The sequence below is a fragment of the Musa acuminata genome, chromosome BXJ3-2, assembly GCF_036884655.1.
Source record: "Musa acuminata AAA Group cultivar baxijiao chromosome BXJ3-2, Cavendish_Baxijiao_AAA, whole genome shotgun sequence".
NCBI lineage: Eukaryota > Viridiplantae > Streptophyta > Magnoliopsida > Zingiberales > Musaceae > Musa > Musa acuminata.
Genome location: NC_088350.1, coordinates 3,366,886 through 3,438,974, shown reverse-complemented (window position 1 = coordinate 3,438,974; position 72,089 = coordinate 3,366,886). Strand labels below are relative to the sequence as shown.

Here is a 72,089-nt window from a genome sequence, read left to right as displayed (position 1 = left end):
CCCTTGTTTGCAAGGATCATGTTTAATGACTTGCTACCAACCTCGAATTTCTTCAAGGTGTCCTTGAGTAGCAGGTTTTCTTTTTGCATAGTTTCTAAATTATGACATTTGATACATGAATTTAAACTATCATGATGTTCGACTTTTAACTTATCAAACTCACAAGACTATCATGCATCTTTTTCAGCAATTTATATTTTCTACTTATACTCTTGCATTCGTCAAATAAGTCATTGAAAGCATTTAATAATTCATCGAAAGATAAATCAGCATCTATTGAATTTGTTACCTCGTCTTCGATGGCCATTAAGGCGTAATGAGCAACTTGCTCGGTGTTGGACTCCTCTTCCTCAGATGCGCTCGAATCATCCCATGTTGCTTGGAGCGCCTTCTTCTTTGTTGTTCTTTTCTTGACTTGGGGACAATCACTTTTGTAGTGTCCCGGTTTTTTGCATTCATAGCAGATCACTTGGTCCTTTTTGGGTTCAAGTTTATTTTTTGCATCATTCTTAAACTTGTTTCTTTTAAAGAACTTTTTAAACTTTCTTGTTAGAAGTGCCAAGTCATCATCACAGTCCTCATCACTTGAGTTTTCTCTCAAGTGGCATTCTGACGTTTTGAGTGCCATATCCTTCCTGTTCTTTGGAAGGATGTCTTCTTGCTCTTCATGAGCTTTACAAGTCATTTCATAGGTCATTAGTGACCCGATTAGTTCTTCAAGAGGGAAATTTCGCAGATCTTTTGCCTCTTGAATAGCGGTGACTTTAGGATCCCAACTCTTAGGAAGGGATCTTAGTATCTTATTAACAAGCTCAAAATCCGAAAAGCTCTTTCCGAGTCCTTTTAGACCGTTGACGACATCCGTGAAACGGGTAAACATGTCGCCAATGGTTTCACTCGGTTTCATCCGAAAGAGTTCGAAAGAGTGTAACAGCAAATTGATTTTTGACTCTTTTACTCTACTTGTGCCCTCATGGGTCACTTCGAGTGTGTGCCAAATATCAAATGCAGTTTCACAAGTTGAAACACGGTTAAACTCGTTTTTATCGAGTGCACAAAATAAGGCATTCATAGCCTTTGCATTTAGAGCGAAAGCCTTCTTCTCCAAATCATTCCAATCGATCATTGGAAGAGAAGACTTTGAAAAACCATTCTCGACAAGATTCCATAATTCAAAATCCATAGAAATAAGAAAGATCCTCATTCGGGTTTTCCAGTAGGTGTAGTCCGTCCCATTAAACATGGGTGGACGTGTAATAGAATGGCCCTCTTGGTTTCCGGCGTAAGCCATCTCTCTTGGGTTTTAATCCTTTTGAGAGTTAACCGGGCTCTGATACCAATTGTTAGGATCGAGAGCACTAAGAGGGGGGGGGTGAATTAGTGCAGCGGAAATCTTACAGCGATTAAAAACCAAAAGCTGCGTTCGTTCAATAAAAACTATTATGATGCAAAAGCTAATTCTCAGTTTGTATCTAAGTGCAGTTTGCGTCTAAGCGCAGATTGCGTCTAAGCGCAGTTTGCGTCTAAACACAGTTTGCGTCTAAGCGCAGTTTGCGTCTAAACACAGTTTGCGTCTAAGCGCAGTTTTGCGTCTAAGCGCAGTTTACGTCTAAACTCAGATTTACGTCTAAATGCAGTTTTACGTCTAAACGCAGATTTACGTCTAAACGCAGTTTTACGTCTAAACGCAGATTTACGTCTAAACTCAGATTTACGTCTAAACGCTGTTTTACGTCTAGACGCAGATTTACGTCTAAACTTTGAAACTCGTTTGTATACTCGCAGAAGGCAGTATGCAGTTGAAATCAAGACGTAAACGTGAACTGAGAACTGATGATTGTGAGAGGAAAGCCGATTTACGTCTAAATGTTGAAACTCGTTCGTAAAATTGTAGAGGACAGTTTGCAGTTATCAATAGGATCAAAATGTAAGTGTAAACTGCAAAGAAACTCTTTCGTAAAAGCACGGAAGACAGTTCTGCAGAATCAAACGTAAACGTAAACTGTAATGTATGAAAATACGAATTTACGTCTGAATGCAGATTCGGAAGAACAGCACTTAGAACTTGTTCGTGAAAGCGCAGAGAGCAGTAGTTATGGAGGAGGTTTGCAGTAATGATAAAGTGCTCAAAAATAAACGCAAACCAGAGATTTAGAGTGGTTCGGTCAGCCTTGACCTACTCCACTTTTGGCTTCCTCCACCGACGAGGTTGCCGACGTCAACTAGGGTCCTTCCTTCAATGGGCGAAGGCCAAACTGCCCTTTTACAGTTTCTCTCCTTTTGACAGGCTCAGGAGACAACCTTTACAGACCTTTCTCTCCTCACTTTACAACTGAAAACTTGAAGAACAGAAGGAGGAGACTTAAAGGCTTTACAACACTTTTGAGCTCTTAGAATCACAGAAAAGATCAAGATTTCGGTGTAGGTCTGTATCTTTTCAGTGCTGAATGGGTGGGGTATTTATAGGCCCCAACCCAATTCAAATTTCGAGCTCAAAACGATCAAATCCCGGAATTCCGGGATCAGGCGGTTGCACCTCTCAACTGGAGAGGTGGCACCGCCTGGCAGAGCTCGAAGTCTGAGCTCAGGCGGTTGCACCTCTCGACTGGAGAGGTGGCACCGCTTGGCAGAGCTCGAAGACTGAGCTCGGACGGTTCCACCTTCTCTGTCAGGGGTGGTTGCACCTTCCTGCCAGAGCTCGAAGACCGAGCTCAGGCGGTGCATCTCCTGACCAGAGAAGTTTCTCTTCTCTGTCAGAGGTGATCGCCCCTTTCTGCCAGAGGTGGTTGCACCTCTCTGCCAGAGGTGGTTGCACCTCTCTGCCAGAGCTCGAAGACTGAGCTTAGGCTGTGCATCTCCTGGCCAGAGAGGTCGTACTTCTCTTCCAGAGCTCGAAGACTGAGCTCGGTGATTGCATCACCAGGCAGAGCTCGAAACTTGAGCTCAGGCGGTGCTACCGCTTGACATAGGAGGTTGCATCGCCCAGTCTTGCTTGGAGACTGAGCCCTGGGCGGTTGCACCGCCTAGCTGGAGCGGTTGCACCTCCCAGTCTCGCTGGGAGACTTAGCCTGGGCGGTTGCACCGCCTGGCTGGAGCGGTTGCACCGCCCAGTCTCGCTGGGAGACTTAGCCTGGGCGGTGGCACCTCCCTGCCTGGGCGGTTGCACCTCCCACAGCTTCTTGGGTTCGAATGGGTTGAACCATTCGACCCAACTTGAGTTCTTCAGGGGCCCAATTGCCCCAGGATTAAGCTAATGGGATCACCTCCCATTTCTAACTTAATCACCATGCTAACTACGATTAAATCTAAGACAATTTCTGCAGCTTTGCTTCGGTACGTCAATCGCTTCTTCCGGCGAGTTTCCGGCGAACTTCCGTCGATCATCCGATGAACCCTCGGTGATGCTTCTGCGGACTTCCGGCAAACTCCTGGACTTTGCGACGATCCACTTGGCGAGTTCCGACGAGCTTCGCTTGGCAAGCTTCTGGACTTCTCGGATCTTTTCTCGCAGAACCTCCGACGACCGTCCGTACTTCCGTCGAACTCTCGAACTCCCAACGTGATCATGAACTTGACTCCGGCGCAACTCCTGCTGCTTGTCTATCTTTCATCGTAGTTAATCCTGCACACTTATCTCAACACATAGATTAGACAACAAATGACAATTGACTTCATCATCAAAATCCGAGATTCAACAGCAATCAATGCTAAATTCGAAGCCTTGGAGGCGCGAATGGAGGATAAGATTCGGACGCTCTTTACCGAACTCAGATTGGGCCGACCACTAAGCTCGAAAAAATCATATCATGGAGAGAGCTTTGCCCAATCACACCAGGCTCAAAGAGATGAGTTCCAAGGGAGGGGAGGCTCTATGACTGAACCCAACTATCCATGCATGAGAGTAGACTTCCCTAGATGGGATGAAGGAGACCCGATTGGTTGGATCTCACGCGTGGAGCGATATTTTCAGTACCACAAAACCGCGGATGCATCTATGGTGAAAATTGCAGCTATACATCTTGAAGGGGATGCTATACAGTGGTTTGACTGGTTTGAACATACTTATGGAGTCCTTTCATGGCAACAATTCAAAGTAGGATTGCTAATCTGCTTCAGACCAACCGATTACGAGAATATTGATGGACAACTAGCAAAGATCCGACAAACTTCCACCATTCAGGAGTACCAAACCAGGTTTGAAAGGTTATCTAATCAAACTCATGATTGGTCTCAAAAATAGCTATTGAGGACCTTCATTGAGGGCTTGAAGCCGGAGATCCGAAGAGAAGTTAAAGCGCGACAACCGTATACGCTTATGGCAGCCATCTCTTTCGCACGACATCAAGATTATCAATTGAACCATGAAGCTCGGAGGACTAGGGTCGCTCCTCAACTAGTAATATTGAAGCCCTTAGCCCCCCCTACTATTGACCAAGTCCCTACACTAAAGAGATTAACAAGAGAAGAGCTTCGGGAGCGATATGCGAAGGGATTATGTTGGCATTGTGACGAGCCGTGGAGCCGTGAGCATCGTTGTAGTAAAGGGAGACTTCTTATGATTGAACCAATAGAAGAAGAGGTCATTGAACATCCAAAAGAGAGCCTTGAACATGAAGAAGAAGATGCAGAAGAAGAGCCACAACCGACTGAAGTTACGGTACATGCACTAGACGGCTACTCAAACCCGCAAACGATGAAAGTTGGAGGCCTTCTCAAACAACAACCGATCACTGTTCTCATCGACACGGGCAGTTCTAATAACTTTCTAAATTGTAAGGTTACTATCCAAATGGCCTTACCTATTGAGAATTGCAGCAGGTTTGACGTTAAGGTCGTCGACGGACGGATTTTGAATTGTGATCGTAGGCGCCTGCAGGAGAAACTATTGTTGCAGGACCAAGAGATAATTGCAGATTTCTTCCTTCTCCCTCTTGATGATCATGAGGCCATGCTCATAATTAAATGGTTGATGACATTATGTGATATTTCTTGGAATTTTATGCAACTAATTATGAAATTTTACAGTAAGGAGAAGCAGGTGATACTGAACGGGAAACGTGAGGGTGACATAACGACGATTTGCACACAACAAATGAAGAAGGTTTTGCATAAAGCATGCAGCTGCCTTTTGGTACATCTTGAGTAGCAAACTAAGGGAGAGCCAATAGAATTTGAAGATCCAAACCTACTTCCTTTGCTTGCTGAATTTTCAGATATATTTGACGAACCGCACAACCTATCTCTTACCGGTCGGCATGATCATTATATAACGATTCTTTCAGGCAAACCTCCAGCAAATACTCGGCCATATTAGTATCGACATCTCCAGAAGGATAAAATAGAAAGGATTGTGAAAGAGATGCTCGAAACAGGAGTTATTCGGCCAAGTTGCAACCTCTACTCTTCACCGGTGCTACTTGTACGCAAGAAAGACGGAACATGGCGAATATGCATTGATTATCGAGCTCTCAATGGCATAACCATCAAGAACAAATACCTTATTCCAATAGCAGATGAATTGCTAGATGAAAGGGAGCACAAATCTTCGCAAAGCCGGACCTTCGATTCGGGTATTATCAAATACGAGTGTATGAAGAAGTCATACCGAAAACCGCCTTTCGAACACACAACGGCCACTACGAATTTTTACTTTCTTCAACAAAAGGTGAAATATCTTAGGCATATCATATCAGAGGAAGGTGTGATGGTGGACCCCTTCAAAATTGAAGCAATGCAAAACTGGCCTACCCCGAGGAACATAAAATTGCTACATGGCTTTTTGGGTTTAACAGGCTACTACCGTAAGTTCGTGAAAAACTATGGAAAGATCAATGCACCACTTACTTCCTTACTGGAAAAAGATGTCTTCCAATGGTCGGACAGAGCCTCCACTGCCTTCGACAAACTTAAGGCAGCCATAACGACGACGTCGGTGCTAACACTACCAGATTTCAACCAACCCTTCGTTATTGAGGCCGACGCATCTGGAATCAGAATTGGAGTCATTCTCATGCAAGATGGTCAACCACTCGTATACACTAGCAAGGCATTATCTCCCTCCCATCAAAATAAGTCAACATATGATAAGGAGATGCTCGCCATTGTGCACGCAGCAACGAGGTGGAGACCCTACTTGATTGGTCGACGATTTCAAATTAAAACCAACCATAAAAGTCTCAAATACTTTTTGGAGCGAAAGATATTACCCCCTGAGCAACAAAAATGGGTAACAAAACTTCTTGGATTTGATTATGAAATAACTTACAAAAGGTGGAAAGAGAATGTTGTTGCAGATGCGCTTTCGCAGCTACTTGAGCAAGCTGAATTTTCGGTCGTTTTACTTCCAACCAATGACTTCCTTGAGGATATTAAGATATAATGGCAGGAAGATTCGGAGACCAGTAAGAAAAAAAAAAATTAGAGGAAGCACCAAGCTCCGTGGCTCATTACAATCGGGACTCAAAAGAATTATGCTATAAGGGACGCATTGTGCTTGTGACAAATTCTACTTGCATCTTCAAGGGCAGATTTTGGACAAAGTTATTCCATATGCAGGGTACTAAATTGAAAAGGAGTATGACATATCACCCACAAACCAACAGCCAGACGGAAGTTTTAAATAGGTGCTTGGAGACAACCCAAAGCCACCCAACAAATATGACTACCCAAAGAGAACTCCAGACCTAGCCAAGTGCCATTATTGATCGACGGATCGTGACTCGATGACGACGACCCACTAATGAAGTGCTAATACAATGGGCGAACCTACCAATAGAAGATGCCACTTGGGAGAACTATGACGACTTGAAGATCAAATTCTCAGAATTCACGAATCATCAGCCTCGAGGACAAGGCTGATTTGAAGAGGGCGGGTCTGTTAGGACTCTAGCTTGGAGAGTCCTAATTTAGAGGGACATTCATGTAAAACTATTAGGACTCTAGCTAGGAGAGTCCTAATTGAGAGGGACATTCTATTAGGACTCTAGCTAGGAGAGTCCTAATTGAGAGGGGCATTCATGTAGAAGGTTTTTTCTTATAGAAGAATTAGGAGTTGTAAGGGAATAGGAGTCTTGAGTAGGAGTCCTATTAGAAGTTGGTTAGAAGTAAGAGTCTTAAGTAGGAGTCCTATTAGGAGTTAGGGTTTAGAAGCCCTATAAATAGCCATGTATTCCTTCTCTTTTCATAAGCAATAGATGACTCTTTTATGCAGCCTTTGAGCAGCAACTTGGAGGGAGGAACCCCTATAGAGTTCCAAGGAGGCCGATCCCCTAAAGAGATCAACCCCAAGTTTAGAATCTGCAAGGGTTCTAACATTCATAAGTCTAGGTTTCTTCCGACGAGCTTCTGGCGATCTTCCAGCGAACTTCCGACGATCTCTCGGTAATGTTCCAACGGATTCCCGGCAAGCTCCTGGACTTCATGATGATCTTCTTGGTGAGTTCCAATGAGCTTCTTTGGCAAGCTCCGGGACTTCTCGGTCAATTCTGATAGAACTTCTGACGAACGTCCAGACTTCCGACGAACTCTGAACTCCCAATGAAATCACGTTCTTGACTCTGAGACTTCATTTTGCTTTATGCCTTGCTATTGTAGTTAATCTTGCACATGTAAAAACATACTTCGATTTAGAAAATTAATACTAAGCATGAATCATGTTGTCCGGCATGTCATTGGTCCATCGACGCTTCGTCTGATTCTTTGGCGCATCGTCCTCTCTTGCGGCCTATTGCCTCATCGGCCAGTTGACCTCCATAACTCCGATATCCTTGGCGCAATATCCGCTCTTCTTGGCCTGATGCTCGAATCCATGGCCCGAAGCCTTCTGTTGATACATCGACCAATCCTCCGGCACGACATCCAATCTTATGACATGTTTCTTCGGCCCAACATGATTCTTCTTGTTTTAAATGTCTCTCCCTGATCGAAGCATCCTACGTCACTTAAAATGCAGATCAAATCATAAATTCTATCAATTGGTTTTATCATCAAAATCTGAGATGCAACAATCTCTCCCTTTTTTATGATGACAACCAATTGATAATGGAGTTAACTTTAACTCCCGAAGTTTAACCAAACTCCCCCTATCAATCTGCCATATTTATAAAATTCTTAGATTCAAAAATCCAAGCAATATGTTATCATAAATTTATGCATAACATCATACTTCTCCCCCTTTGTCATCAATAAAAAGGAGAAGTGCCACTATCAAGTGTTTGAGATATAATGTCTACCATTGCATTTATCATCATGCAATTTGTAAGCTAGAAAATTTAGCAAGTGTTCCATCATGCAAGATAGTAAATTTTTCATCACTTTATAACATGCATAATCACCAAATCATCATTATTTTTAAAGATGTGTAAGATTGCAAATTATGCAAGTTTGCATTTTTACTTCTTAAGATAGGCAATCTATCAATTTTTTTGGTGATATTCAAGATAGCAAGCTCTTTCTTTTCTTTTGAGAAGTGTCATTTTTTGCTTCCTTTGCAAAGTGCAAGAAAGCAAAATTTTACATTATTTTATACAAGCTAGCAATTTAATAAGTGTTACTTCTCCTTGAAGTATGAAGGCTAGCAAGTTTTTGAAAAATAATACAAGCTAACAAGCTAGCAAGATACAATGTTTTACATAAAGCAAGCTATATGAAGTACGTTTGCATCTTCTCGTTAGATGTGCTAGCAAGCAAGCAAGTTTTTCTCCTTACAATTTGTGATCTAGCAAATTTTACACATGAAAGTTGGCAAAATTTTTGCATCTTTTTTAGATGAGCAAGCTTTTTGCTTCTTCTTGAAGTATGCAAGCTAGCTATCTCCCCCTTTGTCATTGTCAAAAAGAAGGGAAGAATACAATTTTGTATCTCTTTTTTTCCTTTACAATAATTTTTAAATCATGACAAAGGATGAATAACAAAGATGAAAAATCAAGTTATGAATGTCAAAATAATATTTCATCATGAATATTTTATCATTACATGCATCATTATCATAAGTTGAAGTATTGCAAATCATCATTCATAATTACATCTATGTTTCAATCATTATTTCAATATGTTTGTGCATCATTATAGTTTCAATTTACAACATGCACAATTTTAAAACTTTACATATCATCCTTACTCTATGCATAATACTAAAAATAAATCAATCATCATATCATACATGATACTCATAAGCTAGTAAATTTATATCATGTTAGAGCATCAAAACAATATCATGAGTATTTCATGCATTCATATCATCACATGAAGAATGTCCAGAAGAATTAGGTGATGAGATATACTTCAAGAATATAAGGAATTATACAAAGCCAAAAAATCATATCATAAAGGATGAGATCATGTGAATACCAAAATACATGATTCATTTTGACAAATCTCCTCTTAAATATTTAAAGAGAAATCTTAAGAGATCAAATAATAAAAGATATTCAAATGAAATTTTAAGTCATAAATTTCGAAAAAGATATTCAAATGAAATTTTAAGTCATGAATTTCGAAAAAGATATTCAAATAAAATTTTAAGTCATAAATTTTGAAAAAAATATTCTATTTAGCAAATCACAAAAGGAAACGTAGGAGAAAAAGATTTCATTTCATGCAAAAGAAATCTTAAAAATATCCTCTTTAGTAAAATACCAATAAAAATCGTAGGCGTACAAAGAAGATATCTTGATTAAAAAAAATATCTCAAGTAATTCCAATAAACCAAGATCATGATTTTGATAAAACTTATTCAAATTCATATCATCAAAATCTCAACATTTCTTTTAAGAGATTCAAAATGGCATAAATAATTTTATTGATCTCTAAGTAAAAAATCGATAAGATAGAGAAAAAAAATTTCAAAAAATGCTTTCCTCCTTTTGTTTCAACTTATTGATTGATTTCATACATGCATGTTCTTTTCTTTCAAATCCATGCATCATTCATTAACACCAAAAAAAGAACTTTCAAAAGATCACAAAATTTATCATGCATAAGTTTGAAATATAAACTCGTTAAGCATGCTTTCAAGTCATCATTATATTTTCATTAAGATATATTTTCCTTTTTATATGTTTCATTTAAGTTTCAACTCATTAAGCATGCTTTCAAGTCATCATTCATATAAGCACGATCAAGTTTTTTTTTTTCGTATGAAAACAGACATCATAATTTAAAATCGAAAAGGCCACATTCATTATCATAAAAATTGATAATCCATAAATTTCAAGAATCATCATACATAAATTCGAAACATAAGCTTATTAAGCATGATATCAAATCATTACTTCAAATCAAACATGACTTCATTAATCATAGAGTATCTTCAATCAAAATCGAGAAACAATATGATTCATCTTGTTAGGTGTACAAGCACTAGATTTATATCTAACATTCTATTGCTTTATTAAAACATCAAGCATGATTTTATAAGGTATTTTTAATCAAAATCATTTTGTTTGTTTATCATAAAACATATAATTTTCATGATTACTTTTAAAATCGCTAGAAAGGTAAGCATGATCCAATTTTATTTTTGCATTTTCATTAAACATGTGACTAAAAAAAAATATAATTTTTCTAAACTAATTTAAAAACAACTCATGAAAAGCATTATGTAATTTCGAAATAAATTAAAGGAGTTTCGTTTGAGTTGTTAACCTCATTGTCGAATGCCGTTAAGGCATAGTTTACCACCTTGCCTTTGTTAATTTTCTACTTATCTTCGGATGAGCTCAATTCATCCAAAGTCGCTTTTTTCTTTTTTTTTAAGTTCATTGTTAATTTTTTATTCTTATTTTCAAATTTTCATAAGGAGCTCAAGTTCACCATCACTTGAGCTTATGTTCGAGTAGTCTTCAATTGTTTTAAGTCCGAAATTCTTTCTATTCTTTGGAAGGTGGTTCTCAAATTCTTTACATGCATTGCACGTTATTTCATAGGTCATCAAAGACCCTATAAGTTCTTCAATTGGAAAATGGTTCAAGTTCTTTTATTCTTGTATTGCCATTATTTTCGAATCCCAATTTTTAGAAAGCGATCGTAAAATCTTACTAATGTGTTTAAAATCCAAAAAACTTCTACCAAGTACTTTTAAACTATTGACTATATCCATAAAACAAGTGTACATGTCTCCAATGGTTTCGCTTGGTTTCATATGAAATAGTTTTAAATCATGCATTAAAATATTGACTTTAGAATCTTTTACTCTACTTGTGCCTTTGTGTGTGATTTTGAGAGTGTGTTGTTTTGCAAGTAGAAACCCGATTAAACTTAGTTTTATCCAAAGCACAAAAAAGAGCATTCATAGCTCTAACATTTAAGGAAAAATTCTTCTTCTCTAAATCATTCCAATGGTTCATCGGAAGAAAAGACACTCAAAAAATGCTTTTGATAATATTCCATAAATTCAAATCCAACGAAAGCAAGAAAACTCTCATTCTAATATTTCAATATGTGTAGTCTGTCCTATTCAACAAGGGAGGACAAATGAGAGAGTGAACATCTTGAATGTCAAAAAGAGTCATTTCTCTTAGGTGTTAAACTAAATGAGAAATACAAGGCTCTGATACCAATTATTAGGAAAAGAGTCAGCACTAAGAGGGGGGTGAATTAGTGTAGCAGTAAAAATTACATAGGATCAAAACTTCGTTGCGATTAAATCCATTTCCGATGAAAAACCGTTTCATAAAGTTAGTAGCTTTGATAGCATACAGAAGAGCATAGTGGATGTAAAGTAAGTAAAGTGGTTTGCAGTAAAGTAAATTGCACAAGAGAAATGCAAACCAGATTTTTATAGTTGTTCGGTCGTCGTGACCTACATCCACTTTGTTGATTCCTCTTTCGTCGAGGCCATCGGCATCCACTATCGGTCTTCTTTCAATAGGCGAAGATCAACTACCCTTTTACACCCCACTTTTTCTTTTCATGGGTTTAGGAGATAACCTTTTATAACCCTCTTTTACATGGTATCCCTCTCACACCTCCCTTCGAACTCTCGCTGAGCTTTGAGAGGAGGGAACTCAACTTTCTAAGATTTATAACTTTAGAATCACATGGTTTTTCTCAATATTTCTTACTAATCCATGTAGAAATAGCTGAGGTATTTATAGGCCTCAAATGGATTCAAATTTGGAGCCCAAAATTCAAACCCCCAAAATTTCAGGGTACGGGCGGTACCACTGCCTACACTGGGCGGTACCATCGCCTGTAGCCTGACACTGGGTGGTACCACCGCTTGCAGCCTGACACTGGGTGGTACCACCGCCCAGAGTGGCAGTAGTGCCACCCAAACAGTCTCGGAGACTGAGTCTAGGCGGTACCACCGACCAGACTAGCGGTACAACTGCCTGACATAGTCTCAGAGATTGTGCCACGACGATTTTACTTGTTTGGTCATTGTTTGGGCCTTTCTCTTGGCCCAACACAGTCCAAACTTGGTCCAACTATCTCCTAATTGGGTTGGCCCAATTCTAATCCCTATTATATGATAACTACGAATTTTAAGACATTTACTAAGCTAAATAAAGTCTGTAAGTCTAGGTTTCTTCTAGTGAGCTTCCGACGATCTTTCGATAATCTCTCGGTAATGTTCCAACAGACTCTCGGCAAGCTCCTGGACTTCATGATGATCTTCTTGGTGAGTTCAAATGAGCTTCTTTGGTAAGCTCCGGGACTTCTTAGTCAATTCCGATAGAACTTCCGATGAACATCCGGACTTCCGACGAACTCTCGAACTCCCAATGAAATCACGTTCTTGAATCTGGGACTTCATTTTACTTTATTCCTTGCTATCGTAGTTAATCCTGCACATGTAAAAATATACTTTGATCTAGACAATTAATACTAAGCATGAATCATGTTGTCCGGCATGTCATTGGTCCATCGACGCTTCATCCGATTCTTCGATGCATTGTCCTCTCTTACGGCCTATTGCCCAATCGGCCAGTTGACCTCCGTAACTCTAATATCCTTAGCATAATATCCGTTCTTCTTGGCCCGATGCCCAAATCCATAGCCCGAAGTCTTCTGTCGATACGTCAATCGATCCTCCGGCGCGACATCCAATCTTCTAACATGTTTCTTCTGCCCAATATGATTCTTCCTGCTTTAAATATCTCACCCTAATCGAAGCATCCTACGTCACTTAAAACGCAGATCAAATCATAAATACTATCAATTAGTTTTATCATCAAAATCCAAGATTTAACAATGGAAAGAGTTTCATCTGAAGATAACATCGCAGATCCACTAACAAAGTCATTGTCTCAAATGATCTTTAGGCATCACAAGGCTCTAATGGGGATCAAACACATAAGTGATTGGCTTTAGGTCAAGTAGGAGATTGCTAGTCATAGGTGCCCTACAAGCCAATCACGTTAGTGATAACACGTGACATAATTCACAATCTTTTTTCTCATTATATTATTTAATATTTTATCACTTTTTATTATATATATATATATATATATATATATATATATATATATATATATATATATATATATATATACTATGATGTTTATGGATTTGTGCAATGAGAATCGGATCATGATGAGATCACGATAATGAGACTGATTCGCCTTTAAACACAAATCCTAAATAATCTCAATCATAGATTACTCGAAAGTGACATCAAAATAACCAGATATACTAGTGTATTGTATACCCGTACATATGATAGAGGTAGTTGATCTCATAGCTGCTCGTGTGGGGATACTAGGGATACAGTGCAGGTGCTCATTGGAGAATGAGTTCACTGATTGATCCGCTCACCAAATGCTAGATAGTTAATGATACCTCATTGTCAGACAGTGATTTCGTTATCCTAGTGATGTACCTGGTCCTTAGACTTAAGACACCAAGGATATCTTGTATGAGTACTATATTCTTTGATACTAGACTTATAGGCCTAGAAGTTTCAAATCTAGCACAACCGATCATCGGGAGTGGCAGCCAATCTTACGAGGACTATTGAGTGTCGATAGAGGATCATCCATTCTTGGTGTCATGAGATATCCCATGTGTTATTGCTTAGACAAATCCCTGGCTAGAGTCATTCGGATTAAGAGAGAAAGAGTTTTCGGGAGAATCTGATTAGAGCGAGACTCGAGTACAAACTGTATGGGCTTGATAGTACCATATCTAATATATGGTCTCTAGGGTATTAGATGGATAAGGGACTATATAAATATGGGAACTAAGGATAGACAGGTCCAATGGATTAGATTTCCCTATATCCTCTAGGGACAGCATTGTAGTGGCCTAGTGCGTCCGTAGTCGATGAGTCGAGTAAATTATTATGGAGATAATAAGTCACTAAGCCAGAAGAAGTTCTGATATTTATGACTCATAAGCCAGCTCGATATTGGGCCTAGAGGGTCACATACATATGGTAGGCATTACGATGAGTAGAGGTTCGAATATAAGATATTTGTCGGAGTCTCTATCTTATTAGATATCCAATAACCCCCTGAATTATTAGATCCTATTAATGAGATCTAATATGAGCCATTGAGAGATTATTGGATAGAGATCAACTAATCTAAGAGGCTTGGGTAGTTTGATGGAGATCTAATACCCAATAGGGCAGGATCCATTAGGGTTAAGTTGACAGGAGACCTCTATAAATTAGAGAGATCCAAAGGCCCATAGGCTAGAGCTGTTGAATCTAGAATTTTGATGAAGTCAATTGTCATTTGTTATCTAATCTATATGTTAAGATAAGTGTGCAGGATTAACTACGATGAAAGTAAGATATGCAGCAGGAGTTGCGCCGGAGTCAAGACAAAGATCACGTTGGGAGTTCGAGAGTTCGATGGAAGTTCGGACAGTCGTCGGAGGTTTTACGGGAATAAATCCGAGAAGTCCATGAGCTTGCCAAAGAAGCTCGTTGGAACTCGCTAAGTGGATCGTCGTAAGTCCAGGAGTTTGCTGGAAGTCCACAGGAGCATCACCGAGGGTTCATCGGATGATCGACGGAAGTTCGTCGGAAGCTCGCCGGAAGAAGCTATTGACGCACCGGAGCAAGTTGCAGTAAATGTCTTAGGAAATATCGTAGTTAGCACAATGATTAAGTTGGAAATGGGAGGTGATCCCATTAACTTAATCTTGGGGCAATTGGGCCCCTGAAAAACCCAAATTGGGCCGAATGGATCAACCCATTCGGACCCTGATTTCTGCCAAGCGGTTGAACCACCCCAGCCAGGCGGTGGCACCGCCTGGGCTCAGTCTCCGAGCGAGACTGGGTGGTGCAACCACCCCTGACAGGAGGTGACACCGCTTGAGCTCGATCTTCGAGCTCTAGCAGGAGGTGCAACCGCCTCAGTTAGGCGGTGGCACCACCTGAGCTCGATCTTCAAGCTCTAGCAGGAGGTGCAACCGCCTCAGTTAGGCAGTGGCACTGCCTGAGCTCGGTCTTCGAGTTCTGGCAGGAGGTGCAACCGCCCCTGACAGGAGGTGGCACCGCCCAGAGGCTTAGTCTTCAATCTCTGCCAGGCGGTGCAACCGCCTCAGTCAGGCAGTGCAACCGCCAGATCCCAGAATTCTGGGAATTGACAGTTTTGAGCTCGGAATTCAAACTGGGTTGGGGCCTATAAATACCCCACCCTTTCAGCACTGAAAGGGCACTCAAACACACCGAAATCCTGATCTTATTCTATGATTTTTAGAGCTCAAAATTGTTGTAAAAGCCAAAAGTTCTTCTTCCTCTTTTCTTCCAAGTTCTGATCTTTAAAGAGAGGAGAGAAAATTCTGTAAGGGTTGTCTCCTAAGCCAGTCAAAAGGAGTAAAACTGTAAAAGGGTGGTTGGCCTTCGCCTATTGAAGGAAGGCCTCTAGTGGACGTCGGTGACCTCGTCGGTGGATAAAGCCAAAAGTGGATGTAGGTCAAGATTGACTGAACCACTCAAAATCTCAGTTTGCATTTACTTTGAGCATATTATCTTTACTGCAAACCTCCTCAAAAGCTTACTGCTTTCTGTGCATATACTATTGGGTTTCAAGCTTTGCACTTTTCGAATCGGCGTTTAGACGTAAATCAATTTTATCGTACGATCATCATATTTCAGTTTGAGTTTACGTTTTGATTTCTATCATAACTACAAACTGCCTTTATATCCTTGCTTTAACTGCATCTCGCTTAATCAAGTGATTTACGAATCAGCATTTAGACATAAATCAGTTTTTTCGTACGAATATCATATTTCAATTTGCGCCTACTATCTAATTTGAACCATAACTGCAAACTGCATTTATATCTTTGTTGCATCTCACTTAATCAAAAGTTAAAGTGATTTATGAATCAGTTTTCTTACTGAAATCACTTTTATCGAACGAATGCAGTTTTTTTTTAATCGTAGAAGGTTTTCTGCTACACTAATTCACCCCCCTCCCCTCTTAGTGCTCTTGATCCTAACAATTGGTATCAGAGCGGGGTTAACTCTCAAATGGATTAAAACCCAAGAGAGATGGCATACGCCGGAAACCAAGAGGGCCATTCTATTACACGTCCACCCATGTTCAATGGGACGGACTACACCTATTGGAAGACCCGAATGAGCATCTTTCTTATTTCTATGGATTTTGAACTTTAGAATCTTGTCGAAAATGGATTTTCGAAGTCTTCTCTTCCAATGATCGATTGGAATGAATTGGAGAAGAAGGCTTTCGCTCTTAATGCAAAGGCTATGAATGCCTTATTTTGTGCACTTAATAAAAACGAGTTCAACCGTGTTTCGGTTTGTGAAACCGCATTTGATATTTGGCACACACTCGAAGTGACTCACGAAGGCACAAGTAGAGTGAAAGAGTCAAAAATCAATCTTTTGATACATTCTTTCGAACTTTTCCGGATGAAACCGAGTGAGACTATTGGCGACATGTTTACCCGTTTCACGGATGTCGTCAACGGTCTAAAAGGACTCAGAAAAAGTTTTTCGGATTTTGAGCTCGTAAATAAGATTCTAAGATCCCTTCCTAAAAGTTGGGATCCTAAAGTCACTGTTATTCAAGAGGCGAAAGATCTAAACAACTTCCCTCTTGAAGAACTAATCGGGTCATTAATGACCTACGAGATGACTTGCAAAGCTCATGAAGAGCAAAAAGACATCCTTCCAAATAACAGGAAGGATATAGCACTCAGAACTTTAGAAGACCACTTGAGAGAAAACTGAAGTGATGAGGACTATGACAATGACGTGACACTTCTAACAAGAAAATTTAAAAAATTTATTAAAAGAAACAAGTTTAAGAATGACACAAAAAATAAACTTGAACCCAAAAAGGACCAAGTTATTTTCTACGAGTGCAAAAAGCTGGGACACTACAAAAGTGATTGTCCCCAAGTCAAAAAGAGAACATCAAAGAAGAAGGCGCTCAAAGCAACGTGGGATGACTCGAGCGCATCCGAAGGAGAGGAGTCCAACACCGAGCAAGTTGCTCATTACGCCTTAATGGCCATCGGAGAGGAGGTAACGAATTTAATAAATGCAGATTTATCATTTGATGAATTATTAAATGCCTTCCATGACTTATTTGATGAATGCAAGATTATTAGCAGAAAATATAAATTGCTAAAAAAGGAGTATGATAGTCTTAATTGTAATTTCGATAAGTTAAAAACTGAATATCATGATAGTTTAGGTTCATGCATAAAATGCCATGATCTAGAAACTCTCCAAAAGGAAAACTTGCTACTTAAAGACACCTTGAAGAAATTCGAGGTTGGTAGCAAGTCTTTGAACATGATCCTTGCAAACAAGGGTCACGTTCATCGGATTTGTGAGAAGTCCTCACCAAAATCCAACCACCTTCATAAAAGGCCCCATCTTACATGTTCGACACCAAAGCAAATGCAACTTTTGTTGCAAACTTGGACACAAAACGCATTATTGTCCATTCAAGAAAATTAGTCCGAACAGATTAATTTGGGTTCCTAAAGGAACCATGATAAATTCTATGCAACATGATAAAAAATGTAGATCTATTTTTGAGGCACCCAAAAGCAAATGGGTACCTAAAGATCATCTTTTCTTGTATAAACCTATACCATCGCAAGCTAGGAGAAAGAGATGGTACCTTGATAGTGGATGCTCAAGGCATATGACCGGAGATCCATCTCAATTCTCTAAGCTCACTAGCATAGACGAAGGCTATGTCACCTTCGGAGACAACAACAAAGGTAAAATCATTGGCAAAGGAACCATAGGTAACAAATCCAACTTCTTTATTGAATATGTTTTGTTAGTTGATGGTTTAAAACATAACTTCTTGAGCATTAGTCAATTATGTGATAAAGGATATATTGTCAGATTCGAATCTAATGCTTGCATCATTGAAAAACCACACAAAAACACGTCTATGATTAATTAAAACAAAATAACGTATACACTATTGACATCAATGATTTGTGTAATGAAATGTGTTTTTCGGTTTTGAATGAGGATGCTTGGCTATGGCATAGAAGATTAGGTCATGCTAGCATGAAACTAATCACTCAAATATCATCTAAAGAACTTGTAAGAGGAATTCCTCATATCAAGTTCATCAAAGATAATGTATGTGATGCTTGCCAATTAAGTAAACAAATTAAGGGTAGTTTCAAATATAAGAATCAAATAAGCACCTCTAGGCCCTTACAATTGAACCTTATGGACTTGTTCGGACCAATCTCTACATCAAGCCTAGGAGGTAGCAAATACGCCTTCGTCATTATGGATGACTATAGCAGATACACATGGACTTACTTCTTAAAACAGAAAAATGAATACTTTAGATATTTTACCAAGGTTTGTAAACTTGTTCAAAATGAGAAGGGTTCTATGATTTCGTCAATTAGAAGTGATCATGGTGGTGAATTTCAAAACCATGATTTCCAGGAATTTTGTGAACTCAATGGATACAACTATAATTTCTCTACTCCTAGAAATCCTCAACAAAATGGAGTAGTAGAAAGAAAAATCAAAATTTATAAGAAATGACAAGAACCATGTTGAATGAACATAGCCTACCCAAATATTTTTGGGCCGAAGCCGTAAACACTGCATGCTATATTTTGAATAAAGTTCTAGTAAGACCCTTACTCACCAAAACTCTCTATGAGTTATGGAACAACAAAAAACGCAATATTTCATATTTTAAAGTCTTTGAGTGTAAGTGTTTTATCTTGAATGAAAAAGATAACTTAGGAAAATTTGATGCTAAATCCGATGAAGGAATCTTTCTTGGTTATTCTTCGGTTTCTAAAGCTTTTTGTATCTTCAATAAAAGAACTTTAATTATTGAAGAATCCATTCATGTTGTTTTCAATGAGATTTCCGAAATCAGGGAAAACGATTTTGATGATGATGTTAATTTTGATTCCTTGAATTTAAATGAAACCCCGTCTCCAACTAGCAACTTGGATGCATCCACTTCCGAAACATCCTTACCCAAGGATTGGAAGTATATAGATGCTCATCCTAAGGAGCTAATCTTAGGAGACACATCAAAGGGGGTTCAAACACATTCTTCTCTTAAAAATTTTTGTTCCAACGCCGCTTTTCTCTCCCAAATTGAACCCAAATGTGTTGACGAAGCCATGAAAGATGATTTATGGATTATCGCAATGCAAGATGAATTAAATCAATTTGAGAGAAATGAGGTGTGAAAGCTTGTTCCTAGGCCAAATGACCATTTAGTTATTAGTACTAAATGGGTTTTTAGAAACAAGCAAGATGAATATGGTATCGTGGTTAGAAACAAGGCTAGATTAGTGGCCAAAGGTTTCAACCAAGAAGAAGGTATCGATTACGAAGAAACCTTCGCTCCTGTGGCTCGATTAGAAGCCATAAGGATGCTCCTTGCCTACGCTAGTAGTAATAATTTTAAGTTGTTTCAAATGGATGTTAAAAGCGCTTTTCTTAATGGCTTTATTTCCAAAGAAGTCTATATTGAACAACCTCCTGGATTTGAAAATAATAGCCTCCCTAATCATGTGTTTAGATTAACTAAAGCTCTCTATGGTTTAAAACAAGCTCCGAGGGCTTGGTATGAGAGACTTAGTTCTTTTTTTATTGAAAATAATTTCACAAAAGGCAAGGTTGATACTACATTGTTCATCAAGAATTTTGAAAATAATTTTCTCATTGTTCATATTTATGTTGATGATATTATCTTTGGTTCTACGAATGAATCTCTTTGTGAATCTTTTGCTAAAACTATGAGTCTTGAATTCGAAATGAGTTTAAAGGGAGAATTAATATTCTTCTTAGGCTTATAAATCAAACAACTAAGCAATGGCATCTTTATTAGTCAAACTAAATATGCTATGAATTTGCTAAAAAAGTTTAATATGAATAGCTCAAAAGCTATTAACACTCGTATGAGCACCTCCACTAAGTTAGAAATTGATGAAAGTGGAGAAAGCTTCGATCAAAAAACTTATAGGTGCATGATAGGAAGTTTACTTTACCTCACTGCAACTAGACCAGATATCATGTTCAGTGTAAGACTTTGTGCTAGATTTCAATCAAACCCTAAGATATCTCATCTCAAAGCAGTTAAAAGAATACTTAGATATCTTAATAGTACCACAAATCTAGGATTATGGTACCCAAAATCAGATAATCTTGAGTTAATTGCTTATGCTGATGCGGACTTTGTTGGCTGTAGACTAGATAGAAAAAGCACATCAGGAACATGTCAATTTTTAGGACATGCCCTTGTTTCCTGGTCATCTAAGAAACAAAATTCGATTGCACTATCAACAACCGAAGCTGAATATATTACAGTAAGTGCATGCTGTGCATAAGTTGTATGGATGAAAAACACCTTAGAAGATTATAAAGTTCATCTTAAAAATATTCTCATTAAATGTGATAACACAAGTGCAATATGTTTAACAAAGAATCCTATATAATACTCAAGAACAAAACATATTGATATTAGACATCACTTTATACGAGATCATGTTACTAATCATGATGTAATCATAGAGTTTATTGACACTAAACATCAACTAGCTGATATTTTTACAAAACCTCTAAGTGAAGAACAATTTGATTTCATAAGAAGAGAATTAGGAATGTTGATGTGTCCGAATACATAAACTTGTTGAAATTATTTTTCGGACTTTATTGATTGATTGATCAATTTCACTTAATTGCTATGATGATTTTACACAATTACATGTTAGAAATTATGTGTATGAATATAAAAATTTCCATGATGATAAGCATGTTTTATCTTCATGATCATATTTGAAAATCAATAGCACAGTCTCGTCCGAATGCATGAAAGTCTTAATTTCGTTTTCGGATTCTCTTAAAAATCGGAGTTTCTCGATACATTATCCTCTTCCGGACTTAATAAAGCATATGTCATAACGAGTTTAATTCTCATCATTATTGACATATGAAATACATCTCTCATACACCTATGTGAAGAATATTTTTTAAAGAAATGGATTTAATAAAATGATTCCTGATTATATGAATGATAGTGTTTTTACTAATAAGGATTCGTTTCTAATACATATCTTGATCCTTGTGAAAATGAAGCAAGATTTAATCTCTCATCAATTTTAACTTCATTTAAAGTAAACTCACAAATAGATGGTGGAGATGTGGGGTAAAAACAGAATTGATATCTCCAAGTCATGGTTGCATAATTGACTCACTATTGAAAATGACATGAACCTAGTAAAGGCATCACACTTATGCTCAAAATTCGCTTATATTGTTCTCCTGGTATCACAATTACCATGCTTTTTGTTGATGACGAAGGGGGAAAAATATATGAGTATTAATGTCATGCTTGCATCACTAAGAGATATATGAATTGCTATGCTATGATTGCTATAATTTGCATTATGCCTTGTTTGTATCATGTCAAGATATCAAACAAAAAATCTTACTTTGCAGTTTTACATGTTGATATCTTACAATATGATGAATTGCTACCATTACCATCATTCAAACATGTAATGTAAAATTTGAAAATGAATGTCAAGCCTTGACATCATCTTCAGAGAGATACATCATGATGGGAATCATGATGGGAGTATTGATAAGTTTAAATGATTTTAAATTATCAATATGTCTCTTGAATTCAAAGGTTTTGAATTCAAGAATGACTTATCTCAAGTATGGCATATAGACAGGGGGGGTTAAGGTTAACTCCATTATCAATTGATTGTCATCATCAAAAAGGGGGAGATTGTTGAATCTCGGATTTTGATGATGAAGTCAATTGTCATTTGTTATCTAATCTATATGTTGAGATAAGTGTGCAGGATTAACTACGATGAAAGTAAGATATGCAGCAGGAGTTACGCCGGAGTCAAGACAATGATCACGTTGGGAGTTCGAGAGTTCGACGGAAGTTCGGACAGTTGTCGGAAGTTCTGCGAGAACAAATCCGAGAAGTCCATGAGCTTGCAAAAGAAGCTCGTCAGAACTCGTCATGTGGATCGTCGCAAGTCCAAGAGTTTGCCGGAAGTCCGCAGGAGCATCACCGAGGGTTCATCGGATGATCGACGGAAGTTCGCCGGAAGCTCGCCAGAAGAAGCGATTGACGCACTAGAGCAAGTTGCAGTAAATGTCTTAGGAAATATCATAGTTAGCACAATGATTAAGTTGGATTTGTAACCGCCTCAGTCAGGCGGTGCAACCGCCAGATCCCGGAATTTTAGGAATTGACAGTTTTGAGCTCGGAATTCAAACTAGGTTGGGGCTTATAAATACCCCACCCTTTCAGTACTGAAAGAGCACTCAAACACACCGGAATCCTGATCTTATTCTGTGATTTTTAGAGCTCAAAATTACTGTAAAAGCCAAAAGTTCTTCTCCCTCTTTTCTTCCAAGTTCTGATCTTTAAAGAGAGGAGAGAAAATTGCTAGTCATAAGTGCCCAGCAAGCCAATCACGTGAGTGATGGCACGTGTGACTTGATACAGAATCTTTTTGCTTATTATATTTTTGGCGTATATCACTTTATAACTATTGCATAAATGCATATGTATTGTGATGTCCTTGGATTTGTGCAATGGGAATCGGATCGTGATGAGATCACGATAATGAGATCGATTCACCTTTAAACACATATCCTAAATAATCCCGGTCATAGGTTACTCGAGAGGGACATCGTGATAACCGGATAGACTGGTGTGCTGTATACCCGTCCATATGATGGATGCAGCTGGTCTCATAGCTGCTCGTGTAGGGACACTAGGGATACAGTACAGGTGCTCATTGGAGAATAAGTTCACTGATTGATCCGCTTACGGAATGCTGGATGGTTGATGATGCCTTATTGTCAGACAACGATTCCGTAGTCCTAGTGGTGTATCTGGTTCTTAGACTTGAGACACCAAGGATGTCCTGTATGAGTGCTCCACTCTTTGATACCAGACTTATAGGTTTGGCTGTTCCCAGATCTAGTACAGCTGGTCATTGGGAGTGGTAGTCGACCTTACGAGGGCTATTGAGTGTCGATAGAGGATCATCCACTCTCGGTATCATGAGAGGAATATCCCATGTGTTCTTGCTCAGACAAATCCCTGGCCAGGGTCATTCGGGTTGAGAGAGAAAGAGTTCTCCGGGAGAATCCGATTAGAGCGAGACTCAAGTAGAAACCGTATGGGTCTGACAGCACCATGCTCGATATACGGTCTCTGGGATATTAGATGGATGAGGGACTATAGGTACATGGTAACTGAGGACAGACAGGTCCAATGGATTGGATTCCCCTGTATCGTCTGGGGACTACGGCGTAGTGGCCTAGTACTTCCGTAGTCGATGAGTCGAGTGAATTATTACAGAGATAATAATTCACTTAGTTAGAAGGAGTTCTGACAGGTATGACTCACGGCCAGCTCGATATTGGGCCTAGAGGGTCACACACATATGGTAGGCATTGCGATGAGTAGAGGTTCGGATATGAGATATCCGACGGAGCCCTTGTCTTATTGGATGCAGATCCAATACCCACTAGGGAAAGGACCCATTAGGGTTTTGACACGGGATCTCTATAAATAGGAGGGATTCACAGCCTCATAGGCTAGAGTCTTTGCTTGCCCTTCCTATTCTCCTCTCCCTCTCCACCTCAGAGTAGGCCTGGAGTTTTGAGGAGCGTCGTCGCAACCCTGCTGTGTGGATCACCGCTAGAGAGGAGGACGCTTGACCTCCTTCACCCTCTCCTGAGGATCTGCAAGGAAACAGGGATATACGATCTCCCTAGGTAACACAATCTCTATACGCAGTTTTGTGTTTTGCGGATTTTGCGCACCAATCTTCGCACGACGACGAACATCTTTTTGGGAATCGGGGACTTTTGTTTTCTTGTTCTTCCGCTGCGCATATGATGTCGCCCCCCATGATTTCCCAACAGTGGTATCAGAGCCAGGTTGTTCGTGCGAATGATTGGTTTTTGAACTGCGTGTGTTGTGTTTAGGAAGAATATTGACGTCAAAATCGTTGACGCAAAAGCAAGGAAGGGCAGCAACAGTTGCTGCCCTCGATCTGCATGCCTACAGCCAGCCGCAGCCGCAGCCAGGCAGCACAGCGCCGGCGCATGCGCAAGCGCTGTGCCTGCAGTAGCCGGCCGGCGATCTGCTTGCAACAGGCTTGCGGCCGGCGGGGCTGGGAGCCCGCTCGGTAGAAGCGCCTGCGGCCACTGAGCCCGCGGGCAGAGGCGCCGCGGGGCAGCAGCGCGGGCTGAGGCACCGCAGGGCAGCGGCGCTTGTGGCCGCTGCTCCCACGGGCAAAAACCCCGCAGGGGCGGCCGCCAGCGAGACAGCACCACCTGCGGGCGCTGACTCGCGGGCAGAACCGCCCGCGAAGGCGGCGGCGCCCGCGGGGGCGCCCACCTACAGCGGCAGCGACCCCAGCGGGCGTGCCACCTGCAGGCGAGGGCAGTGCCCTCGCCCTCGCCGCACAGGCCGCCGCCAGCAGGGTGGCGGCGGCGGCGGCGCAGCAGCGAAAAGGGGAAAGGGTATTAGGGTTTTCTGCGCAAAAGACAGTTTTGCCCCTCGGAATTTGAGAAATTCCAGTTTTTGTCTTTTGTCCAAATTACGAAAATACCCTTAGGAATTGAGAAATTCCCTATATATCCCTGATTTCAGAAAATATTAATTAATTAAAAGGTTTAGTTGATTATTATTTTTATTATCTAGTAGTCCTACATAATGACGATTATTTATACATGTGATGTATGATGAGTGGACGGATGATCATGGACCGTGTGATGTGTGTACTTGTGATTATTATTATTGAGGTCTGCGAACCTCCATTATATTTCTCGTTTATTGTCGGGCCTGCGTGCCTATGATTAAGTTGTAATCACATGAGGAGGCGCAGCAGGAGCGTGGAAGCCATAGCGGGACCCACGAGACGGACGATCGTGATGCATGAAGATGCATCAAGATGTCGACGGAACCGACGAGGACGAGATGGACGATCACAGGGCATGGAGATGCATCGTTGCACACATAGATCTTGATGTGAGTGATTAGGCCTACTGGCTCGGGCCTAATCATATTAGGTTGTGGTCCATGATCATCTGGTGTGATTGCTTATACACATACTAGATATGTATATATATTTGCATGCGATGTAGATATATATTAAATATGTACATATGTGACATGTCATAATAGGAGACCAAATCATAGAAACATCTCTCGATAATATTAAGTCGGTAAACGTGAGGCAATTAGATTGACCCACGTGGCCTTCCATCGTTATGAGTAGGAACCGAATCTCGGTGTAGGTTGAGTTGGTCGAGTCCCTCGAGACTCACCTATATCGCGATTCGCTATCTTGCTTACGACATAGAGATGTCACCGGTGACCTGAGGGCATGATATGCTTGGTCGAGTCCCTCGAGGGTATATCATCAAATCAGACTCATCTTGTAACGAAGGTGTTGACTTAACCGAGCATCATGGTTGGTCGAGTCCCTCGAGGCCATGGTGATTCGGAGGCCGAACAGGACGGGAATCACAAGGAGTTGTGATCGGCAAGAGTTGTCTACCTTTTAGGCTTAGTGTGATTGGTCGAGTCCCTCGAGGTTACACTAAGACGCTGATTGGATCCTGATCCCCACTAGAAGTCTGCCGGAGACTTCCGTTTCACGTGCTGAGGGTGTCGCGTGACTCGTTAGTAAAATAGTGGGAGCATATTAAGATAGAAGTCCATATCTTGATAGTTTATTTCTTGCAAAATCTGCATGTTATTCATTTTTGCTACATCTTTATTTTCAGAAAATGTCGCTTTCAAATCCCTTACGTGGCATACTTGATGTCAACCGCCTCACTGGTCCAAATTATACGGATTGGCTCCGTAACTTGAGAATTGTTCTCACAGCGGAGAAAATCGTGTACGTCCTTGATACAGTGATGCCTACGCCCGAAGAAGGGGCAAGCGAGGATGATATCGCTCGCTACGTGAAGTACATTGATGACTCCACTCTTGCTCAGTGCTATATGTTGGGCTCTATGACTCCAGAGTTACAGAGACAACATGAAAAGATGGATGCCAGATCCATTCTCCTACATGTCCGTAAATTGTTTGAGGAACAGGGAAGGACTCAACGATATGAGATATCCAAGAGCCTTTTCCGCGCTAGGATGACTGAGGGGACACCGGTTCAGAACCATGTCCTAAAGATGATTGAGTGGATAGAGAAACTCACAGGTCTAGGAATGGTCCTAGAGGATAACTTGTGTGTGGACATTGTGCTTCAGTCCCTACCAGATTCCTTTTCACAGTTCATAATGAACTTTAATATGAACAAGCTTGAGGTGACTCTCCCAGAGCTCCTCAATATGTTGAGGGAGGCAGAGAGTACTATTAAGAAAGAGAAGCCAGTTCTGGTGAGACCAGAAAGAAAAGGAAAGCAGAAAGGTCCCTTAAGAAGGGAAAGGGCAAGGGCAAACAAGGTAAAGCAAAGGTTGCTAAGAAAGACCCAACAAAGGACAAAGGCCAGTGCTTCCACTGTGGTAAAGATGGGAACTGGAGAGAGAGCCACTGAGTTGTTGGAACTCATACATAGTGATGTATGTGGACCCATGTCAACTCATGCCATTGGAGGTTACTCCTACTTCATTACATTTACTGATGATTTCTCAAGGTATGGATATGTGTACTTAATGAAGTACAAGTCCGAGGCCTTTGAGAAATTCAGAGAGTATAAGAATGAGGTGGAGAACCAGACTGGAAAGAGTATCAAAACTCTTCGATCAGATCGAGGAGGTGAGTACTTAAGTACAGAGTTTACTCACTTCCTCAAGGACCATGGGATATTATCCCAATGGACACCTCCTTATACACCTCAGCTCAATGGTGTCTCTGAAAGGAGAAATCGTACATTATTAGATATGGTACGGTCCATGATGAGTTTCGCTGACCTACCCATCTCATTCTGGGGATATGCCCTAGAAACCGCAGCTTACCTTCTGAACAGAGTTCCAACTAAGTCGGTGGTGTCTACACCATATGAGATATGGAAAGGGAAGAAGCCTGATCTTAAAGTAGTTAAGATTTGGGGCTGCTCTGCCCATGTTAAAAGACACAACCCCGATAAGTTAGAATCAAGGACAGGGCGATGTAAATTTGTGGGATACCCCAAGGAAACTTGTGGGTATTACTTCTATCATCTCGAGGACCAAAAGGTCTTTGTAGCTAAGAGAGCAGTGTTCCTTGAGAAGGAACACATTCTTGACGGAGACAGTGGGAGAATGATAGAATTGAGCGAGGTTGGAGAACCAAGCTCAAGCACCACTCTACAGCCCGAGTCTGTTCAGGTATCTAATACACAAGTTTCAACTTTACGCAGGTCTGATAGAGTATCCCATCCTCCTGAGAGATATGTGGGACATATTAGAGCAGAGGATGTAGAGGATATTGATCCTCAGACCTACGAGGAGGCTATTATGAGTATAGACTCCAGGAAGTGGAAAGAAGCCATGAATTCTGAGATGGATTCTATGTACTCCAATAAGGTTTGGAACCTAGTTGATGCACCCGAAGGTATTGTACCCATCGGTTGCAAGTGGATCTTTAAGAAAAAGATCGGAGTAGATGGAAAGGTAGAGACCTATAAAGCAAGGCTAGTGGCTAAAGGGTATCGTCAAGGCAAGGTGTTGACTACGACGAAACCTTCTCACCCGTAGCAATGCTAAAATCTATCAGAATTCTATTGGCTATTACAGCACACTATGATTATGAGATCTGGCAGATGGATGTGAAAACCGCATTCCTCAACGGGAACCTGGAGGAGGAGGTGTATATGATGCAACCTGAGGGATTCGTGTCCAAGAACTGCCCAGATAAGGTGTGTAGGTTGCTTAGATCCATTTATGGACTAAAGCAAGCTTCCCGAAGTTGGAACATAAGATTTGATGAGGCAATCAGATCTTATGACTTCGTTAAGAACGAAGATGAGCCTTGTGTATACAGAAAGGTAAGTGGGAGCGCTATTAGCTTTTTGGTGTTATATGTGGATGACATCCTCATCATTGGGAATGACATAGGAATGCTATCCACAATAAAGGCTTGGTTATCTAGACACTTCTCCATGAAGGACTTAGGAGAAGCATCTTATATCTTGGGGATTAGAATCTATAGAGATAGATCCAAAAGGATGCTTGGCTTGTCCCAGTCCAGGTACATAGAAACTATTGTCAAAAGGTTTGGCATGGAAAATTCCAAAAGAAGTCTCATACCGATGAGACATGGGATATCGCTTTCTACGAGTATGTCCCCAAAGACTCCAGAAGAAAGGGCAAACATGAATATGATACCTTATGCCTCAGCAATAGGGTCTATCATGTATGCCATGCTATGTACTAGGCCTGATATAGCGTATGCTCTAAGTGTCACGAGCATGTATCAGGCGGATCTAGGCTAGGAGCACTGGAAAGTAGTAAAGTGTATCCTTATGTACTTGAGAAGGACTAAGGATCTTTTGCTAGTATATGGAGGTAATAGCCTTAAGGTTGAAGGCTTCACTGACTCAAGTTTTCAGTCTGATGTCAATGATAGCAAGTCGAATTCAGGGTATGTGTACACCTTGAATGGAGGAGCAGTGTGCTGGAAGAGTTCCAAACAAAATACCACTGCTGACTCGACCACAGAGGCGGAGTACATTGCTGCATTAGATGCAGCAAAGGAGGGAGTCTGGTTGAAGAAGTTCATCACAGATTTGGGAGTCGTGCCGGATAGTGAGGAGCCGATTTCCTTATATTGCGACAACAACGGGGCAATTGCTCAAGCGAAGGAACCTAGGTCTCATCAGAAATCTAAGCATGTTCTGAGGAGGTTCCACCTTATCAGAGAGATCGTGACCCGAGGAGATGTAGCAGTGGAAAGAGTTCCATCCGAAGATAACATTGCAGATCCACTGACAAAGCCATTGTCTCATTTTATCTTTGAGCGTCACAGGGGTCTGATGGGGATCAGACACATAGGTGATTGGCTTTAGGTCAAGTGGGAGATTGCTAGTCATAAGTGCCCAGCAAGCGAATCACGTGAGTGATGGCACGTGTGACTTGATACAGAATCTTTTTGCTTATTATATTTTTGGCGTATATCACTTTATAACTATTGCATAAATGCATATGTATTGTGATGTCCTTGGATTTGTGCAATGGGAATCGGATCGTGATGAGATCACGATAATGAGATCGATTCACCTTTAAACACATATCCTAAATAATCCCGGTCATAGGTTACTCGAGAGGGACATCGTGATAACCGGATAGACTGGTGTGCTGTATACCCGTCCATATGATGGATGCAGCTGGTCTCATAGCTGCTCGTGTAGGGACACTAGGGATACAGTACAGGTGCTCATTGGAGAATAAGTTCACTGATTGATCCGCTTACGGAATGCTGGATGGTTGATGATGCCTTATTGTCAGACAACGATTCCGTAGTCCTAGTGGTGTATCTGGTTCTTAGACTTGAGACACCAAGGATGTCCTGTATGAGTGCTCCACTCTTTGATACCAGACTTATAGGTTTGGCTGTTCCCAGATCTAGTACAGCTGGTCATTGGGAGTGGTAGTCGACCTTACGAGGGCTATTGAGTGTCGATAGAGGATCATCCACTCTCGGTATCATGAGAGGAATATCCCATGTGTTCTTGCTCAGACAAATCCCTGGCCAGGGTCATTCGGGTTGAGAGAGAAAGAGTTCTCCGGGAGAATCCGATTAGAGCGAGACTCAAGTAGAAACCGTATGGGTCTGACAGCACCATGCTCGATATACGGTCTCTGGGATATTAGATGGATGAGGGACTATAGGTACATGGTAACTGAGGACAGACAGGTCCAATGGATTGGATTCCCCTGTATCGTCTGGGGACTACGGCGTAGTGGCCTAGTACTTCCGTAGTCGATGAGTCGAGTGAATTATTACAGAGATAATAATTCACTTAGTTAGAAGGAGTTCTGACAGGTATGACTCACGGCCAGCTCGATATTGGGCCTAGAGGGTCACACACATATGGTAGGCATTGCGATGAGTAGAGGTTCGGATATGAGATATCCGACGGAGCCCTTGTCTTATTGGATGCAGATCCAATACCCACTAGGGAAAGGACCCATTAGGGTTTTGACACGGGATCTCTATAAATAGGAGGGATTCACAGCCTCATAGGCTAGAGTCTTTGCTTGCCCTTCCTATTCTCCTCTCCCTCTCCACCTCAGAGTAGGCCTGGAGTTTTGAGGAGCGTCGTCGCAACCCTGCTGTGTGGATCACCGCTAGAGAGGAGGACGCTTGACCTCCTTCACCTTCTCCTGAGGATCTGCAAGGAAACAGGGATATACGATCTCCCTAGGTAACACAATCTCTATACGCAGTTTTGTGTTTTGCGGATTTTGCGCACCAATCTTCGCACGACGACGAACATCTTTTTGGGAATCGGGGACTTTTGTTTTCTTGTTCTTCCGCTGCGCATATGATGTCGCCCCCCATGATTTCCCAACAAAAATTCTATAAGGGTTGTCTCCTAAGCCCGTCAAAAGGAGTGAAATTGTAAAAGGGTGGTTGGCCTTCGCCTATTGAAGGAACGCCTCTAGTGGACGTCGGTGACCTCGTCGGTGGAGGAAGCCAAAAGTGGATGTAGGTCAAGATTGACCGAACCACTCTAAATCTCGGTTTGCATTTACTTTGAGCATATTATCTTTATTGCAAACCTCCTCAAAAGCTTACTGCTTTCTGCGCATATACGATTGGGTTTCAAGCTTTGCACTTTCTGAATCGGCATTTAGACGTAAATTAGTTTTATCGTACGATCATCATATTTTAGTTTGCGTTTACATTTTGATTTCTATCATAACTACAAACTGCCTTTATATCCTTGCTTTAACTGCATCTCGCTTAATCAAGTGATTTACGAATCAGCATTTAGACGTAAATTTGTTTTTTCGTACGAATATCATATTTCAGTTTGCGCCTACTATCTGATTTGAACCATAACTGCAAACTGCATTTATATCTTTTCTGCATCTTGCTTAATCAAAAGTTAAAGTGATTTGCAAATTGGCTTTCTTACTGAAATCACTTTTATCGAACGAACGCAGTTTTTTTTTAATCGTAGAAGGTTTTCCGTTGCAGTAATTCATCGCCCCCCCCCCCCCCCCCCCCTTAGTGCTCTTGATCCTAACAAGAGCTTCTTGTGGTTATCATCTCTTATTCTCCTTTCCCCTTCTCCTCCTCAGATAGTAGGCCTAGAGATTTAAGGAGTGTCATTGCAGTCTTATTGTATGGATCACCGCTAAAGAGAAGGGCGCTTGACTTCCTATCTGCAGGGATTCACGGATATATGATCTCCCTAGGTAAAACACAATCTTTAATATATGTAGTTTTTGGTTTTACATATTTAGATTTTGCGCACCAATCTTTGCACGACAATGAATACATCATTGGGAAATTTTGAGATTTTTTATTTATGTTCTTCCGCTACGCATGTGATGTCACCCCTAGAATTTCTTACAATCCCATCTTGATCATTATCCAGCCTCTTAACAGCATATCGATTCGTCTTCTCACCCTCCTTCTATAGTTGAAGACTCCCCTTATTCCCTTAGATTGGTATATATCCTCAATATATCCTCATCATCAACCTTTAAGGCTCCAATTACTGTCCCCGTAGGGAACCATAGAATTCCTCAACATACAGGCCTTATCTCTATCAATGCTATAGCTCTCATCCCCTTCAAGTTATCCAAATGTGGCAACTATGCATCCTAGCATGCACAATTTTTTAATCTCCTATTTGGCTATGATTTACTAGGCTACGTTGATAGCTCTCTCTGTTGTCCACTAGCAATGCTCAACATCCCAAGAGCACCTAGTCCAGTGCCAAATTCAGACCACAAACTATGGTTATGTCAAGATCGTCTCATCCTCCAAGTTTGATACCTCGTTATTTCTCTGTCAACAAAATAGCAATACAATATATCTTCTAGTATATGTGGATGACATTATTATTATGGACAATAATCCTATGGAGATCAAGGCATTCCTCAAGCATTTGGCAGATCAATTCTCCTTCAAAGATCTAGGAATCTTGAGATATTTTCTAGGAGTGGAAGTAACATATACATCTTTATGACTCTTCCTATCATAAAGAAAATATATTCAATATTTGTTATTTAAGACGAACATGCAGGATGCCAAAGCGGTTACAACTCCTCTATCTATCGGTGAATCACTCAAGTTATGTGATGGAAGCCCTGCTACGGACCCAACTTAATACCGCCAGATACTTGGCTCCTTATAGCATATAGATCTCACTCGTCTAGATATCTCATTTGCGGTCAATAAATTATCACAATTCATACATTGCCCATCTATTATGTATTGGTCTACAATTAAATGAATCTTGTGATCTCTTAATAGGACCCTCAATCAGGGTCTCTTTTTTCGTAAATACTCTTTTCATCTCTATACCTTTGTTGATACTAATTGGGCAAGGAATTTTGATGATAGAACATCCACGTTGGGGTATATTATCTTCTTTGGAGCTAATCCAATTAGTTAGAGTTCTAAAAAGTAAAAGACAATTGCACGATCTACAACTGAAGCTAAATACCATGCCATTACAACCACTACTACAGAACTCAATTAGGTCACAAATCTACTCATACAATATATTGTGATAATGTCGAAGCTGTTAGGATCAATAGCACTAAGAGGGGGGGGGTGAATTAGTGCAGCGGAAAACCTTCTGCGATTAAAATCGAAAACTACGTTCGTTCGATAGAAGTGATTTTGGTAAGAAAGCTGATTCGTAAACCACTTTAATTTGAGATAAGGCGAGATGCAGTTAAAGCAAAGATATAAAGGCAGTTTGCAGTTATAATGAAAATCAGAACATAAGTGCAAACTGTAATACGACGTTCGTACGATAAAACTGATTTGCGTCTTAAACCCCGATTCGGAAAGCACTGAACTTTGAAACACGTTCGTAAAAACACAGAAGGCAGTAAGCTATTGAGAAGGTTTGCAGTAAAGATAAAATGCTCAAAGTAAATGCAAACCGAGATTTAGAGTGGTTCGGTCAATCTTGACCTACTCCACTTTTGGCTTCCTCCACCGACGAGGTCACCGACGTCAACTAGAGGCCTTCCTTCAATAGGCGAAGGCCAACTACCCTTTTACAGTTTCACTCCTTTTGACGGGCTTAGGAGACAACCCTTACAGAATTTTCGAGGGAGGATATGACACTCTTTTTCCTCTCTTTACAACTCAGAACTTGAAAGAAAAGAGGGAGAAGAACTTTTGGCCTTTACAACAATTTTAAGCACTAAGAATCACAGAAAAAGATCAAGATTTCGGTGTAAGTTCATACCCTTTCAGTGCTGAATGGGTGGGGTATTTATAGGCCCCAACCTAGTTCAAATTTGGAGCTCAAAACTGTCAATTCCCAGAATTTCGGGATCAGGCGGTTGCACCTCCTAACTGGAGCGGTTGCACTGCCTGGTAGAGATCGAAGACTGAGCCTTTGGGCGGTGCCACCTCCTGTCAGGGGCGGTTGCACCTCCCAGTCTCACTCGAAGACTAAGCCCAGGCGGTGCAACCTCCTGCCTTGGGCGGTTCAACCGCCTAGCAGAAATCAGGGTCCGAATGGGTTGATCCATTCGGCCCAATTTGGGTTTTTCAGGGGCCCAATTGCCCCAAGATTAAGTTAATGGGATCACCTCCCATTTCCAACTTAATCATTGTGCTAACTACGATATTCCCTAGGACATTTACTGCAACTTGCTCCGATGCGTCAATCGCTTCTTCCGGCGAGCTTCCAGCGAACTTCCGTCGATCATCCGATGAACCCTCGGTGATGCTCCTGCGGACTTCCGGCAAACTCCTGGACTTGCGACGATTCACTTGGCGAGTTCCGACGAGCTTCTTTGGCAAGCTTATGGACTTCTCGGATTTGTTCCCGCAGAACCTCCGACGACTATCCGAACTTCCGTCGAACTCTCGAACTCTCAACGTGATCATATTCTTGACTCCGGCGCAACTCCTACTGCATGTCTTACTTTCATCGTAGTTAATCCTGCACACTTATCTCAGCATATAGATTAGATAACAAATGACAATTGACTTCATCATCAAAATTCGAGATTCAATAATCTCCCCCTTTTTTATGATGACAATCAATTGATAATGGAGTTAACCTTAACTCCCCCAGTCTATATGCCATACTTGAGATAAGTCATTCTTGAATTCAAAACCTAAGAATTCAAAAGACATATTGATAAGTTAGAATCATTTGAACTTATCAATACTCCCATCATGATTCCCATCATGATGTATCTCTCAAAAGATGATGTCAAGGCTTGATATTCATTTTCAAATTTTTCATAACAAGTTTGAATGATGGTAATAGTAGCAATTCATCATATTGTAAGATATCAACATGTAAAGCTTGCGAAGTAAGATTTTGATATCATTACATGATGTACATATTCCAAATATTTTAGCAAGTATTGCATTTCATCATATGGTAAGATATCAACTCGTAGAATTACGATGCAAGTTTTTTGTTTGATATCTTGACGCGATACAAACAAGGTATAATGCAAATTAATCATAGCATCTGTTCATATATCTCTTGGTAATGCAAGCAAGGCATAATCATAGCATCAGTGTTTATAGCATCAATTCATATATTTCTCCCCCTTTGTCATCAACAAAAAGTATGGTAGTTGTGATACTAGGAGAACAATATAAGCAAATTTTGAGCATAAGTGCGATAATTGTTCATGCCTTTACTGGGTTCATGTTATTTTCCAATAGTAAGTGATAGGAAATCAAGCATATAAAGGAAGGCATGATACGTAGATTGCTTTGAATACTTCTTCCTTTTTATTTGTTATAATCTTTTTGCATGAAGGAGGAAAGCCAGCTATTTGTGGGTTTACTTTGAGTCAAGATATGTGTGTGAAATAGCTTTTTGCAAGTAAAAATACTATCATCCATATTTCAAGATTGAATTTATAAGCAGGAACCATTTCATCAAATCTTTTCAGAAAAATATTTTTCATAAGAGTGTATGAGAAAATCCGATTTTTAGCATTCCAATTGTTAAGCGAATCCAAAAATAAAATGAACACTTTCATGCATTCGAACATGACTATGCTATAGATTTTCAAATACAATCATGAAGACAAAACATTTCAACACATAATTTACAACATGTTATTTAGGCATGTAATGGCAATCAGGTGATTTGATCATAAAGTCCGAAAAATAATTTTAACTAGTTTATGTATTCGGACACATCAATATTCCTAATTCTCTTCTTATGAAATCAAATTTCTCTTCACTTAGAGGTTTTATAAAAATGTCAGCTAGTTAATGTTTAGTATCAATGAACTCTATGATTACGTCATGATTAGTAACATGATCTCGTATAAAGTGATGTCTAATATCAATATGTTTTGTTCTTGAGTGTTGTATAGGATTCTTTGTTAAGCATATTGCACTTGTGTTATCACATTTAATAGGAATATTTTTTAAGATGAACTTTATAATCTTCTAAGTTGTTTTTCATCCATACAACTTGTGCACAGCATGCACTTGCTGCAATATATTCAACTTCGGTTGTTGATAGTGCAACTGAGTTTTGTTTCTTAGATGACTAGGAAACAGGGGCATATCCTAAAAATTGACATGTTCCTGATGTGCTTTTTCTATCTAGTCTACAACTAGCAAAGTCCGCATCAACATAAGCAATTAACTCAAGATTCTTTGATTTTGGGTACCATAATCCTAGATTTGTGGTACCATTACGATATCTAAGTATTCTTTTAACTGCTTTGAGATGAGATATCTTAGGGTTTGATTGAAATCTAGCACAAAGTCCTACACTGAACATGATGTCTGGTCTAGTTGCAGTGAGGTAAAGCAAACTTCCTATCATACCCCTATAAGTTTTTTGATCGAAGCTTTCTCCACTTTCATCAATTTCTAACTTAGTGGAGGTGCTCATAGGAGTGTTAATAGCCTTTGAGTTATTCATATTAAACTTTTTTAGTAAATTCATAGCATATTTAGTTTGACTAATAAAGATGTCATTGCTTAGTTGTTTGATTTGTAAGCCTAAGAAAATGTTAATTCTCCCATTAAACTCATTTCGAATTCAAGACTCATAGTTTTAGCAAACGATTCACAAAGAGATTCATTCGTGGAACCAAAGATAATATCGTCAACATAAATCTGAACAATGAGAAAATTATTTTCAAAATTCTTGATGAATAATGTAGTATCAACCTTGCCTTTTGTGAAATCATTTTCAATAAGAAAAGAACTAAGTCTCTCATACCAAGCCCTCGGGGCTTGTTTTAAACCATAGAGAGCTTTGGTTAATCTAAATACATGATTAGGGAGGCTATTATTTTCAAATCCAGGAGGTTGTTCAACATAGACTTCTTCAAAAATAAAGCCATTAAGAAAAGCGCTTTTAACATCCATTTGAAACAACTTAAAATTATTACTACTAGCGTAGGCAAGGAGCATCCATATGGCTTCTAATCGAGCCACAGGAGCTAAGGTTTCTTCGTAATCGATACCTTCTTCTTCGTTGAAACCTTTGGCCACTAATCTAGCCTTGTTTCTAACCACGATACCATTTTCATCTTGCTAGTTTCTAAAGACCCATTTAGTACCAATAACTAAATGGTCATTTGGCCTAGGAACAAGCTTCCACACCTCATTTCTCTCAAATTGATTCAATTCATCTTGCATTGCGATAATCCATGAATCATCTTTCATATCTTCGTCAACACATTTGGGTTCAATTTGGGAGAGAAAAGCGGCGTTCGCACAAAAATTTTAAGAGAAGATCGTGTTTGAACCCCCTTTGATGTGTCTCCTAAGATTAGCTCCTTAGGATGAGCATCTATATACTTCCAATCATTGGGTAAGGATGTTTCGGAAGTGGATGCATCCAAGTTGCTAGTTGGAGACGGGGTTTCATTTAAATTCAAGGAATCAAAATTAACATCATCATCAAAATCGTTTTTCTTGATTTCGGAATCTCATTGAAAACAACATGAATGGATTCTTCAATAATTAAGGTTCTTTTATTGAAGATACGAAAAGCTTTAGAAACCGAAGAATAACCAAGAAAGATTTCTTCATCGGATTTAGCATCAAATTTTCCTAAGTTATCCTTTTCATTCAAGAAAAAACACTTACACCCAAAGACTTTAAAATATGAAACATTGGGTTTTTTGTTGTTCCATAACTCATAAGGAGTTTTGGTGAGTAAGGGTCTTACCAGAACTCTATTCAATATATAGCATGCGGTGTTTACGGCTTCGGCCCAAAAATATTTGGGTAAGCTATGTTCATTCAACATGGTTCTTGCCATTTCTTGTAAATTTCGATTTTTTCTTTCTACTACTCCATTTTGTTGAGGATTTCTTGGAGTAGAGAAATTATGGTTGTATCCATTGAGTTCACAAAATTCTTGGAAATCATGGTTTTGAAATTCTCCACCGTGATCACTTCTAATTGACGAAATTATAGACCCCTTTTCATTTTGAACAAGTTTACAAAACTTGGTAAAATATCTAAAGCATTCATTTTTCTGTTTTAAGAAGTAAGTCCATGTATATCTGCTATAGTCATCTACAATGACAAAGGCGTATTTGCTACCTCCTAGACTTGATGTAGAGATTGGTCCGAACAAGTCCATATGGATCAATTGTAAGGGCCTAGAGGTGCTTATTTGATTCTTAGATTTGAAACTACCCTTAATTTGTTTATCTAATTGGCAAGCATCACATACATTATCTTTGATGAACTTGATATGAGGAATTCCTCTTACAAATTCTTTAGATGATATTTGAGTGATTAGTTTCATGCTAGCATGACCTAATCTTCTATGCCATAGCCAAGCATCCTCTATCAAGGTACCATCTCTTGCTCCTAGCTTGTGATGGTATAGGTTTCTACAAGAAAGGATGATTTTTAGGAACCCATTTGCTTTTGGGTGCCTCAAAAATAGATCTATATTGTTTATCATGTTGCATAGAATTTGTCATGGTTCCTTTCGAAACCCAAATTAATTTATTCGGACTAATTTTCTTGAATGGACAATAATGCGTTTTGTGTCCAAGTTTGCAACAAAAGTTGCATTTGCTTTGGTGTCGAATATGTAAGATGGGGCCTTTTATGAAGGTGGTTGAATTTTGGTGAGGACTTCTCACAAATCCAATTCCACTTCTTTTGGGAACGTGACCCTTGTTTGCAAGGATCATGTTCAATGACTTGCTACCAACCTTGAATTTCTTAAATGTGTCCTTAAGTAGCAAGTTCTCCTTTTGGAGAGTTTCTAGATCATGACATTTTGTGCATGAACTTAAACTATCATGATATTCAGTTTTTAACTTACCAAAATTACAAGTAAGACTATCATGCTCCTTTTTTAGCAATTTATATTTTCTACTAATAATCTTGCATTCATCAAATAAGTCATGGAAGGCATTTAATAATTTATCAAATGATAAATCTGCATCTATTAAATTCGTTACCTCCTCTCCGATGGCCATTAAGGCGTAGTGAGCAACTTGCTCGGTGTTGGACTCCTCTTCTTCGGACGCGCTCGAGTCATCCCACGTTGCTTTGAGCGCCTTCTTCTTTGATGTTCTCTTTTTGGCCTGGGGACAATCACTCTTGTAGTGTCCCGGTTTTTTGCACTCATAGCAAATAACTTGGTCCTTTTTGAGTTCAAGTTTATTTTTCGCGTCATTCTTAAACTTGTTTCTTTTAATGAACTTTTTAAATTTTCTTGTTAGAAGTGCCAAGTCATCGTCACAGTCCTCATCACTTGAGTTTTCTCTCAAGTGGTCTTCTGAAGTTCTAAGTGTCATATCCTTCCTGTTCTTTGGAAGGATGTCTTCTTGCTCTTCATGAGCTTTGCAGGTCATCTCGTAGGGCATTAATGACCCGATTAGTTCTTCAAGAGGGAAGTTGCTTAGATCTTTCGCCTCTTGAATAGCAGTGACTTTAGGATCCCAACTCTTAGGAAGGGATCTTAGAATCTTATTTACGAGCTCAAAATCCGAAAAACTTTTTCCGAGTCCTTTTAGACCGTTGACGACATCCGTGAAACGGGTAAACATGTCGCCAATGGTCTCACTTGGTTTCATCCGGAAAAGTTCGAAAGAATGTAACAGAAGATTGATTTTTGACTCTTTCACTCTACTTGTGCCTTCGTGAGTCACTTCGAGTGTGTGCCAAATATCAAATGCGGTTTCACAAGTCGAAACACGGTTAAATTCATTTTTATCAAGTGCACAAAATAAGGCATTCATAGCCTTTGCATTAAGAGCGAAAGCCTTCTTCTCCAATTCATTCCAATCGATCATTGGAAGAGAAGACTTCGAAAATCCATTTTCGACAAGATTCCAAAGTTCAAAATCCATAGAAATAAGAAAGATCCTCATTCGAGTCTTCCAATAGGTGTAGTCTGTCCCATTGAACATGGGTGGACGTGTAATAGAATGGCCCTCTTGGTTTTCGGCGTATGCCATCTCTCTTGGGTTTTAATCCGTTAGAGAGTTAACCCCGCTCTGATACCAATTGTTAGGATCAAGAGCACTAAGAGGGGGGGGGGGGTGAATTAGTGCAGCGGAAAACCTTCTGCGATTAAAATCGAAAACTACGTTCGTTCGATAGAAGTGATTTTGATAAGAAAGCTGATTCGTAAACTACTTTAACTTGAGATAAGGCGAGATGCAGTTAAAGCAAAGATATAAAGGCAGTTTGCAGTTATAATGAAAATCAGAACGTAAGCGCAAACTGAAATACGACGTTTGTACGATAAAACTGATTTGCGTCTTAAACCCCGATTCGGAAAGCACTGAACTTTGAAACACATTCGTAAAAACACAGAAGGCAGTAAGCTATTGAGGAGGTTTGCAGTAAAGATAAGATGCTCAAAGTAAATGCAAACCGAGATTTAGAGTGGTTCGGTCAATCTTGACCTACTCCACTTTTGGCTTCCTCCACCGACGAGGTCACCGACGTCAACTAGAGGCCTTCCTTCAATAGGCGAAGGCCAACCACCCTTTTACAGTTTCACTCCTTTTGACGGGCTTAGGAGACAACCCTTACAGAATTTTCTCTCCTCTCTTTACAACTCAAAACTTAGAAGAAAAGAGGGAGAAGAACTTTTGGCCTGTACAACAATTTTGAGCTCTAAGAATCACAGAAAAAGATCAAGATTTCGGTGTAAGTTCATACCCTTTCAGTGCTGAATGGGTGGGGTATTTATAGGCCCCAACCCAGTTCAAATTTGGAGCTCAAAACTGTCAATTCCCAGAATTCCGGGATCAGGCAGTTGCACCTCCTGACTGGAGCGGTTGTACCGCCTGGCAGAGCTCGAAGACTGAGCCTTTGGGTGGTACCACCTCCTGTCAGGGGCGGTTGCACCTCCTGCCAGAGCTCGAAGACCGAGCTCAGGTGATTGCACCTCCTGACTTAAGCGGTTGCACCGCTTGGCAGAGCTCGAAGACCGAGCTCAAGCGGTGCCACCTCTTGTCAGGGGAGGTTGCACAGCCCAGTCTCGCTCGGAGACTGAGCCCAAGCGGTACCACTGCCTGGCTGGAGCTGTTGCACCTCCCAGTCTCGCTCGGAGACTGAGCCCAGGCGGTGCAACCTCCTGCCTTGGGCGGTTCAACCGCCTAGCAGAAATCAGGGTCCGAATGGGTTGATCCATTCGGCCCAATTTGGGTTTTTCAGGGGCCCAATTGCCCCAAGATTAAGTTAATGGGATCACCTCCCATTTCCAACTTAATCATTGTGCTAACTACGATATTCCCTAGGACATTTACTGCAACTTGCTCCGATGCATCAATCGCTTCTTCCGGCGAGCTTCCGGCGAACTTCCGTCGATCATCCGATGAACCCTCGGTGATGCTCCTATGGACTTCCGGCAAACTCCTGGACTTGCGACGATTCACTTGGCGAGTTTCGACGAGCTTCTTTGGCAAGCTTATGGACTTCTCGGATTTGTTCCCGCAGAACCTCCGACGACTGTCCGAACTTCCGTCGAACTCTCGAACTCCCAACGTGATCAGTGTCTTGACTCTGGCGCAACTCCTGCTGCATGTCTTAGTTTCATCGTAGTTAATCCTGCATACTTATCTCAGTATATAGATTAGATAACAAATGACAATTGACTTCATCATCAAAATCCGAGATTCAACAGAAGCTACTTACTTGTGCGCCAATCCAGTATTCCACTCACTCATGAAATACATTACCATTGACTTTCACTTCGTGCGAGATCAAATTGTCAGACATCAACTACGTGTTTCTCACATACATGCGGTTGATCAACTAGCAGACTTACTCACGAAGCCTCTCACCCCAAACTATTTTCATCGCATTGGTCAAAGATCGACATCCTTGATAGAAGCACCATCTTACGAGGGCATGATAACAACTAAGATTTCCCAAACTACATGAGAAAATCTCACTGTTGATGGAAATTCTCCCTCTATAAAATAGGAAGCACATATCAAACATAAAAACGTCTTCTTCATCATTTATTCTATCAGTCCTATCTTTTTATAGACGAGAGCAAAGGGTTTAGAAGATTTAAGATAAACAATTATGAAAGATCCTCCCATCAAGATCATCTTTTAAAGAATTCTATCATAATTATACTTCCTGTCTTTTGATCAATAATCATTAACAATTCAATCATATTTATAATAGAAATAAGATTATATAATTAAAAAAATTATTTAGAAAACAAACTCTAATCTTCACTGATAATGTCTAAGAACTTCGAGTATGCAAGATGCAACTAGCAATTCTAATCATTATAATTCTCGTGAGATGATGCAGCTACAACTACAACTCGTGCAGTGCAATAATTACAGTAAAGTGACTTTACTCCTGACCCACTACTCACATATCTATGTGCTCATCAACAGAGACTGCAGCGTCCAACAGCCCTCTTTGTTTTCAGACAGAGAGATCCCTGTCGTTTTGTCATGTATGACACCATGTGCTGCTAGATTTTGTTGTTCTTGTTCTCCACGCCATGAAAACACCTTTGGCAAATTGGAACAAAAGAGTATCCCTTATTTAGATTTTATTACTTCCCAAAACTTTGTTTCCTTTCAGCAATCAGCTGTTGTGAAAGCTACTTTCTACAATTTTGGTGGGGTGATCAATAGATTAATATAATAAATTAAAATTAATATTTATTATTAATGAAATACAAAAAGATATCGTGTATGCATAAAGCAATACTAATTAGTTTGACTTAGAGAAGGCATATAAAATGAAATCAACCTTCACTAGATTGAGTTTGCCACCCGCCCCCCCCAAATTATTTAAATACGATCCAGTGTGAACACATAAATATTCCGCAGCATGTACAGTATATTTGACGTGAGGGGTTGCTCTTCACCGTTAGAGAAGGCATGAAATGGGCCATTCACAATGACCTCTCAATAGTTCAGCCAACCATGACCCTCCAATGGTTCCATCTCCTTTTCATCGAGCATCGTTTCTGTCAACCAAAAGAACTAGATTTTTGTTCTCGCAAACTTTATGTGCATTTGGATCATGCTCACCCTGACCACATAAATGTTCCATAATATGAGTGGGAAATATCAACTCTACGATCTTGATGGAATCGAAGGGTATTAGATTGTAGAGTTGATAAATTGATTGATCATGATCAGTTCAATACTGCACTTCTCAAACAATAGCACAACAGCATTACTAGGAAATTGCCAAGGTTGACCCACATTTATGTTCTTTGTAATTAAGAGATATGTGTTGTCCGAGTTGTTACTGTTGCAATTGCGTCAGTCACAAGGAAGGCCGAGAAAGTGCCACAGTCGAGAGGAGCATCCCTTTCCATTCTATCCATCCATTCATGGATCCACAAGGCGTAGTCCACACGCTGCGATGCCTATAAATAGAGTCCAACACAGCTCAGGGCTTGTGGCAGAGAGGTGTCTTGTGTGCTAGCTTGGCTGATTGCTAACCTTGCCATGGGCAACCAAGAAGAGATGCTAATCCAAAAGATTTCAGAGATCTATGGCGACATCTCAAATCTTCCCAGCCTGTGCCCGTCCAAGGAAGTGGACATGCTCTTCACGGAGCTGGTCCTCACATGCATCCCTCCAGTCTCCACTGATGTATCCAAGCTAAGCAAAGAGGTGCAAGACATGAGGTGCAAGCTCATCAAGCTCTGTGGAGAGGCCGAAGGCCTCATGGAGAGCCACTACTCTGATATGCTGGCTTGTTATGACAACCCTCTTGACCACTTCGACCTCTTCCCTTACTACTCCAATTATCTCAAGCTCAGCCAGTTGGAGTACACCCTCCTGGCGAGGTACGTGCCGAGCTCGCCGCCGACCCGGGTGGCGTTCGTTGGCTCCGGCCCTCTGCCGCTGAGCTCCTTCGTGCTGGCCGCGCGACACATGCAGGAAGCGCAGCTCCATAACTACGACCTGGACGCCGCGGCCAATGCTCGGGCTCGTCTCCTGGTGCGTGGCGACCCGGACATGGCCGCTCGCATGGAGTTCCACACGGCGGACATCCTCGGCGTCACCCACGAGCTGAGGGGCTACGACGTGGTGTTCCTGGCGGCGCTGGTGGGGATCAGCCACGACGACAAGGTCCGGGTGATCGAGCACCTCGCGCACCACATGGCCCCAGGCGCCGTCCTGGTGGCGCGAAGCGCGCACGGAGCCAGGGCCTTCCTGTACCCGGTGGTGGATCCGGCGGCTGACTTGAGAGGGTTCGAGGTGCTGACAGTGCACCACCCGACCGACGAGGTCATAAACTCGGTGATCATTGCGAGAAAGCCGCACGGCGGCCATGCGGCGGGTGCAGCGGTGATGAGGCCCTGCAAGTGCTGTGAGATGATGCAGGGTTTCCATCACTTCGGTCAAGGAAGCATCATGGAAGAGATTACACTGGAGGAGCTGCCCTCCTGAGGCTAAATGCATGGGGGAACTGAAGAAGCTGTGTGACCGGGTTATGACACATCATTCTACTGCATGTCTTTTGGCTCCTTTTTGTGTGCTTTTATAAGACGGTCTACTGTTATCTTCTTTTTAGTTCTTGATGTGTCGGGGAATAATAAGTGGCATTTTTCTGTTGTTTCGATGTATGGACTAATCTTTCATTGCAATAAAATCTGCCATAATAATTGCAGTAAAAGAAAAGTCTTGTCTCAGATGTACATGCTGAGTAAGACAAAGCCTGCCATAGTGATTAGTTGAGCTAAGCTTTGTATACTCGGTGATCAAATACTTGTTATCTACGCTTGCTGGCTCAAAAAGGTTTGTGAGATACAAGACTGGAGAGTGGAAATACTTAACGGAGATCTCCAAGTCCAAAATGTTTAGGTTTGGCAAATACGAGTAAGGAGATCTCCTGCAGCAGCAGCTCCATCTTTTTGCTTCCATCCCTCTTGCGTCAAAGCTAAAAAGAGAAGGCGTCTGTGGGGGCTTTTGTTGTTGTTTCTGCTCTCCCAAAGATGGCCCAAAAAACATCTACCCTCTGTGAATGCTATTGTGAGATCCAGTGCAAATTATATCTACCACGTATCATACGATGTAGGCACAAAAATCTAGGGCACTGATATCTAAGTTCAAGTACCAAACTTGTCTCAGAATATTGAGGTAGATAGGGGAAGAAGATGATATTTGTTAGCAGAGATAACATCGATGCCAAGTGTTTTTTTTTATGATAAAACTTGCAATAACTTGCAACCTTGTCAGATGATAAAACAAGGTTGTTAGATGATAACTTGCAACCTTGTTAGATGATAAAACTCCGGATGTCCTATAAATCTGAGACTTTGATGATGATAAAGACTCAACATAAAGAAAAATAAAAATCTTGGTAACAATATCTAAAATTCAAATTGTATCATTTTTCTTTCATTTATGTTTAATCATATTTTGAAAAATGGTGGCTTTGATGATAAAGACTTCCACTGTTCATAATATGATGCTGAATCGAATCCAAACAGAGCAGACAGGTAATGACAAGCAAGATGTATGGATATGATAACGATAAGCCTTCAAGATGTCATGACGGAATGATACACATGGAGCTTTTCCTTTTCTTGATTTCGACTCACAACGATGACATTTTGATTTCTACACATGTATTATTTTGAAGAAACTAAGACGTGGAAAGACACATGGATTAAACTGAACTCAGCTACCCTGTAATCATATTTGAGATATATTTGGATATAAATTTTTTTTATAAAAAAATAAATGATAAATAAAAGTTTTAATAAGAAGGCTTAATAATAACAATCAAACAAAGTCGTTACTAATCAAGCTAATTAACATCTTAAAAAAATATATCGGATGAGATTTCGAATGCTCACCTCTTGATAAATGAGTCTAATAGATTACTACTTTAATGATGACTTAATTATAATAAATATATCAGATGATCCGGAACCTTCCATCCTAATACACTACTACTACACTAATATTTTAGGTATTAAAAATATAACACATAAGATTTCAAATCCTCTCATCTGATATATCATCATATTAATATTTTAGATATAAAAAAATAATTATACAAGTTATCCATAAGTTGAACTTAAGCCCTGATATATCATCCTTCCTAAGTGACTTTGACGTCAACCTTGAGTTGTGTCCTTTACATCTATCGATATGCTAGTGGCATTCTACAGATGAGAGTAGACTTGTATAATACTTATGCAATACTAAGCACAATTAGAAACCTGGTTTTATATTTCTATATTGAAAGTCCATTAGAAATACTCTTAAAAGAATAATCTCAATTTTAACACCCTAATTAATTTCTATATTGAAAGTGAGAAGTTTCAGTTGGTTTATAGGATTAGATGAGTCTAGTTTAATTAATTTCCATATTGAAACCTCAAATGATGCTACGAAGTCATTGAAGCCCTCCTAGGAAGGAATAAAACAAAGGATGGAAGAATTCAAGCATTCATAAACCTGCAAGACAAATAGACATTCGCCTAAAATTGAAGCATGCACTGACAAAATGATTTCAAGGGATTATAAATCTCTCTACCTCCTACTTTTTAACTCCAAAACTTATCGGTTGGAAGCATTTCAATATGATTAATCTCAGAAGCTTCTGAATTTTCAGAAAAGGTATTAACTTGGCACTTGCAAATGAACACTGCAAAACTGTAACCCAAACAGTGACTAATATATAGAGAGTGCTAGTGATTCAGTGTAGCTCTTCACATCTTTCATATTTGGATATTGAACTCAAGTTCAATTTAGCAGGCCTCATAGACACATTGAGGCAAATAAAGGAAAGCATATTAACATGGATTAGCAGAACATTATACTTCCAAGTTAATCAAGCAAACCACAGAGAAGGCTAATATATAGCCCCGTCAGTTCAAACATTATACGCCCCTGATAACATGCAATGCAAGCTAATAACATTTGTACTTGTCCAAGAAACATGTACACATGGACATCAGAAGTTGCCAGTGGGACAAAACAGCTTGCAGGGGCAGAGAATGAAAGAGGAGCACGGTGTTGCTTAAGTACCAGTTGTACTACTGCCAAAGCACAACATGGTCCCACTGGATCCATCACTCACACCCTCCATCAACGCGAAACGCACGTCTTCGGATGGCTTCCAGTGCCTTTTTCTTTGGTTTATGAACCAATTGTTGATCTGCTTCTGTTCAAGGCCAGTCTTCTCAGCTAGTTTTGCCTTCTCCTCTTCCTATGCAAACCATGTCCAAGAAGTGAGGGATATTAACCCAATAGTCTCAATAAGAAACTAAATAAAGAATCAGCCAGAGCGATTACAGTTGGATAGGGCCATCTACAATGGGTGTTCCACCAATCTAATAATATCAACCTTGCATCCTTCGGCAGTTTCCCCTTCTTTCTCTTCTTCAAGAATTCCTTGCGCAGATTACTCAGATAGCCACTGTATTTTTTCTGCAGCATCTCCCTCAGGTCAGAATCCGCCACACATGAACCATATTCTTGGCCTTCAGATGATTCCAAGTCCTCGCAACTTTGATCTTCTTCCGAGGTTCCAATCACTTCCTCTGGCAGAATATACCAATGACATCATACAATGGAAAAGACTATTGTAGTAAAAATACAAATGGTGCATCTCGCAAGTCCTATGATACGTGTTTACCACAATCTATGCACATAAATTAACATAGCCATCAATTAAACTCTCCAATAGAACTTGAAACAAATAATCAGGCAAGGGCATGGCATGCACTTTGGAGACGTGTTGTTATCCTTGCATCTTTGTTGTCAAAAACAATATTGATGGGTAGGATCTATACAGCACTGACCAAATTGTGCACAGAACTTCTTAGATCTGGTACTGCAGAAAATATAAGACATAAATTACATTGAAAGATGCATCGCAGGCAATACGCATTTGTCTAAGTTAGATTAATTCCTCCAGACTGATGCTTCAAACACAAATGATTCTTGAGAAAAAAGCTTTCAAATATAAAATAAAAAAATCTATCAGCATAGTCTCAGCTGCTACAAATTAAATATATGTGGAATCCAGAAGCTATACATCTCACACACCAGCACTGCCCCTCAGGTTAGTCTAATGAACACACTGTTACCAGCTTATTTATGGAACTATAACCTGTATGGCATATGGGTACAACCACTTCTCTCTAATGGATCACAACAAACCCCTAGAATTCTGACGAGGTTTAGCTGATCTAAGAAAACAAGCATTTCAGTTCATATTGAAAGTTGAAAGAAGTTAGTGAATCTCCATGTTAAAGATTGAGGTTATTTAAACTGCTTTATCATGAACCTTGAGAAAAACATATACTATAGCTCTATGTTGACTTCAGATAAGACAAACTTATGTATCAAGTCAAACGAAAAAAAATATCTGCAAATTCTCTACTTGATATTATTGTATCCTCATGAAATCAAGTACAATTTTTGAACGTGTCTGTTCACTTCTGATGGATCACAAAAACACAATTGCAAAACAATAATACTCTCTTCTATTTATACATCCAAGTCGTTATTGGACTGGAACAAACCTACAGGGCCGGTTCTGTTGCTTGTGCCCATAATGTAATTGGTGAGTTTTCAACTGTAATTTACATTAACAGGTCTATCTAGCTAAGAATGCCCAACAGAGAATCTGAACCTTTCTGCTATAATGTTTTTTTAGACCTAGCAATCGATTCATAGAACGAGAACCATCCGGCAAGAAATATGATAATCGACATATTCATTCTGGATATTTATGAAACCTCACAACAATGTAAAGACAACTTTCTGAATACTGTCATGCATACACCATCAATTAAAGAATTCACACTTCAAGATTCTTAGGAGAGTAGATAGCTTTTAATTTCAAGTAAAAAAGTAATACAACAGTATTTCTTAGATTCATAGAAAAGCATCATAACAGAACAAGAAGCAGCATTACTAACAGTGCACATTTATTTGCTATCAATTTAACCAACAAAATTAACTGAAAGAATCCGGGTTGCAAGGATATTATCATTTCATTCTATATATTATTTTGTAACATGCAAAGAACAAAAATCACTAAAACGAAAAAGACAAAAATAGCTTGTCTCGGCAAGCATGCTAGATAGGAGGATATTTTGAAGAGAGATCATCTAGCACCTATAAGTAACTATAAATTTAAAGGTTTCCACGATTAGTAAAAAATGTTTTTCTGATGTCAACTGATGATACAACCAAGGTAAGCTTGACGCATGAGGAAAGTAAATAACTACACCTATGGTACATCCATATGATACCCATTGCTCTTGCACATATTGAGGTGATAGAATTTATTACAAAAAAGAATATAAAAGCTCTAGCTATCAGTCTTTAAAGATAATTAAAAGATGACTGTGGAAAACAGAACTTAAAGTTCATGGAAAATTCAAATATAACATGGCGAATATCACACGGGAAGAAAATCCTATATGCGCTGTGTCAAGCCAAAGAAACATGTATAATGATTGTGCTAATTTATGTCAACATAAAAATATTGTTTCAACATAGCGAATCAATTCTTAGTATTTTTTATTCAATTTTCTATTTTGAGCAAACAAAATTCTCATAAAATATTAAGTATGACCTTTCAGAGAGGTGTATGTAGAAATTAATTAACTGCAAACTTCAGAAGCCAATTGAGCAGATGCATACTTCAAATATATGATAAATATTATAGAGCACTGAATGTGAATAAAATTATAACTGCATTGAAGTGCAGAAGAAAACTAAAAGTAATTGGTGTAAATAAACAACCTACGAGTGCATTATGAACAGTTATTCTCAACATTAGTCACCATGAATACAGGAACTGACCACACTATGATTACCCTCCATAGAACTGATAAAAGCTTATTTTTTGAAATGTTTCATATTTCCATGATCGGCACAATGTAGAACAATTATTAAGTTGAAAACTTCAAGAACAAAGCCAGTGTTTCAGTAGACAAATGCATTTATTTTAGAAGATGACCAAACTGATCCTTGATTGATCCTTGATGCATGTTACATAATTATCCATCCAAGCTTATTTAGTGGGCATAAGCATTTAGTTGATCGAAATCAAAAGAAATGGTCAGATTAGAGAAATGTGATATCTAGAAAGGAAAATGTTCCAGTTCTAGGATATCAAATACATGATTGCAATACCATTGTTTTTCAGTGTTTAAATAAATAACACATTTCCTACAATCTTTTCTAGTGTATAAAGGAAATTGACATGAGATTCACAGCATACTGATGCACATATCAGCATTAACATGATAATTAAGACCTAACTTCCAATTTGAATCTTTTTCCCTTACCACAAGGGAGGCATATGGGTCACATGCTTATCTTAAGAAATGAATAGAATCTAAGCTGTAGCAAATAAACAAAAGCATGACTTACTGTATCAGAATGTTTTATACAAACCTCCTTGTCTGATTTAGTTCATCATGAAACAATTTGAACATATGAAAATTCAGATATACTGATAAGTACTGTTGGCTGCCTAACAAAGAATTTAAATCTACATCGTGCACATAGGTTTAGGTTTCATGTGCCAAGCCTAATCCAACTTATATATATATATATATATATATATATGATCACCTTATTTAAAATATTTTTCATTATGTAGACTGTACTGGGGACTATGGTTGTTGTTCAATTTTCCATGTGTCCACAAGGAACAAAGACCATAGTGTCTATACATGTCTAGGCAATTTTTTTCTTGCATCTATTCATTCTCCATCTGAGTTGTCTTTGGTATGTGAGATAGATGTGACAAATTCACATGATGTGACTATTTCTAGTGGAAAAATAACATAAATTTCCAGCATGTTAATTTGAAACACCCATCAGATTATTTTGTCCACATCTTCGAGGGATGAAAATTGACAAGAACTATAGTTTCTATTAATTTTATAACATAATTTTTCATGTAGTTTAATTGAATCAACTTCAAATCTAAAAATCAATTCATTTTGAAATGAAAAAGGTATATCCAAGCTCTTACTGAGTCTGCCACAAAATATCTAATTTCTAAGTTACTGGCAAGATTTTGATTTAACATCACATGCAAAAGTTCTGGATCCCATGCAGTCTTGGTGGCAGATTCAAATCCTACAATCACACCAGAAAAAAATTCTACGTGAGCTTCCATTCAAATTTACCCTATGATGTTTACTAAGGTAGATAATTAGTTATGGTAGAAGAGAGATGATTTTCTACAAATTGAAAACTAAGGCATTTTCATCACATTTATTATAAGATAGTCTTAAGTGTCAAAACAAACCGAGGAATATGATAATACAGTAGATCCACCTGTGTTAGTCAGGAATATGATAATACTTTTTAGTTTAGCACATCGAATGATATCGAATTGCATTTATGGATATGTATAGAATTTTATAACTAGCTCATAATGCCAGGGTCTGCATATGGAAGTTTCCCTAAAAAGTATTAAGTTTCTTGTCTATTGTGTCCATCAACCAAACTTGGTAAGAATTGCATGACCAAACACTGGGAGACTTAACTCTTTCCAAAGGCAAAAGAAGATTGGTAGGCATCTGGTCTAATAGGCAACAGCAAGGAGCATAATTCACAAAATAGTTCAATTCATAATGGAGATAGGAGGCAGTGATGGTAGTAAAACAGTCCCACATCATTCAGTATGTCAGACTCCGAGAACTAGGAGTAATACATAATTGTAGAGAAAAATCATCCTCTAATCTAACATTCATCAGGATATCTTCAATTTCTAGTAGATGTAGACTAGTAATATTTACATGCATAAATTGGGGAATGATTTTGTTTATATGGATACAAGAGAAGTGGGGATCTTTTGTCTTCTGTTCTGTTTCTTTATATTGAGAAAGAGAGAGAGAGAGAAATGTAGTGATTGTTGATATTTCAAATATCAAACTTTTAATTCAAGAAAGTAGACAGCAAATCAAACATATAATACTGATTTATGTTTTCCTAGTTCAGTTAAACATTCAAATACTTGAATCTATATAACTATTTAATGCAAGAAAACATACAACAAATCAAACATTTTCTTTTTTTGTTAATACTGAATCATGTTCTCCTAGCTTAATGAAACTCTCAAATAATTGAACCCATATAATATGGGACACTCCATGATAGCATGCATTGATATTTCATAAAAAAAATAAAAAAATCTACCCATCTTATTAGAATATCTGGGTACTCTAAACATGAACGGCAGCAAGGTGATCCATAATCATCCTGAATTTAATACAAATTGGATGGAAATCACAATTCAATTTGTCTAGTAAGCAGTATTATACCACTTGTTATCATCATTGTAATATGACCATTGTTAAGTTTTTTTTTTCTTTTTTTTGCAACGTGATATCCAATTCAACTGTATAATATGATGCCTAAGATCTTATCATAATAAACGGTTAAGAGCATTTTTGTGGATGAAGATCTTAGTCTGTCTTTTGAAATTGCATTTTTAACCCTAACGCTCTATTGTGCAATCGGAAGGGATTGAGAAACCCTACTCCAATTACAATTTAGGGAAATACACAATCTACACCAGCTAGGTCACATATATCAATTCCAAGTTCAACTCTTCCACGCTTGATAAAAAACATTAAGGGTAAAATATATGCACAACCAATGATAGTAGAAATTCAGAGACAAAAAGAAAAAAATGCTGCAGAAAAGTTGAGAAAAATTGGAAGGAACCTATGAATAAGCATATGGTAGTAGTTCCAGTAAATCTCTAAAAAGAAATGTTCTTTCAACACAGTTCTTCCATCTGCAACTGTTTCTCTCGAACATACATGTAATCAAGAATGATGAAACCCGAGTAACGTGGTTTTAGTGCACAACCATAAGAGAGATATGGTCAGTCCACTACCCTAATCGAAACTCCCTTGCCACTTGTGTCAGGAGGCAAAGAAACAATCTCTCACCGTACGACGACTTTTATTATGATAGCTTCTTCTTTTCAGAAGAATAGATCGATTGATCCGACTTCTCCACCATCCAGCGCAGATAAAGAAGCAAAGGTAGCAACAATGAAGACCTACAACGTTGGACTGATCCCTACTCCACTGTTACTGACAGACCTGCTCCTCTTTTGCATGGCCACGATTTGACTGCTCACTACCCCCAACCCGAACCTCTCTCTCTCTCTCTCTCTCTCCAGCTTCAACATTCAAATTAAGACTCACTTGCGGTGTTGACTTCAGGAAAACAAAGACAAAGATTAACATTTACCGGAAGGAGAGTTTCCGGTTGCGGTTGTGGTGGCGGCGGCGGAGGATGCTTTGCACAGATTGGTGAGTTGCATCTCGATGTCGTTGAGGAACGATGCAGCCTCGTCGAAGGGTTTCGACAGATCCTCCTTGTATCGCACCAAAGCAAGGCAGTATGATTCCTGCGCCACTGACTTCGATCACAAAACCTTCATTGTAACCATATAGAAATCTAATTGCTCGAACAGCAGCAGCAGTATACAGTCTCAAAGTCGATCAGATATAGCATACACACACCGGTAATACAAAACAGCAGCAGTGAGACTGAGAGAGAGAGAGAGAGAGAGAGAGAGAGCGTTCATGTGGTGACCCCATCTCGTTACCATGAACTCGTCGAGCTCCGGATCCGCTCCAATTTCCCCACCACCCGTGCTCGAGTGCCCCTCGCTCCCGATCTCTTCCAGGAGCTGCGCCACCTCCGGCGGCGCCCCCACCTTCAAAGGAAAAACGTCATGTGGGAAAACCCATCGCCACGTTCACTTCGACAAACCCTCTCTTCCCAAACACTGTTATATCCATATGATGATCAGTACCTTTCGGCACTCGATGTAGGCGGATAAAAGAGACGGGTACAGAGGGTGGTTCGCAATTTGAGCTTTGATCATGTCCGTCAGATCCGACCCCCCGCCGCCGCCGATCACCTGCGACGCCTCGTTTGTCACCTGGCAGCTCGACACCGATCCGATGACCGGTATATCCCCTCCCCGCAGGATTCCCGGATGTATGCTGTACAAATCTTCCATCTTCCTCCTACTTCACAAAGATGTTCCTTCAAATCAGTAGGCAAAACGCCAAAACATGAAAAGGTAACATAGAAAATTAAAGAAGAATAAGTCCTTGAAAAAGACGACAATTAAATTACTGTAATGAGAATAATGACTAGAAAATAGAGCACATACGCCTACTATAAGAGGATGATCATAAAAGCTAGGGATGGAAGAAACAAACAAGAACCCCACAGGTGCTGCTGAATATAGCGGTCTGATATGAAAGGAAACAAAATCTGGATCAAGCCGTCGACTTCAGAAGAAGAGCAGCTTACATTTACCGCTACCGGAAGAGTAGGAAGAAAAGAATGAAAACGTCAGTAGCAAAGGAAAGGCAAGCCATCTCCATTTTTCTTTGTTTTTCTGGTTCTTTAGGTTTGGAGGAACAATAAGCAGTATTTTGTACCAAAACAAATGGTAAGAAAGATTAATATATACGTAAATATATATAGAGAGAGAATATTACTGGATGGAGAGGAGGGGGAGGAGGGCGCACGTGGAAGCACGGTTCTTTATGAGAACAACAGTAGTGGGAACAGTGGACCAAAGGAAGATGTTGAGGGCAGGGCGAAAAGGGGGCCGGCCCTATTTATAGCCGTCCCATCATCATTAACATCGACGTACCGTTCCGCCACGAGTCGGGCGAACAGAGGGGGGTGGGCCAGATCAGACGGCTCGGGTACTCGCATCACCGGGAACAGCTTCGCCCGAACTCGGCCCTGCACCCAACCTTTTCCCTCTTGCTGAACTCTTCCTCTCGTGGCCATGCCTGCCTCCCTTTCTCTCCTTTCGGCGACCCTCATAAATTTGGGTTGAGACAACAGCTGCCTCCATTGCTCCCATCGAGCGAGCTTCATAATTCTTGGTGGGGTTCAGCAGCATATCTGAATGCTTTCAACCGGTTTCCTTGACCTTCGCTTGCCAGCTCAATCTGTGACAGGAAGAAAACACCACCACAAATAAACATACACCGTTGTGAGTGTGTGCGTGACAAAGAAGCAGTCAAAGCAAGCTCGGAAGCAGAAGGCCAAAGCTGTTGCTGCTGGAGTCCATCATAACTTGTGCGGCAGAACTCGAGCGAGGACGCGGTTTTCCTGGGGGCAAGCGTGGTTTAGCTTCCCGGGCTTATTCTAATCACAGGCTCAGGCTCACCTGGACGAAGACTTCGCTTGTTCCCACAGCAGTACTTTGTGCGCTCCACTCGAGGTGATGGGTTTGAAAGGAGAAAGAGAAATAAAAAGAAAGAGAAGTCTCCTAGTCTCCTTTCTGTGCAGGCATCAGCTGCCCGCATAGTACGCACCTGAGCCTTCATAGCTATACCTTGAGCCACTCACTGATCATGGTGAACCATACTGGGACGGGACTCGCTGAAATAAGAAATTTTTGTAGAATCAGATATTACAGATTTGTCGAGTGTTTCTGTAAACTTCTCCTTCTCAGACCTCATGGAATCCGGTTCCGATTAGTCCCAACATCTATCCTATATTATTCCAATTTTCTTATACAGTATATTATAATCTTTAAGAAAATTTTTTAAGTTCTATGGTTTTACTGAATAGCAACCTTTTCAAGGAATTTACCATGGAATTTAGGAAGCGTGAAGATTTTACATCTCTTCATGGAAGGAAAAAAAAACCAAGTCAGATCGATTGAATTGGGAGAATCCACCGTGTAATAGATTCATGTTTGATTTAATTTGAAAGAGTCCAAGCTGTGGTACATTCTTGTCTCTTCTTCTTTTCTTTTTCGCCCTTTTTTTTTCTTTTTCTCTGACTTCGTTAAAGGAGCGGAGTGGAGAGATTATATGAGATCGGGCAAAGGGCAAAAATCAAATCCAGAAAAATCAAACGATATATATATATATATACATATATATATATATATATACATATATATATATATATACATATATATATATATGCTTTGGAGCACAGAAAGAAGCTTATTTTGGCTTTTCTTTAAGCGGACAGAAGTTGTTTTTCTTTACCTTCACAATGAAACCCAAGCTCTTCTAAGATAAATATGCTTAAAATGACAGACTAAATTCAAGTATAAATGAGTTAATAATGGGATCACAACAAATGCTTGGTTGATGAATTGTTGATTGGTGTAATAAGTATTGTTGATGAATTGACATGTATGGTTCACTGTCAAACATGCAAGTTAATCCAGATGTCTTTTCTGATAGACAGGAGACTTAGTAAGGTGAGACCACATAGACAGTCAGAAGTCATTTTATTGGTGAGGACCTAGTTCGGAACTACCAGATAGGTGAACTAAGATCTTCCTGATCACAAGATTTCTCTCTAGGGGTCGGGTCATCTAGGCGTCCTCAGGTAATTGACGATCCTGTTGAATCTCAAATTTTGATGATTAAATAAATTGATAAGGTTTGTAATCAAATGTGTATTTAAGTGACGCAAGACTAGCTTCAAATAGGAAAGGTAAATTGATTAAAGCAAGAAGAATAATAAGTTGGGTTGGAATTGAACATGTCAGAAGATTAGATGTCAAACCATAGGAATGGTCAATATGTCGGCAAAAGGCTTCGTGCCATGAGTTTGGGTATCGGGCCAAGAAGATCAGATATTGTGCCAAGAAGATCGGATGTTGTGTGAATGCAACATATTGATTGGGTAATATGACAAAAGAGAGGACGATACGCTGAAGCGTTGAATGAAGCACGAATGAACCAATGACATGCTAGACAACTTAGTATTCTTGCTTGTAATAATTCATCTAGATCGAAGTAGTTTTAGTTGTAATTAGCTTAGTTTATAATATAATTAAGCTAACACAATTAGGGACCAACTGAGCCCTAATTGAGGTTTTTTTGAGCTAAGAGAAAGGCTCATTCAATGACCCAAAAATTGGGTCAGGCGATGGCATCATCGGTCCAAGCGGTGGCACCACCGGTCCAAGCGGTGGCACCGCTAGTGGCTCAGTCTCCGAGACATAGTCTCCAAGATTGTGTTAGGTGGTAGTACCACCATATTGGGCGATGGTACCATCCAGTGTTAAGCGGTGGTACTGTCAATCTAGGCGTTGGTACCTCCTAGACATAGTTTCCCAAACTGTGTCAAGTAGTGGTACCGCTAGATTGGGCGGTGGTACCACCCAATGTCAATGCTACAAGTGATGGTACTGCTAGTACCTAAAAAATTAGGGATAAGACACTTTTAGGCTCCAAGTTTGAATCCATTTGGGGCTTATAAATACCCCTCTCATCCCTGCTCAGAGAACACAAGAATTGAGAGCAAAAGAAAGAAAAACGATGTTGTAATCTTGTGAGAACTCCTCTCAAGCTCTAAGTGTTTGTGAAGTTTAAGAGAGGAGGTAGTGGGAGTGTAAAGTTTCTCTCCTGAACCTGACAAAAGGAGAATCAAGTTGTAAGGGTAGTTGATCTTTGCCCATTAAAAGAAGATCGGTAGTGGAAGCCGATGGCCTCGAGTGAAGAAGAATTGAGAGTAGATGTAGGTCACGATGACCAAACCACTATAAAACATTATTTGCATTTCTATTCTTGCTATTTACCTTTACTGTAAGCTGCCTTACTTACTTACTGCATTTACTACACTTACGAATGAGCTTTCAAGTTAAACTCATTTTTCCAACATCGATTTTTATCGTACGAAGTTTTAAACCAGTGATTTTATCGTAAGAACTAATTCACCTCCCCCCCCTCTTAGTGTCGACTCGATCCTAACAGATCCTACATGACAGGCCGACATTGAGGGTTGCCCAACGAGGCCCCTCCGATATTTAAGTTAGTGAAGGGGAGAAAACAGTAATGTGAGCTATATAACTAAGTTAGTGGGTAGAGAGAGAGAGAGAGTGTGTGTGTGTGTGTGATGTTGAATATCATAATTTGATGATGAAACCAATTGATAAGTGTTTATGATTTGATCTACGTTTTGAGTGATGCGTGATGCTTCGATCAGGGAGAGACATTTAAAGCAAGAAAAATCATATTGGGTTGGAGAAACATGTCAGAAGATTGGACGTCGTACCGAAGGATCGATCGACGTATCGATAGAAGGCTTCGGGCCACGATTTCAAGCATCGGGCCAAGAAGAGTGGATATTGTGCTAAGGATATCGGAGTTACGAAGGTCAACTGGCCGATTGAGCAATAGGCCGCAAGAAAAGATGATGCACCGAAGAATCGGACGAAGTATCGATGACCCAATGACATGCTGGACAACATGATTCAAAGCTTTGTAATAATTGTCTAGATCAAAGTTATTTTTATGTATGCAGGATTAACTACGATAGCAAGGCATAAAGCAAAATGAAGTTTCGGAGTCAAGAACGCAATTTGGTTGGGAGTTCGAGAGTTCGTCGGAAGTCTGGACGTTCGTCAGAAGTTCTGTTGGAACCAACTGAGAAGTCCAGGAGCTTGCCAAAAAAGCTCATTGGAACTCTCCAAGAAGATCGTCATGAAGTCTAGGAGCTTGCCGGGAGTCCGTTGGAACATTACCGAGAGATCATCGGAAGTTCGTCGGAAGATCGCCAGAAGCTCGCCGGAAGAAATCAGACTTATTTTGCTTAGAATATGTCTTAGGAATCGTAGTTAGCATATAATTGGAGTTAGGATTAGGAGATAATCCCATCAACTATATTAGGGGCCAATTGGGCTGGTTTGGGCTGAATTTAAGGCCCAACTAGGATGCTGAAAGCTTGACCGATGGTGGCACTAACTGGGAGACTTAGTCTCCCAAGTGGTCTAGGCGATGGTACCGCTGGTAGTAAATGTTGCCAACAGTGGTACCGCCCTTGTTAGGTGGTGGTATCGCTAGAGCTCAGTCTCCGAGCTGTTAGGATCGAGAGCACTAAGAGGGGGGGGTGAATTAGTGCAGCGGAAATCTTTCAGCGATTAAAAACGAAAGCTGCGTTCGTTCGATAAAAACTATTTTGATGCAAAAGCCAATTCTAAGATTACTTATGATTAAGTGCAGTTTATGTCTAAACACAGTTTACGTCTAAGCGCAATTTATGCAGTTTGCAGTTTGCGTCTAAATGCAGATTGCGTCTAAGCGCAGTTTGCATCTAAGCGCAGTTTGCGTCTAAGCTCAGATTACGTTTAAGCGCAGTTTGCGTCTAAGCGCAGTTTACGTCTAAACTCAGATTGCGTCTAAGCGCAGTACAGTTTGCGTCTAAACGCAGTTTTACGTCTAAACACAGTTTTACGTCTAAACGCAGTTTTACGTCTAAACGTAGTTTTACGTCTAAACGTAGTTTGCGTCTAAACGTAGTTTTACGTCTAAATGTAGTTTTACATCTAAACGCAGTTTTAAAGGGATCTGAACTTAGAAACTTCGTTCGTAAAAGCGCAGAAGATAGTTTTGCAGAATCAAAACGTAAACGTAAACTGTAATGTATGAAAACACCGATTTACGTCTGAATGCAGATTCGGAAAGATCAGCACTTAGAAACTTGTTCGTAAAGGCGCAGAGAGCAGTAGCTATGTAGGAGGTTTGCAGTAATGATAAAGTGCTCAAAATAAACGCAAACCAGAGATTTAGAGTGGTTCGGTCAGTCTTGACCGACTCCACTTTTGGCTTCCTCCACCGACGAGGTCACCGACGTCAACTAGAAGCCTTCCTTCAATAGGCGAAGGCCAACTGCCCTCTTACAGATTCACTCCTTTTGACGGGCTTAGGAGACAACCCTTACAGAAGTTTTCTCTCCTCTCTTTACAACTCAAACTTGAAGAATAGAAAGAGGAGAACTAGTAGTTTTGAGCTCTAAGAAACACAGAAAGATAGCAAGATTTTGAGTGTGTGTTCTGTGCTTTCAGTGCTGAATGGGTGGGGTATTTATAGGCCCCAACCCAGTTCAAATTTGGAGCTCAAAACGATCAAATCCCGGAATTCCGGGATCAGGCGGTTGCACCTCCTGACTGGAGAGGTTGCACCGCCTGGCAGAGCTCGAAGACTGAGCTCAGGCGGTTGCACCTCTGTGTTAGGGGCGGTTGCACCGCCTGAGTCTGGCTCGGAGACTGAGCCCCAGGCGGTGCCACCTCTTGACTGAGGCGGTTGCACCTCTCTGCCAGAGCTCGAAGACCGAGCTCAGGCGGTGCCACCTCTCTGTCAGGGAGGTTGAACCGCCTAGTCTAGCTCGAAGACTGAGCTCAGGCGGTGCCACCTCCTGGCTGGGGCGGTTGCACCGCCCAGTCTCGCTGGGAGGCTTAGCCCAGGCGGTGCCACCTCCTGGCCTAGGCGGTTGCACCTCCTGGTGCAATCAGGGTCCGAATGGTTAGCTCCATTCGACCCAATTTTAGTCTTTCAGGGGCCCAATTGCCCCAAGATTAAGCTAATGGGATCACCTCCCATTTTCCAACTTAATCAACGTGCTAACTACGATTAGATCTAAGACAATTTCTGCAGCTTTGCTTCGGTGCGTCAATCGCTTCTTCCGGCGAGTTTCCGGCAAACTTCTGTCGATCATCCGATGAACCCTCGGTGATGCTCCTACGGACTTCCGGCAAACTCCTGGACTTTGTGACGATCCACTTGGCAAGTTCCGACGAGCTTCGCTTGGCAAGCTTCTGGACTTCTCGGGTCTGTTCTCGCAGAACCTCCGACGACCGTCCGAACTTCCGTCGAACTCTCGAACTCCCAACGTGATCATGAACTTAACTCCGGCGCAACTCCTGCTGCTTGTCTAACTTTCATCGTAGTTAATCCTGCACATGTAAAACAAAAACTTCGATCGAGACAATTAATCCTAAGCATTAATCACGTTGTCTGGCATGTCATTGGTCCCTCGACGCTTCGTCCGATTCTTCGGCGCATCGTCCTTTCCTACAGCCTATTGCCCAATCGGCCAGTTGACTCCGCAACTCCGATATCCTTGGCACAATACCCGCTCTTCTTGGCTCGATGCCCGAGTCCACGGCCCGAAGCCTTCTGTCGATACGTCGACCGATCCACCGACCCGACGTCCAATCTTCTGACATGTTCCTCCGGCACAACATGATGTTGCTGCTTTAATTGTCTCATCCTGATCGAAGCATCCTACGTCACTCAAAACGCAGATTAAATCATAAACATATATCAAGTAGTTTCATCATCAAAATACGAGATTCAACAATCTCCCCCTTTTTGATGATGACAACCACTTGATGACGGAGTTAAATTTAACTCCCGGAGTTTAAACAAACTCCCCCTATCAATATGCCATATTGATAGAAACTCTTAGATTCAAAAATCTAAGCAACATGTCATCATAAACGGAGTTAACCTTAACTCCCAGAGTTTAAACAAACTCCCCCTATCAATATGCCATATTGATAGAACCTTGAATTCAAACTGAATTCAAGTCATTGCAATATTCATCATGAATACTTGCAACACGTTATCATGAACATATGCATAAACTTATGCATCACATGTCATGTCATCAACATACTTTCATCAACATACTTCTCCCCCTTTGTCATCAACAAAAAGGAGAAGTATCACAATCAAGTGTTTGTGATATTGGTTCAACTCATTGCATGAAAAACATAATATCAAGTTTTATCATCATGCAGTTTTGAAGCCAGAAAATTTAGCAAATGTTACATCACGCTTAGAACATTCAAGCTATCAAGTTTTAGATATGCAAGTTTTACAGCATACAAGATAGCACTTTTATAACATGCAAGCTAGCAATTTAGAGATGTTCAAGAAGGCAACTCTTGCTTCTTGAAATATAAAAATTTTGTCCACTTTGCTAGATGCGCAAGTTAGCATGTTTTGCTTCTTGAGATAGGCAAGATAGCACCTTTGTTCTTTTTGTCTCTTAAGATGTTCAAGATAGCAATTTCTTCTTTTTTGAGAAGTGAAAATTTGCTTTCTTCTTGAATTGTGCATGCAAGTTATCTCCTCCTTAGTCATTGTCAAAAAGAAGGGAAAAACCCTTTCTGTCAATTTCTAAATCATGACAAAGGTGAGTAATCATTCTTATTTCTGAATTCCATAATTGAGATAAACCTTGAATTCAAATCAAGGCAATTTTAATCAAGGTTCATATCATATGCAATACATTACGTAGAAAGCATAAGTATTGCTTGCATCATTTTAGCAACAAATCGTAGCATTTCATCACATGGCAAGATATCATCAAGCAGAATTACGATGCAAGTTCTTGATATCTTAACATGATGAAAATTCAAATATGGCACTTATAGTATCAATTCATATATTTCTCCCCCTTTATCATCAACAAAAAGAGAAGTAGCTCTAGCTATTTTAAAATATATGCAAGTTTTTATAACATGAAGCTATATTTTCATCACACCATATAAGCACAAAAGCATAGCAAGATTCTTAGGTTCAATCATGGCAATTCAACACTTGCTTCATGTGCAAGATTGCACTTGCTTTTCTTTGCATGTTCTAACTAGCAAAAGCTTTCTCCCCTTTGTTTTTGTCGAAAAGAAGGGAGAAATCAATGGCCAAAATTTTTTAATTATTATACAGGCCATATTATAAAATCTTGTCATGATATCAAGAAAGTTCAAGAAGGACATGATCCATTCAACAAATCCTTTTAATAGGGCAAAGGAATTATATAACCAAGAATCATGATTAAAATATTTCAATATCATAGATCAAGTCATGATTCGTGATTCATCATAAAGCAAATTAATTTTCAGTCATCACATAAGGCATTTAAAGAATTTTTGAAACATAGAAGAATGATTAATTTAAGCATGTAATGTTTCAATCAAAATCAAGTCATGAATACCAATACTTTCATATTGTGAGTATCAATTCATGAATACCAAAAGATATTATTTGTGATTTCAATTTTGCAAGATCATGATTATGATTTAGACATAACTTATTCAAATCAAATCGTCAACTTGAAACTCATAATCAAGTCATTAAAATTAATTTCGAAATTCATAAAATATCATGAAATCAAAAGACAAGTTGCATTTCATTTGAAGAACTCCTTTTTGATAAATGTAGGGAGCATAACGAACGATCTTGATTTATAAAGAGCTTCATGTTATAATTATCAAGATCATGATTTTAATAATTATTCTCTTTAGCAAAGAATCACAAAAGCACTTTATTTTTGCATAAGAAATCTCATTGTATTATGATTCATAAATTCTTTTTCTGCACATGAATCATAGGAGATATGTATGTGAAACAAATCTTTGCAAGCAAAGAAACTATCATTCATATTTCAAGATGGAATTTATAAGCAGGAATCATTTCATCAAATCCATTTTAGAAAAATATTTTTCAAAAGTGTATGAGAAAATCCGATTGTTAGGATACCAATTGTTAAGTGAATCCGAAAATGAAATTAGTACTTTCATGCATTCGGATAAGATTTTGCTATAGATTTTCAAGTTCAATTATGAAGATAAAACATGCTCATGATCATAAAAAATTATGTATCCAAAACATATAATTTCCAACATGTTATAGTGTAAAATCATCATGGCAGTTAAGTGTTTTGAACATTGAATCAAGAATGTCCGAAAAATAATCTTAACACGTTCATGCATTCGAGCACATTTTTGTCATAGTTTTTCAAATATACTCATGAGAATAACACATGCTTATCATCGGTTTAAAATCTCATGCATAAAATTGTTAATCAAAATATTTAATTTCATCATTATGCATTTCTTCAAATCAAACATGATCTTTAATCAAAATCGAGAAATAACAATGGAAATCAACGTAATACACATTATTACTTCTTAACCATGATTTCATATTTTCAATCAAGATCATTTTATTTGTTTATCATAAAATATGCAATATTATCATTTTCGAAATTACTTAGTATGATCATAATAATTTTTTTTTTTAACATATAATTTTTAAGAAAATTAATTCTAAACTAAAAGAGAAAAATACATCATGAAAGCATCAAGTAATTTCAAAATAAATTAGGGGGATTTCGATTACCTCATCATTGTAGGCTGTTAAGGCGTAGTTTGCCGCCTTGCTTTTGTTGATTTTCTCTTTTTCGGAGGAGCTCGATTCATCCCAATTTTTGTTCTTTTTCTTGCGTTTAAAGCAAGTAGTTCGATTCTTTTTGCTTTTTAATTTTCGTTTCATTTGTAGTTTAAGTTCACCATCACTTGAGCTTATGCTCGAGTGGTCTTCAAATGTTCTATGTCCCAAATCCTTCCTGTTCTTTGGAAGGTGGTTCTCAAGTTCTTCACGTGCATTGCACGTCATTTCATAGGTGATCAATGAACCAATTAGTTCTTCAAGTGGAAATTGGTTCAAGTTTTTCGATTCTTGAATAGCAGTTACTTTTGAATCCCAAGTTTTAGAAAATGAGCGCAAAACTTTGTTAACGAGTTCAAAATCCGAAAAGCTTTTACCAAGTGATTTTAAACCATTGACGACATCCGTAAAACGGGTGTACATGTCAACAACGGTTTCGCTTGGTTTCATATGAAAAAGCTCGAAATCATGTAGTAAAATATTAACTTTCAAGTCTTTGACTCTACTAGTTCCCTCATGCGTGATTTCAAGAGTGCGCCAAATATCGAAAGCCGTTTCGCACAAAGAAACCCGATTGAACTCATTTTTGTACAAAGCGCAAAATAAGGCATTCATAGCCTTTGCGTTTAAAGAAAAATACTTCTTCTCTAAATCCGACCATTCGTTCGTCGGTTTAGAGGGAAGTTGAAAACTGTTTTCAACGATATTCCATAAATCCAGATTTAGAGAAATCAAGAAAACTCTCATTCGAGTTTTCCAATAAGTATAGTCCAATCCGTTAAAGAACGGTGGACGAAAGACCGAAAAGCCCTCTTGAAGAGCCATTTCTCTCGGGTGTAAATCCGAAGTGAGAAATACCCCGCTCTGATACCAATTGTTAGGATCGAGAGCACTAAGAGGGGGGGGTGAATTAGTGCAGCGGAAATCTTTCAGCGATTAAAAACGAAAGCTGCGTTCGTTCGATAAAAACTATTTTGATGCAAAAGCCAATTCTAAGATTACTTATGATTAAGTGCAGTTTATGTCTAAACACTGTTTATGTCTAAGCGCAATTTATGCAGTTTGCAGTTTGTGTCTAAATGCAGATTGCGTCTAAGCGCAGTTTGCATCTAAGCGCAGTTTACGTCTAAGCTCAGATTGCATTTAAGCACAGTTTGCGTCTAAGCACAGTTTACGTCTAAACTCAGATTACGTCTAAGCGCAGTGCAGTTTGCGTCTAAACGCAGTTTTACGTCTAAACACAGTTTTACGTCTAAACGTAGTTTTACGTCTAAACGCAGTTTTACGTCTAAACGTAGTTTGCGTCTAAACGCAGTTTTACGTCTAAACGTAGTTTTACGTCTAAACGTAGTTTTAAAGGGATCTGAACTTAGAAACTTCGTTCGTAAAAGCGCAGAAGACAGTTTTGCAGAATCAAAACGTAAACGTAAACTGTAATGTATGAAAACACCGATTTATGTCTGAATGCAGATTCGGAAAGATCAGCACTTAGAAACTTGTTCGTAAAGGCGCAGAGAGCAGTAGCTATGTAGGAGGTTTGCAGTAATGATAAAGTGCTCAAAATAAACGCAAACCAGAGATTTAGAGTGGTTCGGTCAGTCTTGACCTACTCCACTTTTGGCTTCCTCCACCGACGAGGTCACCGACGTCAACTAGAAGCCTTCCTTCAATAGGCGAAGGCCAACTGCCCTCTTACAGATTCACTCCTTTTGACGGGCTTAGGAGACAACTCTTACAGAAGTTTTCTCTCCTCTCTTTACAACTCAAACTTGAAGAATAGAAAGAGGAGAACTAGCAGTTTTGAGCTCTAAGAAACACAGAAAGATAGCAAGATTTCGAGTGTGTGTTCTGTGCTTTCAGTGCTGAATGGGTGGGGTATTTATAGGCCCCAACCCAGTTCAAATTTGGAGCTCAAAATGATCAAATCCCGGAATTCCGGGATCAGGCGGTTGCACCTCCTGACTGGAGAGGTTGCACCGCCTGGCAGAGCTCGAAGACTGAGCTCAGGCGGTTGCACCTCTGTGTCAAGGGCGGTTGCACCGCCTGAGTCTGGCTCAGAGACTGAGCCCCAGGCGGTGCCACCTCTTGATTGAGGCGGTTGCACCTCTCTGCCAGAGCTCGAAGACCGAGCTCAGGCGGTGCCACCTCTCTGTCAGGGAGGTTGAACCGCCCAGTCTAGCTCGAAGACTGAGCTCAGGCGGTGCCACCTCCTGGCTGGGGTGGTTGCACCGCCCAGTCTCGCTGGGAGGCTTAGCCCAGGCGGTGCCACCTCCCATTTTCAATCTCCATTCGGCCCAATTTCAATCTTTCAAGGGCCCAATTGCCCCAAAATTAAGCTAATGGGATCACCTCCCATTTTCCAACTTAATCAACGTGCTAACTACGATTAGATCTAAGATAATTTCTGCAGCTTTGCTTCGGTGCGTCAATCGCTTCTTCCGGCGAGTTTCCGGCGAACTTCCGTCGATCATCCGATGAACCCTCGGTGATGCTCCTGCGGACTTCCGGCAAACTCTTGGACTTTGCGGTGATCCACTTGGCGAGTTCCGACGAGCTTCGCTTGGCAAGCTTCTGGACTTCTCGGATCTGTTCTCGCAGAACCTCCGATGACCGTCCGAACTTCCGTCGAACTCTCGAACTCCCAACGTGATCATGAACTTGACTCCGGCGCAACTCCTGCTGCTTGTCTAACTTTCATCGTAGTTAATCCTACACATGTAAAACAAAAACTTTGATCAAGACAATTAATCCTAAGCATTAATCATGTTGTCCGGCATGTCATTGGTCCCTCGACACTTCGTTCGATTCTTCGACGCATCGTCCTTTCCTGCAGCCTATTGCCCAATCGGCCAGTTGACTCCGCAACTCCGATATCCTTAGCACAATACCCGCTCTTCTTGGCCCGATGTCCGAGTCCACGGCCCGAAGCCTTCTGTCGATACGTCGACCGATCCACCGACCCGACGTCCAATCTTCTGACATGTTCCTCCGGCACAACATGATGTTGCTGCTTTAATTGTCTCATCCTGATCGAAGCATCCTGCGTCACTCAAAACACAGATTAAATCATAAACATATATCAAGTAGTTTCATCATCAAAATACGAGATTCAACACGAGCTTTGTCAGGCGGTGGTACTGCCCAGCACAGGCCGTGGTACCGCCCGTACCTAGGAAACCCAGGATGAGATATTTTTAGGCTCTAAGTTTGAATCAACTTGAGGCCTATAAATACCCCTCTCATCCCTGGTTAAGAAACATAAGTACAGAGAATTTAAAAAGAGAAAAACGCTATTGTAATCTCTTGTGAGAATCCTCCTCTTCTAGTTTAAGTATTAGAATAGTTTGAGAGAGGAGTGAGTGCTTATAAAGGTTGTCTCCTAAACTTGTGAAAAGGAGAAGAGGGGTGTAAGAAGGAGGTTGATCTTCGCCTATTAAAGAAAGATCGATAGTGGATGCTAGTGGCCTCGACGGAGTGGATGTAGGTCACGATGACCGAACCACTGTAAAACTCAGTTTGAATTTCTATTTATGCAATTTATCTTTACTGCAAACTTACTTGCTTTACATCCACTATGCTTTTCTGTAGGCTTTTGATCTCAAGCATCTTTCCGAAATCAGTTTTAACATACAAAGATTTTCAAAACCGACGTAGGTTTTACTGCTGCACTAATTCACCTCTCTTAGTGCCGACTCATTCCTAACAGTTGGTATCAGACCTTGTATTTCTCATTTGGTTTAACACCTAAGAGAAATGACTCTTTTCGACTTTCAAGAGGGTCACTCTCTCATTCGTCCTCCCTTGTTCAATGGGACGGACTACATATATTGGAAAACTCGAATGAGAGTTTTCTTGCTTTCTTTGGATTTGAACTTATGGAATATTATCGAAAGCGGTTTTCGATGGTCTTCTCTTCCAATGAACTATTGGAATGATTTGGAGAAGAAGACTTTTTCCTTAAATGCTAGAGCTATGAACGCTCTATTTTACGCTTTAGAGAAAACTGAGTTTAATTAGGTTTCTACTTACGAAACAACTTTCGATATATGGCACACTCTCGAAATCACACATGAAGACACTAGCAATGTTAAATATTCGAAAATCAACTTCTTAATGCATGATTTTGAACTTTTTCGAATGAAGCCAAGTGAAATCGTTGTTGATATATATACCCGTTTTACGGATGTCGTCAATGGTTTAAAATCACTTGGTAGAAGTTTTTTGAATTTTGAACTTTTAAACAAGATTTTACTTTCTCTTAATAAGAGTTGGGATTTAAAAGTAATGACTATTTAAGAATAAAAAAACTTAAGCCATTTACCAATTGAAGAACTAATAGGGTCTTTGATGACCTATGAAATGACGTGCAATGCACGTGAAAAACTTGATAACTACATTCCAAAGAACATGAAGGATTTCGGACTTAGAACAATTGAAGATCACTCGAGCATAAGCTCAAGTGATGGTGAACTTAAACTCATCACTATGAAATTCAAAAAGTTCACGAAACAAAAATTAAAGAACAAAAAGAATGCAACTACTTGATATGAACACAAGAAGATGGAAGCACTTTGAGATGAATCGAGCTCATCTGAAGACGATGTGAAAACCGATGAAGAAGAAACGATGAACTTCACTTTGGTGACTCTCAATAGTAAGGTAAACAACTCAAACGAAACTCCTTTAATTTATTTCGAAATTACATAATGCTTTTCATGAGTTGTTCTTAAATTAGTTTAAAAATTATTATTTTTTTGAACTGCATGTTTAATGAAAATACAAAAATAAAATTGGATCATGCTTACCTTTCTAGTGATTTAAAAAATAATCACGAAAATTATATATTTTATAATAAACAAACAAAATAATTTTGATTAAAAATGTTTGCTCAATGAAACCATGATTGATGAATATGTTTTATGTTTAATAATTTTTTTAGCTTGTATGCCTTATCGTGATGAATATTTTGAAAATAAAGGTTTGTATTATACTTGATGATTTTTATGCATAAGGACATAGAAGTAATGATTTGAAATCATATGTTTTGGAATTATATGTTACACTTTTTGATCTTGATGATTTTTTGATCTTTACGTTTTAAACGTTGATGCATGGTTTTGACATAAGAACAAATATTTGGGCATGCTAATATAAAGTCAATCACACAAATTGAAACTAAAAAAGTTTAGATATCTTTAAGAATCATTCAACATTATGTTCAATAAAATAATGTTTGATGTCTTAATAAAAATGTAATGATGATTTGAAAGCATGCTTAACTAGTTTATATTTTGAACTTATGCATGATAATTTTTACGATCTTTTGAAAGTTCTTTTTTAGTGTTAATAAATGATGCATAGCGAGTTCCGACGAGCTTCTTTGGCAAGCTCCTGGACTTCTCGAATTGTTCCCTCAGAACCTTCGATGACCGTCCGGACTTCCGACGAACTCTCGAACCCCCAACGTGATCTTGGTCTTAACTTTATATTAACACATGCTGCATGTCTTACTGTCATCGTAGTTAATCTACATACTTATCTCAACATATGGATTAGATAATCAAATGATAATTGACTTCATCATCAAAATCTGAGATTCAACAATCTCTCCCTTTTTTATGATGACAATTAATTGATGACAGAGTTAACCTTAACTCCCCCTATATATATGTCATACTTGAGATAAGTCATTCTTGAATTCAACGCCTTTGAATTCAAGAGATATATTGATAAGTTAAGTTCATTTAAACTTATAAATACCCTCATCATGATTCCTATCATGATGTATCTTTCTGAAAATGCTGTCAAGGCTTGACATCCATTTTTAAGTCTTATATTTCATATGTGAAAGATAGTAATCGTAGTAATTCATCACATGGCAAGATATCAATTTGTAAGATTGCAATGAAAGCTCTAGATATCTTAACATGATGCAAATATGGCAATCGTAGCAATTCATCATATGACAAGATATCAACATTGTAAAATTACAATGTAAGCTCTAGATATCTTATCATTAATGCAAATATGACAATCATAGCAATTCATTCTATCATCAGCAATCATAACAATTCATTCTATCATCAATTTACCACATATTTCTCCCTCTTTGTCATCAACAAAAAGGAGAACGATTCAAGTGTATTTCAAGCATAGTAATAAGTGTGGTAAAGATTCATGTTATTTTTCAACCATAAGATACCATTCATGCAAATTATTTTTCAAGCAATCATGACATGGTATCATTCAAAAGTCCATTAAGGAGATAGCTTTCATTACTTCTTCCTTATTTGTCATTAACATTTTGCATGAAGGAGAAAAGTCATTGTGAACTAACTTTGAATGAAGTTAAAAATGATAAGAGATTAAATCATGCTTCATTTTTACAAGAATCAAGATATACATGTGAAATTAAATTCTTGCAAGTGTTCATTAAAAAAAAAAGTCTTCCTTCATCAAGAAGGGATTCATTTCATCAAATCCATTTCTTGATTAAAAATCATTTTTCACAAGGTAAATCCATGAGAGATGCATTTGTTAATCAATTCCAAACGTCAAAAATCATGGAGCATTAATATGAAATAAACTTGATATGACATAGGCTCATGAAAGCTCCATTCAAGAAATACATTTAATCCGGAAGAGAAATACAAAATCATGCATTGTTAAGATCAAGAAAGTCCGAAAATGAAGTTTAACAAATTTATGCATTCGGACAAAGTTTTGCCATAGCTTTTCAAACACAATCATGAAGAAAAAACATGCTTATCATCATGGAAATCAAGAAACATAATTTCCAACATGTTATTGAAGCATATAGTCATGTAAAATTCGTTTCATAAGATTTTTAGCATTAAGTGATTGATCATATAATCAAGAAAATCTGAAAAATCAATTTAATAAGTTCATGCATTCGGACAAAGTTTTGCCATAGCTTTTCAAACACAATCATGAAGGTAAAACATGCTTATCATCATGGAAATCAAGACATACAATTTCCAACATGTTATTGAAGCATATAGTCATGTAAAATTTGTATCATAAGATTTTCAACATTACGTGATTGATCATAGAATCAAGAAAATCTGAAAACGAAGTTCAATCAACATTAACATTCCTAATTCTGTAAGTGCTCACCAAATAATACATCAAGTCATAGATACCAATAGTTTAAACATATCAAAGCAAGTGGTATTATGATCAAGGTGAGTAACATAAAGAGTTTACAACAACATAGTTTTATAACATGACAAAAAGGAATTGTGTCTACATTATACATATGCTCATTCAAGTGGTGAAAAATTAAAATGCCTAAACAGAGTGTCAAACTATCGATGAATCTGCTGCAGTTCAGATAGGATTTAATCTTGGCGATGTTCAAGTCGATCTTGTCTTTGTTCAAAGCGATCCATCCGAATCCCTATGTCTTCGATAGATGATGAACGAGCTTGCTCAATTGGGTGTGATTCCTCAAAGGGACCAGTTGGAGGAGATTGATTACCCCTCAAGATTTGTGTTTCTGGTTCTAGTTCAGATTGAGAGGGATCGGTTCTTCTAGGCATTCTAAGCCACGTACCATTTCTAAATATACATCTCATTCGATGAAGTAGATTTTTATTTATGATGTTAAATTTATCTACCTTTATAATCTCTTCGTCGAGTGGTATTGCAATATCGTAGGCATTAAGTATTCTAGTGATTATGCCACAATATGGAAGCATAATGTCCTTTTTAGATATCTCTATCATATTTTGTAGGATAAGGTAACCAAAACAGTTGTTAAATCCTTTCATGATTCAATACATGGTTCCTAGTTTCATTTGACTTACTTAATCATGATGGTATTGTTTAGGAAGAATGATACTAATTAGGATGTGATGAAGTATTTTGGTGTTTAATGGTAATAGATGTTCACAGCTTTTAGAAAGTTCCATTTAAGTTGGGATTACCAAAAATTGTTCCTAAGGCATCAACATATGTGGTCCCAACCATTTCATCATTCCATTGTCCTCTAAAATAACAATCTCTATCTTTTATAGGGATGCCTATGATGTCGC

General features: G+C 39.4%; 2 protein-coding genes across 10 annotated transcripts; one reads left to right on the top strand and one right to left on the bottom strand.

The window, feature by feature from the left end:
- The first annotated feature begins 43,456 nt into the window (after positions 1 to 43,456).
- LOC135630846 (nicotianamine synthase 3-like) lies at positions 43,457 to 44,680 on the top strand. Its single transcript, XM_065138085.1, has one exon. The coding sequence runs from the start codon at positions 43,499 to 43,501 to the stop codon at positions 44,447 to 44,449; it is 951 nt and encodes a 316-aa protein (XP_064994157.1). The 5' UTR covers positions 43,457 to 43,498; the 3' UTR covers positions 44,450 to 44,680.
- Positions 44,681 to 46,669: 1,989 nt separating this feature from the next.
- Positions 46,670 to 54,848, bottom strand: LOC104001035 (homeobox protein knotted-1-like 1). Of its 9 annotated transcripts, XM_018821503.2 has the most exons (7): positions 54,529 to 54,547; positions 54,195 to 54,276; positions 53,829 to 54,048; positions 53,619 to 53,729; positions 53,258 to 53,417; positions 47,309 to 47,556; positions 46,670 to 47,222 (listed from the first exon to the last, which is right to left on the bottom strand). In XM_018821503.2, the coding sequence occupies exons 3-7, from the start codon at positions 54,036 to 54,038 to the stop codon at positions 47,034 to 47,036; spliced, it is 918 nt and encodes a 305-aa protein (XP_018677048.2). In that variant the 5' UTR covers positions 54,039 to 54,048; positions 54,195 to 54,276; positions 54,529 to 54,547; the 3' UTR covers positions 46,670 to 47,033. The 9 variants fall into 9 exon arrangements, with proteins under 9 accessions (XP_018677048.2, XP_064995016.1, XP_009421490.3 ...); XM_065138944.1 differs by lacking the exons at positions 54,195 to 54,276; positions 54,529 to 54,547 and adding an exon at positions 54,687 to 54,848; XM_009423215.3 differs by lacking the exons at positions 54,195 to 54,276; positions 54,529 to 54,547 and adding an exon at positions 54,687 to 54,848 and having other exon boundaries at positions 53,829 to 54,045.
- Between the last annotated feature and the right edge of the window lie 17,241 nt (positions 54,849 to 72,089).

Bases quoted from the DNA above. Each gene is read 5' to 3' on its own strand.
- LOC135630846 (XM_065138085.1), top strand. From the start codon at position 43,499: ATGGGCAACCAAGAAGAGATGCTAATCCAAAAGATTTCAGAGATCTAT.
- LOC104001035 (XM_065138944.1), bottom strand. From the start codon at position 54,829: ATGGCCACGAGAGGAAGAGTTCAGCAAGAGGGAAAAGGTTGGGTGCAG. The intron at 54,049-54,686 runs GTACGTCGATGT...ATCTTTGTGAAG, and splicing joins GCCCGACTCGTGGCGGAACG to TAGGAGGAAGATGGAAGATT. The intron at 53,418-53,618 runs GTAACGAGATGG...TCAGTGGCGCAG, and splicing joins CGGAGCTCGACGAGTTCATG to GAATCATACTGCCTTGCTTT.